Consider the following 72,089-nt stretch of genomic DNA (forward strand, 5'->3'; position numbering starts at 1 on the left):
AGATCCCATAAGAACTCTCCAGTTAAGCGTGCTCGGGTGGGAGTAGTACCAGGATGGGTGACCCCCTGCGAAGTCCTCGTGCCGAGTGGCGCAAAGCGGACAATATTGTGATACATTCCAGAGGGGGATGTTACAGTTTGGGTTTGGGACAAGATAGCTCCATCAATCACTCAAAAACAGGTACCTTTATGCATTCTAACCCTTCTCCATTCCAAATCTGAGGTAGCAACCTCAGATCTAACCTCTAAACTCCAATACATCAAAAGATATGATCTCTAACACCTCCAAAAATGATGAATCTAGATAATAGCAGCTCAAACAATGAAATAATACCTCAAAAGGAAGCTCCAAGAGAAGGTTAATCCGAATCCTTGCAAAGCCCTTTGATCCAAGTCTCTTCTCCTTCAAGATTTCTTCAACAATCACTTCCCCAAGCTCCAAATGCACTCTACTCCCTCAAATTCGTGCCTTAGGGCTTTCTGGACTTCTACAGAGGGTAAAGAGGCTGGGGAGAGAGCATAATGTCCTTTAAATAGGGATCATCCTCCGGATTTAGGGTTTTCTCCACTCAGCGCCTACTCGTCGAGTCCATCCGCTGACTCGCCGAGTCGGCCACTTAACACGCGACCAAAGTCGCGACCCTACTCGCCGAGTCCAGCCATGGACTCGCCGAGTTCCCCTTCCCATTTTACTCTTTTAGCCCTTCAACTTTACTCTTGATATTCCAGGATGTTACATTTTATGTGCTAAATGATTTGTTATGTTGTAGTTTGATCGGATCTATGGTTTGTTGCCGACCGGATCTAGAAACCTTGTGTGTTTAGGATTCTAAACGTACGAATATGATATTAGAACTAGCATACAAACGTTTCGGAAGGATAAGGATGACTTAAACGTCAATCCTAAATAAAGATCTAGATTCTCCTTATTCGATGTATAGATCAAGATGGCAAGGACCCGTAGCGGAAACGTAAACGCAAATGGAAATAGGAACCAACCCCCTCAACCCCCAGTGGTTCAGCAAATACATGTTGTAGAAGAAGTTGCACCTGAGCCAATCACCATGGCTGGAGTTCAAGCCATGATTTGGGCTATGCTAGCTGAACAAAGGGAAGAAATGAGACAGATGTTCCAAGAAATTAGGGACGAACCTACCATACTGTTAGGGCTAAAATGTTGTAATAGTCGAAGAGTCAGTTTGGTTGTTATGAAGAATCTTGTGTCTTTGTATGTATGGGTCTTCGTATATATAGTTATTTTACTAAAGCATTATAAAGTCAAGACTTAACGTTTAGTCCTTAGTATTTTTGATATGCTTTTGTTCTCCTATAAATAGAGGTATGTACTAGTGATCTAGAAGATGACTTTACACACAGTTTTACAGTTTAGTGATTGTATTCTGTAAACTGAAAGGCATAATACAAGCTGAACAAAGATTCTATTTACTCTCGTGTTCATCGTTTAAATACTTTACTCAATTAATACTAGAATTACATTCAAACTTGATTCCAAATCTCTTCACATACATGTTGAGTCGATCGAGCCAATTCCCGAACAATCTGAGGAAGGGAACTACAACCGCCAAGTGAGTCAAGTGGGGACTCAAGCCGAAGGAAGGGAAGGCCTGGAGAGGAGAAACGACAAGGATGGGAGAATGTAAAAGAATTTCTTGGGTGCGAAACCACCGAGTCTCTCAGGAAGCCCGAAGCCAGTTGAGATTATGGATTGGATCTCTGAGATGGAGATGGTGTTTGAGAGCTGCAGCTGTAGCAAGAAACAGAAGACTGTCTTCGCAGTATGACAGCTGAAAACTGGAGTCTTGAGCTGGTGGAAGCTATTGGCAGATACGATGCCACGAGGAGTAAGGATGTCATGGGAGGAGTTCTTGGAACAGTTGAAAATGCAGTACTGCTCAGAGATAGATCTGATAGACCTAAACAACGAGTTTCAAAACCTGAAGAAAGGGAAGATGAGTGTTGATGAGTATGCCACCGCATTCACCGAGAGGATGAAGCTATTCCCCTACTTGGTGCCTACTAAACTCTCAAAGATCGATAGGTTTGCTAACGGACTACCCACAGACTTCGGCCCAATGGTCAAAATGGCAACTACCTTGAAAACAGTTGTTAGAGCAGCTAAGAATGTAGAGACCCAGATAAGAGAAAGGCATCTAGAAAAAGATAAGGCAGGAGAAAAAAGGAAGCATGAAGGATCTTCAAAATCCAACAAAGAAAGGAAATTCTCAAAAACGGAATAAGGAGGAGGAGGTGAATCCAAGTGGTGCGAGAAGTGTAAAAAGAAGCACTTCGGGAAATGTGGCGAGGAGGTGACTTGCTACAAATGTGGAAAGACAGGGCCTTACGCCAACAAGTGTACATCCAACAAGAAGGTGTGTTATGGATGTAACAAATAAGGGCATATCTCTAGGGACTGCCCAAAGAAAAATGAGGCAGCAAGGCCAAACACGCCACCAATGCCAAGGGCATTCCATATGATCCTCGATGAAGCAGAAAACCATGCGAGGAATCAAGGATGAGGACTTCATATCCGAATATCAAGTTATGTAGTAGCCATAGTATCGTATGATGTAGCCTATTAGAGGCATAGTCTAGGGTGAACTTGAACACCTATGTAATAGTTTCAATATATAATAAAACCTTCGTTTTGTTATCTGATGTGTTAAAATGTTATGTGATTTTCTTGTATGGTGACTTGGGGACTGCGAGACAATACTTGGGACGAGTATGAGTAGGTGTGAAAGGTAGTAGATGCATATACTACCAGAAGCATATGACTCACGCTTGGATCAGGGAAAGTCACAAGGTTACCAAGAAGCTTGTAAATGATTTCGTTTTATTCAAACATGTCGTTACCATTGTTTCGGTAATAACTAAGAGGATAATTTTTATTCCGACCCTAGTGGTCATATCGAGTTGAGTCCGACTACGATAAGTATGTTACGTGGTTTGGAGAACCAAGTTTAATGTAGCGTCCGACTTAAACCAAATGATTGAAATCAAAGTGATCAATAGAAGTATCGCGCTCGTTGTTAAAAGAAGTTGGTATCTAGAAATGCTACATGTTAAAATGTGATTATATCACATTAGAACATGAAGGAAGGCATATTCCATTCTGGAATTTGACTCTTAGATACCTGAGTCTAAGCATTGCTACATACGGTGATAGGTCATTAGAATATGACACATCGGTCAATTGTAGTAATCAAATTAACTTATCCTAAGTTTGTTAAGAAGAAGAAGGAGTCTCTGATAAAGAATGAGGTTGTGACACGAAGGTCATGATTGAAAGTCTAACGAGCAGGTGCAAGACCGAGCACCACCTATAGTCAAAGAGTCCAAGAGTTAGATACTCGTTCGAAGCAACATAGAAGTTACAGTTATTACCTAGGATGAAGAGATAACATATGGAGTCATTATACAATCCTATTTCGTTGATGATTCCGGGACATAATCATCCTAAGGGGGAGATAATTGTGACGCCCGTAGATCCGGGCTAGTCAATTTAGATGCAATAAGTGTCGAAAACAACTTTTCAGCAAAAGATAATTTAGAATAAATAATTTGAACCAAGTTTTAGTATATGTCACAAGGTTTCCGTACATATAAAGAACGCCGAAATCCGAGTTATAACGAAGAAGTTATGATTCATCGAAGTTTCGCGACGGAACCGGCACACCACTGGGAAGCATAAATAGTGAATTTACGATAGAGCGAGTTTTAGCCTTAGCGATATAAACAAAAATCATAGATCATGTTAAACTAAGAGTGTCGATAAAAAGAACTCCTAAATCTGACTTCGAATGATGAAGTTATGATTTTTCTAAGATTCGGCTTAGCAGTGTACGGCCCGAAACTTGAATTTTAGTTCGAGCGGTTTTTGGCTTACGCGAACTAAATGAGAGTTAAAGATCTCATTAATAGGAACTCAACGGTAAAAATATAGACGAAAACGGAGTCCGTATGAAGGAGTTACGAATTCTTTGCGGTCATTTAACAGTCTAAACGCTTCCTACTGTTAAATTTGAGATCAGTTGAGAACTAGCCAACGGAGTCTAAATGAAAGTTATAGATCTTATTTTTACCTACGCATGGATATAAAGAACGTCAAAAACAGAGCTCGCATGCGAGAGTTATGATTTTTCTAAGTTTGAAGGCTGATACGCGATAGGAGGTGACGTGGCACCACCAGAATTGGACACGTTGCACCACCAGAAGGCTGCCACATGCCCCAACTCGGCGAGTAGGTCCTCCTACTCGGCGAGTCCATCAGTCAGCACCCCTATAAATAGAGGTGACGGGTCTTGCCATTTCTTCACACCTCCCAAACTCACTTTCTCTCTCTAGTTTCTCTCTCTAGCCTCCCAACCCCCCCTAAAGCCTAGGTAAACCCCCTAGCACCCGAAGGAAGCCCCGAGGCTCCTAGAGTCCTGAGAAAAGAGCCTTTCGGCTCGGGAAAGCTGCTCCAGCGAAGCCCGGTTTTCGAGAAAACCCGCTGTAAGTGAGCTATGCCTACCCTATCTTTAGTATAGCTTATGTTTTAATATAGTAACGTTATTAGGAACTTATAATGAGTATTTGGGCTATTATTATGAGTTATATTGAGTGTTATTTAACTCTTATATAATAATAATAATATCTAGACTATTAATTTGTCGCGGTTATCATTAGACTAAACCCTAGTGGTATTGGTATTAGGTTTTATCGAAGGAAAAGTGTTTTGAGAGTATCGAAGCGTTGTTCGAGTGCTGATTCACCAGCTTTCAGGTGAGTGCATGGTCCCCTTCAACTTACACATAGATATGAAGTATTTACTACATGCTATGTGTGCATATTGTCTGTTTACTTGTTGTCTATGCTCGGGGAAAGATTTTATACATGTTTTAAATGATTTAAACTATATATGTATTTTATATCTACGAAAATGTTGGGGTAAAACATGGGTAGATATAATAGATGCAATATGATTTGGACAATGAGTTGAGAGGTGATATAGACGATGAGGTATGGGTGAGAGGTGTAGGATGTGAGAAGCCTTTTTCCCAAATAATGTCCCTATCATTCAGCAGAGTATGGATGACAACCATGGACTATTCTAGACAGTCCAGTAGAACACTAGTAGGCTCGCAACCTGTAGGTGTTGTGAACGATGTGTTCACCCGGTGTACTCTAAACCTTGGTGACCATGCAGACTTGGTGCCTAAACCTTGGTGATCATGTAGACTTGATGCCTAAACCCTGGCGACTGTGCAGACTTAGTGCCTAAACCCTGGCAACTATGCAGACGTAGTGCCCGTTGTGTAAACCATGGAAAGGATGGACTTCGTGCCGATTCCTCTGGATGATCCTTAGGAACGAATTCACGAGGAATAAGCTGATTCTTATGGTAGATCCTTAAGAATAGAGAATATAATGGGGATGGGTAATGGGGTTTAATTTCTTGATTATTTAAACATAATAATTATATTATTGTGGGTTGAAAACCCTGTGTACTCACCAGGTTTCCCAACGTGACCCACTCAGTTTATTTATATCATAGGTGTTGATATGAAGTCACATTACACTGAGAGATTTAAAGAGATGTAGATCACTAGTGTACATAAATGTAAGTTCTGTTTATGCTTATGTTTCTGTATTAACGATGACATCCCAAACATTTTAAAATGAATAAAATATGTTTCTTCGAAAATGTTTTAATAACATATTTATCATGTTTTTCTGGGAACAAATTCCGCAACATTTTTTATTAAAAGAAGTACTCTGATTTTTATAAAGCATAAACAAAATCGGTCTTTTCTGGCCGTGAAAATGGGGATGTCACATCAACCTTCTCGCTCACTATTCCCATTACACATGTTCGCTCTCAAGCGAATACCCACCTCTAAACAGCATACTCCTCGGACTAGAATTACTCCCCGGGTTTTCACGCTTCTCTGCCATCAGCTGCTGAAGAACTCCTTGTGATGCCAACCATCTACCTCCTGAATATCGTCATATTCACTTAGCAGTTGACTCCTATCATTCAAGAGTTCCACAAATCACAAAGCAAGCAGCATTCAGGCATTTAATAACCAACACATGAAACCATTCTAGCATACCACTCCACTCGCTCTTTTCATGACTCAAAAGGCATCACCGAACTCGGGCAGTCCTGCCTCTCGTGAATCTCTAACTACTCTCTCGGTAGATTCGTCAAATGCTCGTCTAGGTATCTCTTCTAGATTACTCCCCGACTCAAGACTCTCTCTCTAAAACATTCCTTCTAGGTGCTTCTACTTAGTACATACCGGGCAAATAGCAGATAATATCAATCAATAGCATCCCCAAGGCTAAGGCATCATGAATCAGCCAACTCTAGCCCTAATTGTTGAAATACCTAGCATATCCTCTATCATACAGCTTTAATATCTCGTAATATAAACAATAATGGTATTTTGGGAAATCACTATTCGGGCTCTAGCTGATTGTACACATTGTTCCATCTCGTTTTATCCTTAAAACTCTTTTTCGTTTTAGAAAAATCATTTTATTTTTAGAAAATTTTCTCAAATCCTCAGTTTGAGTTCAGACATACCCAAGAGCACATCTGAATCCCTCAAACCAAGATTGTGATACCAACTTATTACAACGTAAAATTTTAAACCAATTTTTCATTTTTAAAACACATAAAAACTCATAGTATATTTCTCAAAAACATAATTGTTTCAAGTGCTAACACAAATCCACATAATAATGTCACTATCCCAGAATCATCCACATAGTCTCAAATCAGTGTGTACAATCAAGCTGCAGCCTTCTCGCGATCCTAAGAAGTACCTGAAACACATATCACACAACACGGTAAACACAAAGCTTAGTGAGTTCCCTAAAATACCACATAAACAATAATAAGCCTCTAATGGCTATAACTCGGCATGGACCCTCCGGTCTCATGCGTCTCGGTGAGGACCCTCCGGTCTCATGGCTCGGTGTGGACCCTTCGGTCATGTGTCTCAATGAGGACCCTCCAGTCTCACAACTCGGTTTGGACCCTCAGGTCCAATCTTGGTGAAACACAGAATAACATAGCATATATCACAAGACACAAAATACACAATATTACATAACTCAATATAAGCATATAGGATCATCACATACACATAATATTATAACAACATAAGTCACAAAGACGGGTATGCACAATAACACATATCACATTATAACAATAAGACCCTTTAGTCAATAATGTACTAAGACCCTCCAATCTACAGTGTACTAAGACCCTCCAGTCAATAATGTACTAAGACCCTCCGGTCTACAATGTACTAAGACCCTCCGGTCAATAATGTACTAATACCCTTCGATCAATAAGGTAATTAAGACCCCTCGGTCAATAACACGAATAAGACCCTCCAGTCACACATAAATTACCACACGGGTAAGTATAGTGAGAAGACTCACCTTGGATGGTGGATAGATCCTATAAATTGCGATGTTGTACTCCGGCCTCTAACACTGAGCCAAACCCACAATTAATCTCATTAGGATCTAAGACCAAACCTTCACATATTAGGTCTAAATATGGTCCACCAATCTGGCCCATAAATAACTCAATCCCATTGGGCCCACCAAGGCCCAATACCAAATGGCACAAAGGTTTATTAATAACCCCACTATGGCCTAATTTTCCAAATTAGACCCAAACCCTCGCATGGGCCTTACCCTAAAGCCCATCTAAATATTCTAGTCCACATAATTGTTCTTGGTAGACTTAGCAATAGCCCAAACACCAAAGCCCAAAAGAAAGGGCAGACTCAATGCCAAAGAAAAATTAATGCTTTCACATAGAATTATTGGTTAGGGTTAAGTGTTCTCATTTAACCCATTAAGGACTTAACCCATTAAGTTCATTATTCCACTAAGCCATCACACAATGGAATCGGCATGAGTCATAACTTCATTCCACTCGTCCAAACGCGGGTTTTTCTAAACCCTAATTAGGTTTTCTAGCCCAATCACAAGGCATCCCAATACAAGATTAAGTGTTTAGGTCCATTAGGGTTCCACTAGATCGGGAACCACCTACTGCCACCCCGGGCGGTGGTGATCGGCGGCGACAGCCACCATTTCCAATGGTAGTGGTGGTTACTTTTTCGGCCAGAACATCTCTCAAACAACATAGTACAACCACTACACACCCAAAATACACAATAAACGCACACACACCGCTACCCTCGTGGTGATTGTGACAACCGTTAAATTTCGATCAAGTCAAAGTCAACTACAGTCAGCAAGTCAAACCGTTTGACTCAATTTGCCCATGAGTACTAAAATTCACACTATGAAACTTCTACATAACTTCTATTCTAATGAGAAATCATAAAGCAAAAAGTGCGAACATCTAGATCTCCTTAACCTAAAACGGTAGTACGTGGCGAGCCAAACCGATAAAACAATGTTGCATACTCATCGGGAGTGTGTAAGATCCTTAAACAAGGCTTAACAGAGTTTACAAACCATGCATTGCAATGTCGGACACTCACAACTATCCCACATGGAACCTCTCTCAATCGTTTTCACTCTATCTCTCTCTATGTCAAACCTCTCCCAAATCTCTCCAAGTATGCGAAATCTCTCTCAAATATCTCTCTGTATTAGAAATCTCTCCAAGAATGTCAAATCTCTACTAAATCCCTCTAAGTATGTGAAATCTCTCTCAAATATCTCTTTGTATGAGAAATCTCTCCAAGAATGTCAAATCTCTTCCAAATCTCTCCAAGTATGTGAAATCTCTCTCAAATATCTCTCTGTATGAGAAATCTCTCCAAGAATGTCAAATCTCTCCCAAATCTCTCCAAGTATGTGAAAACTCTCGCAAATATCTCTTTGTATGAGAAATCTCTCCAAGAATGTCAAATCTCTCCCAAATCTCTCCAAGTGTGAGAAATCTCTCCCAAATCTCTCTCAAAAGTTTCCCGTAACTTTTTGGAATCATTCGGGTCATTCCGACCCTTAACCGGGTCAAAAACGGCTCAAAACGGGGCGAAAACGAGAAAAATAGGCTTTAGGAACCGAAACCAAGAAGAGAGGCTTCTTAGGCGAGGACCGAGCCTCTGTTGGCTGTGGCACGCGAGGACCGAGCCTCTGTTGGTTGTGGCACGCGAGGACCGAGCCTCTGTTGGCTAAGACACGCGAGGACCGAGCCTCTGTTGGCTAATGCAAGCGAGGACCGAGCCTCGGTCTCTGTCGCTTCTCCACTTTCTGTCTCTACCCGCCTCTCGGTCTCTACTCCGCCTCTCTGTCTCTTCTCTTCTCTCGGTCTCTGCTCCTTCTGTCCTCTCTGTCTATTCGCGCCCCTCTGTTCTCTCCTCTCCCCTCTCGGTTCCTTCCCTTTCGGTTTCTGCCTCCCTCTCTCTCGGTTCAGCATCATAAGACCGAACCTCGGCCAGAATTCGGAAATTTGTCACTTTTAGCCCATTTTTGATATTTTTACATTTTAAGCCCGTTTTTCATGATTTTAAAGCGGGATTTTCTCCAGAAATTATATTTTAACATAATAAACTCTAAATATTCGTAATTTAAACATATTTTGATGAAAATCATTATCTAAATAAAAAAAAAAATCAAATGGGTGAATTATTAAAGGTGGAGTGTTGACTTTGTCTTATCCAATGTCACAAGCAACCACCCCACACCCACTCTTTGACTAGCCACACCTCCCCACCTTACCTAGGTCACTTCAATTTCCCTCACACTCAATTTACACTCATTCCCACGTTTTTAGAGTTGGAACAAACATCCTCTCTCCTCATTTCTCTCATTTGCCCTCATTTCACTAAGTATCAAACACCACTTTTCTCTCAAACTTTTCCCACTCCAATTTCGAGATTCAAGGCTGATTTTCAAGTGTTCTGCCACTCTTAGTAAGTATAATTCATCCTCCTTATGATTATTTCACTTCATTCTACTCAAATCATGAATATCTTACACAAACTCCATCATATTAGCGTTAGAGCTTCGAATCTTCAAGTGATTCTTCAAGTGTTCTTGGGTTGAACACTTCTCTTCTTCAACACTTATCTACTGAAATCACTCAAGTTGAGTTCATACCCCTACATTTTCATGTTTTCTCAAGTTTTTAGGGGGGGGGGGGTGAATACAAGTTAAAACACTAAGAACATAACTAAATTTTTCTAACAGCCTTCATCAGAAAAGTTCAACTCCATTCACGGACTGTTTTGGGCATCTTAAACATTTTTGTTTTCAAAACTGTACAAGGTGCAAATAGTTCAAGTTTTTAGCTTTAAAATTACTACTTGCACATCTCCATACTATTTTTCTACAATTTATGGTGATTTTTACAAAACTGCCTATCATTTCAAACAACAATCCGGACCAATCTGTGATTATGGACTTTTTCACCCAAGTTGGAGGTCATTAAAAATCGTGATAAAAATTATGAGTAAACTAGACACATTTTGTGAACTCTCAGAATTTACGGATCTAGTTTTCGACTTCGTATGATTTTTTTCCAAAACAGGGCAGAATGGCTAAATTTAGCCAACAGCATGTAAATATCATAACACTTTGTAATATGTTGAGCAAAGTGTATAATCATAAGTTCTAATTATTGAATGTGTTTCTTTGTTAGTTTATCATCATGAACTGAAACTAAGACATTCATAATAAATATTATTCATTCATTTTAGAACACGTATAATAAACTATAAAAAGTATAGTTTGATAAATTCATAACACTAATACATTTCCATAAAAGAGTTCACACATATTACATACATTTTAGATAAATTATAATAGGTATAGTTTATGATACATCACTCAACACACTCGTACAAAAAGGGTACATTCATACAAGAAAGATTTATATTCACACACATTTCACGTAAACTTGTTAACCTATATTGTGAGACTCTCTCTCTCTCTCTCTCTCTCTCTCTCCCCGTACGTCCGAGTGCGGGATATAATTCCTGGTAGTTATAATCAGAATCTCCTTGAGGGAGAACGTGATACTTGTATATAGATCTATATTGGGTTTGACACCCCACACCTTGCTGCTAGCTACAGTTGGACCTGCAGGTCTACGGGTGACAAATGTCATTTTATTTTTCGCGACACCTGAGAACGTCGTGGCAGGTTCACATAGTCATAGTATGATTATAGCGACTCACATAGGGATATAACAATCCATAAGTTTACGGGATTTTATTTTTAAAACCTAAATGATTTTTATGTCGATTTAAAATCACTTTTTATCTCTATGAGTACAGATATTACTGTACACTTTTGGTTTTGGTAGTTACGACTACACACCATTTGAAACCACATTTATACTTTTAAGTATGGTCAATACTTGTTATTTCTCGGTCCTCTAATTTAGGACTACATATATATAAAGTATTAACGAACATGAGAACATACAGAAATTTCATTTAATTCAAACGCGTCCATGTCCATTTAAGTACATAACATTTTCTATTAATAAGAAAGGTTACTTATACATTTTGGTCTTCAGTCATAAGACTACATTACGCAGATTTTAAAGAAAATATCGGATTTTCTGGATACATATTCTAACGCTTTTACAAGGAAAACGATTTACTTTTCCAACGAAATCTCTTATGAACTCACCAACCTTTGTGTTGACACTTTTCAAAACTACTTGTATTCTCAGGAATTCAGTGAAAACAGGAAATCAACAACGTTTTGAGGATGGGACGATAAATCGTCAAACAGTTCATTTTGTATTATAATGTAATTGAGGTGAATCATGTAAACATGTGCTTTGATGTAACGTTTTCAATTATATTTGTGTTGGTTGTATTTACTTTGAGCACTATTATACTCATTGTTGTGATACTGTACATGAAGTCCTCCACCCCCGGACGTTTCCGCCATCCTTGGTTTGGGGGTGTGACAGATTGGTATCAGAGCATTGTTTATAGTGAACTCAGTATATCAAACCACATAAGATATACAAACTATAAATGCATTGGGACTAAGTCTCTGATTTAAAGTTTCAAAACAACTATACTTTTAGAAATAAATAGTTTCTTATTAAAGGTATACATGCATACATACATATTAAGGTCAGCACCACTCTAGAATAAAAGAAAAGTAATGATTGTTGAATATCACAGGTAAGCTCGGGGATGTATGGTCAGTCTTGGGAGTGGCATAGCCTGATCAACTATGCTGGTCTGAGGAGTGATTAGCACATGCCCAAGAATGTTTGTGATATGGCAACAAGTCTAAAAACTTACCAACACTACCACAATGAGAACATTAGAACTGAACATGACTTTAAAATACTATAGGAGTATTTTGTAATATCATAACTTATATGAAAAGTAAATAGATCCTTAATAATAGGTCTATAGTCCCTAAGTGGATACTTTAAGGTTATATATAACCTAGAAATTATAGACTTAGAATTTGTGGTCATTACTTTACTTCCTTTTCCTTGTTTGGATGTGGACCTAGAGTGGGATCACTTATTCAAAGGTCTATCGTATCTTGTTATATGTAATTAGTATGCACTATGTCATTATAGAAGTAACTAATAAGGATTACCCCCCATTAGTAATTGAGAATAGGGTTAGATGCATAGTACTTATCTCCTCCACTTCTATTCTCGCAAATACGGCGTAACAAAATCCTACTTACCGAACGACCCTTACTTTCCTAATCCGAACTCGAGGAATGGTGAATGATTATGAGAAGAATCATAAGCGGGACCAGAGGTAATCAATCCTCCATGCATAGCAAGGGTTCCGCGAACCGTTTCGACTATATCGAACCTGTACCCCTTTGGACAATCGTGATCGAGGGTTGAATGTCGAAAACAATGAAAACAACCACCATGTGGAGACCAACGAGGGTGCTATGACCTCAACCACGGGGGACTGACGGACAGAGCCCTCCCGGCAAAGACCCGGCGGATCGCGATCATCGTGGATCAAAACAGGAAGACTACAATCTGAGTTCAGAAAACTGCGCGCTACTATAGACCCCACCATCTCATGTACCGGTGACTCAGAATTTTACTACTATTCCCGAGACCAACTCTCTTTTTAGGACCTTATCGCCACTCGTGAAGAGGAAAGAGAGTATTAGGGTAGGACACACAGCATTCAAAGAAAGTATGATTGTAGCCAAGCGTTGATTGGCAAAGCTACAAAATTGCATCGACCTTGCCTCAGGCATCACAAGGGATGGATCATCGTAAGTAGAGTTCATGCCGCTCACTAGACCTGGTAAATTAGCTTCATAAGTATGCGCTGGTGCTACTCTATTGTAAGTAAAATCACGACACTACAAATTAGGTGGTCATACTAATCGAGAAATCTATCTACTATCAGAGCCCGCCCATGCACAAATGTGAAGTAGACCTGCATCGAGGTCAAAATTTTCGCTGAAACCATGATTTCTAGAGTCATATTAACAAGATGGGCTTAGGATGTACCTAACAGACTCGAAGGAGTATCTAGCCTTAATTATATAACTAAGCATACATCAATAGGTCGTGATAAGGACCTAGCTTGGGTCAAGTATAAGGTTTCACTTGGATACAGAACTACTAAAATACATGAGTTTATTATACAAAGAATCTCGTTATAAATTGTTTTCAGAACACCCTAAACAACCGAACTTTGATACAAATCAATATGAGATTAACTTAGTTAGAAAACTCGCGACATATAGCCATCCTAGAAACTCATTATCGTCTCACCTTTAAGCATTTATTGAGAAGTTTCTTCTTCATAGACCTATGGGTGCGATCATACCAGCACTAATGCACCGGATCCCATCAAAATTCCTCAGCCAAGTGTGTTCGGATAAACATGATTCTAAGAGGAGTAAAGCTTAACGTCCGTATGAAACCTACTCCTACCTACTGCCATAACTCCATCTCGGGAGCGTTAGCAGAAACACTAAGGATAGTACAGTAATGTGCAAAAATTTATATGCGTAAATATAAATTGTAAGGATGCACTTAAGACAATCATTTCCACTAACGAAGTCGTTTTTCATCATGAAACAGAGCTATGTCTTCACCAAGAGGCAACAAACCAACTAGCAAGGCGCCAACACTTCAGATAGACGCTGCTACTTTTGTGGCTGCAGTCACGGCAGCCGTGGCAGCCGTCATGGTGCATTTCAATACTAACAACGTCAACAGGGGTGGAAGCGGTACTAACAATACAAATTGTGGTAACAATCAGAGACACCAATGGGTACCTACCAACAAAAATACCCCAGGCCACGAACCTACGAACAAGAAGAGAAAGTTTTGGGACATGAAAGAGCGCCACCAATCTAAGGGATACACTAAAAGACAACAACCTAGGGCCGCCCCTACCATTACAACAGCAGTCATGACACATGCCTCGACACTAGCCTCGGGGTCTGCCACCCAAATGCCTGCCAGACCATATGAGGGATCACTCCCAAAGTGCAACAAATGTGGCTTTCATCACCATAGGGCTTGCCGGGAGATGTACTGTAAAAACTGCAACAGGAAAGGGCATATCGTTCGTTTCTGTAGGGCCCCGGCCCATCACCTCCCTTCAATCACCTGCACCAAGGTAGGCCCAGTATGCTACCTATGCGGTGAAACGGGACACTTCAAGAGAGAATGTCCAACTGAGAAGAATGACGAAGGAACAGGAGGAATGTGATGAACACACCAACAAGAGCAGCAAGGGAACCATGTTAAGACTTTTGTAATGTTCCCAACGACAATACGTTTAAGTACTATATGTTTTTAATGAATTTGGTACGCTTACTAAAGTAACCTTCCTTCTAAAAAGTAGCTAAAATAATTTCTCTCTCATACAAACCAAACCAAAGACATTCATATGTGACCTTAGGAGCATTACTTGTAAGTTGTGATGACCTTGTCCATACATCGGGGTTAATTTAAAACCAAAATACTAAAGTCTTGAAACAGATAATTCCATCCTGACTCCGATTCCATGTCTAGTATTAGGGGTTGAGTGGGGTCACCCACTCGACGATTGCACGATGTCAATTTACATACGACAAATCATATACCGCTCGATCGTAAGGAGACCTGTCAGGAATCATGATATCAAGTATCATTACTGGCTATCGAAAACACACCCACTACCAGTGCTAGATACTGTGGTAGGAATCATCTACAATAATCATAACATCAAACAAAACGGAACACACAGAAAAGAAATACAGGACACTCTATCACTCTATTGATCTCTTCCTTTGAATACAACTTATCTCATGTTATCTAAAAAGATAGTGTTGTCGTATTCCAATTTTGATTGATATTGCCCTCGTCTTCCTGATTAAACGACTACAAAAGGGCCTTTCGCCTAACCCCTGAATATCGAAACTATCGTCTCTCATAAACACCCAGCACGGACCTTTGGGTCATCTCTCGCTGTGGAACTCCAAAACACGAACCAGAGGAGTGTCATACTTCCCGAAGCCTTATCACATGTATATACGGGAGACCTTCGGGAATGTCGCGCATGTAGCAGACAAAATTCAAGCATAGAAGTTTGGGACAGATAGAGTATGAGTCCTGCCATGAGCTTCGGGCTAAGGTTGCCCAGAAGGATGAGTAAATGTCCTACCATTCAAAAAGTCATAGTCGCGTGAACCAAACCCACATACTTCCTACCCAGCTACAAGAGCTGTCAGGGAAAACCTGTCGAACTACTCAACAATGAAATTGAAGAACCAAGTTTCTCACCCTGAAAAGCTCTCGTCTTATTCTTCAAATTAGAAAGACAAATTGCTCACAATTCCATCGATTTCAGAGGCCCCTACAACATCTCTAATAGAAACCTTTACTATCTGCCTCGCATTGACGAATAGGCCGACCAACCTCAAGAAACGAGGTACCCTTCAGGAATTGGACCTAAGATCTGAATATCACCAGTCACGAGTATTGAGGAAGGATATCCGAGAACAATCCTCCAATTTCGATGCAGACGCTGAAAGTTCGTAGTGATAACCCTCGGATAGGACCAAACCACTCGTTGGAGTCACGAACGTAATAAATAGGATATACCCTTCTTGCTAGGATCAGTTCATCACCGTCATTACAAATGACTTACTTATCTACCCTCGTAGTAAGAAGGAAACCAAGGAGAGCAGCTACAACAAACCACGAAAGAAATACGATCAGAGAAGTATTACCCGAAGTTCTCTAGATACGAGTTTTGGAATTGAGGAGTTCAATTCGCAAGACACATCGTTACCAAGGTGAAAATTCATAAGGACCCTTTCAATTGATCAAAACCGTTGAGAAACAGTCAGCACCGAAGGCGTTAGCAGAAATACGCCAAAATTCTGGGTCTCGCTGATCTACCGTCTTAGTTCCTTTGGAACTTCTCGAAAAATACGGACCCCCTCCCAACTTTGACCCTAAAGGGAGCAACCCTTGACAGGAAGAGAAGCAAGAGGAAGAAACCTTTAGAACGCCGGTATAACCGACCAAATTCCTCTAGAAACACTCACTCTGGGAAGGCTTAGTACGCTTCGGAAAGCATGGAAAGCCAATATCCCAAATAATTGTGTCTTCCGAAATTCTTGTCAGAATCAGCCATGTAACTCACTACTTCAATCTACTCCTGCGAGCTTGGTAAAGTACACCCTACCCAACACATCCCAAAATTTACAGGAAGTATCTATCCGACGAGACTCTTGCAATTCCTGTCGACGAGATCGAGTTCCACAAGAGCCTCACCTTCTTAGAAGAACCATGGTGACCATGGATCGAGGTCAAACGGATGAAACAACGCCACTTCCCATTATTGAAAGTTCGCTGGAATACTAACCAAGGACCTAGAGTCACATGGGAGCGCGAGAATTAGTCGATTAGGAAGTATCCTCACTTCTCGGCTTGATTATTCATGCCTACTCCTTGCCTAAATTCAAATTTTGGGACGAAATTCCCTCTAACGGGGGGATGATGTGACAACCGTCAAATTTCGATCAAGTCAAAGTCAACTACAGTCAGCAAGTCAAACCGTTTGACTCAATTTGCCCATGAGTACTAAAATTCACACTATGAAACTTCTACATAACTTCTATTCTAATGAGAAATCATAAAGCAAAAAGTGCGAACATCTAGATCTCCTTAACCTAAAATGGTAGTACGTGGCGAGCCAAACCGATAAAACAATGTTGCATACTCATCGGGAGTGTGTAAGATCCTTAAACAAGGCTTAACAGAGTTTACAAAGCATGCATTGCGATGCCGGACACTCACAACTATCCCACATGGAACCTCTCTCAATCGTTTTCACTCTATCTCTCTCTATGTCAAACCTCTCCCAAATCTCTCCAAGTATGCTAAATCTCTCTCAAATATCTCTCTGTATTAGAAATCTCTCCAAGAATGTCAAATCTCTCCCAAATCCCTCTAAGTATGTGAAATCTCTCTCAAATATCTCTTTGTATGAGAAATCTCTCCAAGAATGTCAAATCTCTTCCAAATCTCTCCAAGTATGTGAAATCTCTCTCAAATATCTCTCTGTATGAGAAATCTCTCCAAGAATGTCAAATCTCTCCCAAATCTCTCCAAGTATGTGAAAACTCTCGCAAATATCTCTTTGTATGAGAAATCTCTCCAAGAATGTCAAATCTCTCCAAGTGTGAGAAATCTCTCCCAAATCTCTCTCAAAAGTTTCCCGTAACTTTTTGGAATCATTCGGGTCATTCCGACCCTTAACCGGGTCAAAAACGGCTCAAAACGGGGCGAAAACGAGAAAAATAGGCTTTAGGAACCGAAACCAAGAAGAGAGGCTTCTTAGGCGAGGACCGAGCCTCTGTTGGCTGTGGCACGCGAGGACCGAGCCTCTGTTGGCTAAGACACGCGAGGACCGAGCCTCTGTTGGCTAATGCACGCGAGGACCGAGCCTCGGTCTCTGTCGCTTCTCCACTTTCTGTCTCTACCCGCCTCTCGGTCTCTACTCCGCCTCTCTGTCTCTTCTCTTCTCTCGGTCTCTGCTCCTTCTGTCCTCTCTGTCTCTTCGCGCCCCTCTGTTCTCTCCTCCCCCTCTCGGTTCCTTCCCTCTCGGTTTCTACCTCCCTCTCTCTCGGTTCAGCATCATAAGACCGAACCTCGGCCAGAATTCGGAAATTTGTCACTTTTAGCCTATTTTTGATATTTTTACATTTTAAGCCCGTTTTTCATGATTTTAAAGCGGGATTTTCTCCAGAAATTATATTTTAACATAATAAACTCTAAATATTCGTAATTTAAACATATTTTGATGAAAATCATTATCTAAATAATAAAAAAAAATCAAATGAGTGAATTATTAAAGGTGGAGTGTTGACTTTGTCTTATCCAATGTCACAAGCAACCACCCCACACCCACTCTTTGACTAACCACACCTCCCCACCTTACCTGGGTCACTTCAATGTCCCTCACACTCAATTTACACTCATTCCCACGTTTTTAGAGTTGGAACAAACATCCTCTCTCCTCATTTCTCTCATTTGCCCTCATTTCACTAAGTATCAAACACCACTTTTCTCTCAAACTTTTCCCACTCCAATTTCGAGATTCAAGGCTGATTTTCAAGTGTTCTTCCACTCTTAGTAAGTATAATTCATCCTCCTTATGATTATTTCACTTCATTCTACTCAAATCATGAATATCTTACACAAACTCCATCATATTAGCGTTAGAGCTTCGAATCTTCAAGTGATTCTTCAAGTGTTCTTGGGTTGAACACTTCTCTTCTTCAACACTTATCTAATGAAATCACTCAAGGTGAGTTCATACCCCTACATTTTCATGTTTTCTCAAGTTTTTAAGGGGGGGGGGGGGGAATACAAGTTAAAACACTAAGAACATAACTAAATTTTTCTAACAGCCTTCATCAGAAAAGTTCAACTCCATTCACGGACTGTTTTGGGCATCTTAAACATTTTTGTTTTCAAAACTATACAAGGTGCAAATAGATCAAGTTTCTAGCTTTAAAATGACTACTTGCACATCTCCATACGATTTTTCTACAATTTATGGTGATTTTTACAAAACTGCCTATCATTTCAAACAACAATCCGGACCAATCTGTGATTATGGACTTTTTCACCCAAGTTGGAGGTCATTAAAAATCGTGATAAAAATTATGAGTAAACTAGACACATTTTGTGAACTCTCAGAATTTACGGATCTAGTTTTCGACTTCGTATGATTTTTTTCCAAAACAGGGCAGAATGGCTAAATTTAGCCAACAGCATGTAAATATCATAACACTTTGTAATATGTTGAGCAAAGTGTATAATCATAAGTTCTAATTATTGAATGTGTTTCTTTGTTAGTTTATCATCATGAACTGAAACTAAGACATTCATAATAAATATTATTCATTCATTTTAGAACACGTATAATAAACTATAAAAAGTATAGTTTCATAAATTCATAACACTAATACATTTCCATAAAAGAGTTCACACATATTACATACATTTTAGATAAATTATAATAGGTATAGTTTATGATACATCACTCAACACACTCGTACAAAAAGGGTACATTCATACAAGAAAGATTTATATTCACACACATTTCACGTAAACTTGCTAACCTATATTGTGAGACTCTCTCTCTCTCTCTCTCTCTCCCCGTACGTCCGAGTGCGGGATATAATTCCTGGTAGTTATAATCAGAATCTCCTTGAGGGAGAACGTGATACTTGTATATAGATCTATATTGGGTTTGACACCCCACACCTTGCTGCTAGCTACAGTTAGACCTGCAGGTCTACGGGTGACAAATGTCATTTTATTTTTCGCGACACCTGAGAACGTCGTGGCAGGTTCACATAGTCATAGTATGATTATAGCGACTCACATAGGGATATAACAATCCATAAGTTTACGGGATTTTATTTTTAAAACCTAAATGATTTTTATGTCGATTTAAAATCACTTTTTATCTCTATGAGTACAGATATTACTGTACACTTTTGGTTTTGGTAGTTACGACTACACACCATTTGAAACCACATTTATACTTTTAAGTATGGTCAATACTTGTTATTTCTCGGTCCTCTAATTTAGGACTACATATATATAAAGTATTAACGAACATGAGAACATACAGAAATTTCATTTAATTCAAACGCGTCCATGTCCATTTAAGTACATAACATTTTCTATTAATAAGAAAGGTTACTTATACATTTTGGTCTTCAGTCATAAGACTACATTACGCAGATTTTAAAGAAAATATCGGATTTTCTGGATACATATTCTAACGCTTTTACAAGGAAAACGATTTACTTTTCCAACGAAATCTCTTATGAACTCACCAACCTTTGTGTTGACACTTTTCAAAACTACTTGTATTCTCAGGAATTCAGTGAAAACAGGAAATCAACAACGTTTTGAGGATGGGACGATAAATCGTCAAACAGTTCATTTTGTATTATAATGTAATTGAGGTGAATCATGTAAACATGTGCTTTGATGTAACGTTTTCAATTATATTTGTGTTGGTTGTATTTACTTTGAGCACTATTATACTCATTGTTGTGATACTCTACATGAAGTCATCCACCCCCGGACGTTTCCGCCATCCTTGGTTTGGGGGTGTGACAGTGATAGGCGGTGGTAGAGAGCGACAGCCACCACTTCACGGTGGTGGTGGTGGTGGATTCTCTTGGTCCCCAACTGAGCAAACACACACACACACACTCATAAAAACAAACTGAACACCGAAATACTCCCAACTTAGCCACTTCAGGTGGCAGGTGATGTCCGAAAGCACAGAAACGGTGACCCAAGGCCACCGGCGACCCCAATCGGTGTGTACGACGCCAAAGAAAAAATGAAGGAGAGGAGATATATGGGTGGCTGGGATTCTTACCGAGCGCCTCTTATTCGCACACGACTCGCACGATGACGTTCTCCGGTCCAACAATCAGTCATAGTGGCTATTCCAGCGTCTCGCTACATCTCCGATAGCAAGGCATGTTGTGGTGGTGCACATTGGCAAGGCAGCAGGCGGTGGACAGGCTTGGTGATGCATACGGCGGCTGAGGAAGCTCCTGGAGGGTTGCGGCTAATGAAAGAGACACTAGGTTTAGGGTTAGCCGACAATGCATCTTGAAGCGGGAGGGAAATGAGCACCGGGTCTAAACCCGTGTTCATTCAAACTTCGATCCCAAATATACAACTTCGGCATCCTCTAAATTTTGTTTTCAATCCAAGTCCAAAACTTACCAAATAGCCCCGCCCTCATAATTCTTTATAAATTGAATCCGAAATTTACCATTTAGTCCTTGCTTCCCAAAATCTATTCAAATTAAGTTCCAATAATTTACCAAGCTGCCCCCGCCTTCATAAATATTTACAAACCACTCCGGAACTTATACTTTTAACCCATGACTTCTAAAATTATTACAATTAACTCCTCGAAACCAACACCTTCTAAACTATTAATGATTTTTAGGGTTTTCTATTCATATTAACCCTTAACCATTTATTTATTTAATATACGGGATGTTATATGCCAAATAACATGAAAGGGTAGGTATCTCTTCGAAAAAGCTTGATGTTGCTTCCACCCAATCCAACCCTTCAAAAGGAAACTTGAGAAGACGGAAAATCGAGGAAGTTTAAATCAATGGTACTCTAGAGGAAGCGATGAAGGAAATCGAGGATAGAAAGAGCTCCAAAAAGTCCGACTAAAAGCTAAGGTGTACATACACAAACCTGGGGCCGATTCTACCATTTTTTGGTGTAGATACACAAACCTAGGGTCGATTCCACCATTTTAGTGACGATAGTGAAGATAAATATGGGATATATTAGCGCAGAGTAAAGCGAGTCGTGTTTGAGGAAGTTAGGATCTGGGTTTTTGGAGTCGTTATCTTTGAGTGCATCAATCTCCCCCACAATTTGTTCCCAACTTTTTCTTACATTCTCTCAGTTTGTGTAAATTTGTTCCTATTTACCAGCTGTATAATCACGAAGTCACCGACCTCACCGAAGGCCTGGAATTCCAATGACGGTGAGATTATTTGAGGCGGAGCCAGAGCAGTGGTGCTTTTCTGGAATAAGTAGAGACGAAACAGTAACAATGGAGAACCGGGGGAGACGATGAAGAAAGAGATGGGTATGATTCAGAGCATAGATAAAAGGAAGACTATGGAAGGATCGGGAACTAAAAGCGTAACTCTGTAGTAACCCGATGAACAGTGCCCTGGTCATGTATTGTTCCTAAGAGGTGGATTCCTTTAATATATATATATATATATATATATATATATATATATATATATATATTAGAAAAGTTAATTTTTATTAAACTTCTAAATATAATATATATGGCGGTTGTTTCTTCATATTTATAATAAAATGACTAAAAAGTCCTCATTAAAAAAAAAAAAAAAAAAAACCTTTTTATTTCCTTTTTAGAAACGGATAAAAGTTATAAATACGAAATAAGTAAAATATTTTTATCTCCGCCTGTGCTTTGCTGCTCCTCTCTCTGTTTTCCGTATCTTTCTCTCTCTTCGCATCTTTTCTTAGACCTAAATTCAGCTTCCAAAATCGTCATTGGACAAGCTCTAATTCTTTGCTCTCAGGTACCTTCATCACGTCACTCGATCCGCCACTTATCATATCTGCTTTTCTGGAATAAGTAGAGACGAAACAGTAACAATGGAGAACCGGGGGAGACGATGAAGAAAGAGATGGGTATGATTCAGAGCATAGATAAAAGGAAGACTATGGAAGGATCGGGAACTAAAAGCGTAACTCTGTAGTAACCCGATGAACAGTGCCCTGGTCATGTATTGTTCCTAAGAGGTGGATTCCTTTAATATATATATATATATATATATATATATATATATATATATATATATATATATTAGAAAAGTTAATTTTTATTAAACTTCTGAATATAATATATATGGCGGTTGTTTCTTCATATTTATAATAAAATGACTAAAAAGTCCTCATTAAAAAAAAAAAAAAAAAAAAAAAAAAACTTTTTATTTCCTTTTTAGAAACGGATAAAAGTTATAAATACGAAATAAGTAAAATATTTTTATCTCCGCCTGTGCTTTGCTGCTCCTCTCTCTGTTTTCCGTATCTTTCTCTCTCTTCGCATCTTTTGTTAGACCTAAATTCAGCTTCCAAAATCGTCATTGGACAAGCTCTAATTCTTTGCTCTCAGGTACCTTCATCACGTCACTCGATCCGCCACTTATCATATCTGCTTTCTTACTGTTTAATTACAACACATCATGATTTGATACGATTAGGGTTTGATTTTGTTTTTTCTTTCGTGATGGGGTTTCCATATAAGAGCTATTAATTTTTTTTTTTTCTTTTATCTATTTATATTGATTCTTGTTTAACAACTCAATTCGACTTTTGTGAAATTCTTAGAAGAAATTTTCCTAATTCACACACATACACGCGTCTACCTGTTGGTTATATCTTTAGGTGTTCAATTACTTCATCTTTTTCAGTTTCACTGTTAAGCTTTACCATAAAATTTGACAATGTTGGATTGCAAATTTTGATGATTAATATATAATATTCTATGTTTTTGTTTCTGTAGGGATTTGTGGAGTTGCAAAATGGCAGGGAGTTCAAGTGAGGAGTCTGGGGTAGGCAGAATGACAAACGGTCAACAGCTTTCAGGGGAAGCATTGGCGGAATGGAGATCTTCTGAGCAGGTGGAGAATGGAATTGCTTCCACATCACCTCCTTATTGGGATACCGATGATGATGATGATGATGATTGTGGTATCTTCTTTGTTACCTTCAATTTATAGATAAGGTAGAATTTGTATATGATTGCAATATCGCATGATGTAATGTAATGTTTAAGAATTAAGATAGTGTCCAAAGTCCAAACATAATTGCCTTGAAACACTTCCTACTATATATGTGGAAACTGTGATTGATTTTTGTTTGAGGCTTTGTGTAGTGTTATTATTCAAATGTCTATTATGAAATGCAGGAGCAAAACCTTCTGAGTTATATGGGAAGTATACATGGAAGATAGACAAGTTTTCACAGATTAACAAGAGAGAACTTCGTAGCAATGCTTTTGAGGTTGGAGGCTACAAATGGTATAACAGTAATATAACTTATAACTCTCACATTTCATCTTCCATTTAAATCTTTTTCCTGATATGATATGTGTTACAGGTACATTTTGATCTACCCTCAAGGTTGTGATGTGTGCAATCACTTATCTTTATTTCTTTGTGTTGCCAATCATGACAAGCTTCTTCCAGGTTTTTTTTTTTTTTTTTTTTTGTTATGTTATGTTAAGTTACCATAAAGATAGTTATATAAGTTCTTCCTATCTTTCTCATCAGGGTGGAGTCATTTTGCACAATTCACAATAGCTGTTGTGAACAAGGACCCTAAGAAATCAAAATATTCTGGTATTTTATTCTTGTTCTAATTACTGATTCTGATTAGTAAAAGTCATTATATATATCACTTATATAAAATAAATGCATGTTTGTAGACACGTTGCATCGCTTCTGGAAGAAAGAGCATGATTGGGGATGGAAAAAGTTCATGGAGTTATCAAAAGTTTTAGATGGATTTGTTGATGCTGACACCCTTAAAATAAAAGCTCAAGTTCAAGTTATCAGGTTTCTAACTTAATTCATATTCTTCACAAATCTCTCATTTCCTTTTTTTCTCATGATTCTCTTTGCTTATAAGTATAACCTCAATCTTTTGTAGGGAGAGAGTGGATCGCCCTTTCAGATGCCTTGATTGTCAGTATAGGAGAGAACTTGTAAGGGTATATTTGTCAAATGTGGAGCAAATATGTCGCCGTTTTGTGGAAGAGAGGAGAGGAAGGCTAGGAAAGTTGATCAAAGATAAAGTTAGGTGGTCAAGGTAGATACTAAATCTTCATAATTCCAATTCCAATTCCATTCCTTCATCGGAATCCTGAATTCCACTTTGCTGTGTTTCAGCTTCTGTACTTTCTGGTTAGGAATTGACCAAAATGCAAGGCGCAGAATGTCAAGGGAGAAGTCAGATTTGATACTGAAAGTTGCTGTAAAACATTTTTTTATAGAAAAAGAAGTGACATCTACTTTAGTGATGGATTCTTTATACAGTGGACTAAAAGCCCTTGAAGGTCAAAGTCAAACTAAAAACAAAGCAAAGGGAAAATGTTTGGATACAGAACAACTACCACTACCTATAGTTCGGGTAGAAAAAGACACATTTATCCTTGTTGATGATGTGTTATTATTGCTCGAGAGGGCAGCATTGGAACCTTTGCCACCTAAAGATGAAAAAGGCCCTCAAAACCGTACTAAGGTAAAGTATCAGTGTCAGTGTGTTAATGACTCTGGAATGTAATGACTGATTCCATTCCTTGACACGTGTTATGGTGGCGTTTTGGTAATTTAGGATGGTGGTTCAGGGGAGGATTTTAGTAAGGATTCTATTGAACGTGATGAAAGGCGTCTTACTGAATTGGGGCGTAGAACCATTGAAATATTTGTCCTAGCACATATTTTTAGGTATTACTATTAAATTAATATTTATTATTTTTTTTTATTATTAATGAGTTTTGTATTTGTTTAAAAAATGTGTTGCAATACAATACAGCAGTAAAATAGAAGTTGCATACCAGGAAGCTGTTGCTTTGAAAAGGCAAGAGGAGCTCATACGTGAAGAAGAGGAAGCATGGATGACTGGAATTGAACAGAAAGCAAAACGTGAAAAGGAAAAGAAATCAAAGAAAAAACAGGTTTTTTATTTTATTTTTTATATTCTTATATTTGAATATTTGACTTAAATTAATTTCAAAATTCTACTTGTTTACAGGGGAAACAGAAAAGAAACAACCCGAAACTGAAGGATAAAATAAAGGAAGAAAAAGCTAATACTGTAGTAATACAAGACAAACCTCAACTATCAATTGATGAAGCAGAAGATTTGTTATTGCTTGAAAAATCAGACATTTCTGATGTTTCAGATTCAGTTGAATGTGTTCCACTTGTTCTTCAGCCTGATTCAGATGAGAGAGATTCAAGTCAAGTCAACTGGGACACCGACACATCGGAAGCTCAGCCGCCCACAGAAGCCGCTAGTAGCGGCGGTGCCAGCTGTCTCACCGCCGTGACTACTAGCCCTCCGTCTGTGATGGACGATTCTTCATCCACTTGTTCAACAGATTCAGTCCCTTCACTTGTCTCGAATCGATCTTACAAAGGTCAAAAAAGTCAACCCCCGAAAACCAACCTCCAGAAAACCATATCTTCAGTCAAAACACTGAATACAGTTAAAAATGTAATCCCGGTCAACACTAAAAGTGGGACCGGGACTTTAAAACCGGCTGATAAGCCTGTGGAACCAGTGGTGCCTATCGTGTCCAGACCATTGAGTGCACCGCTGGTTCCAGGGTCCGGGTCCAGATCCGGACCCGGACCCACTCTTCCGGTTGCAGCAGCGGTGCATGCAGCACCGTTTCTGCCCCGGTCAATTAGTGCAGCCGGACGGTTAGGTGCTGACGTGTCACCGGCTCAGTCATACCGGAATGTTATGATGGGTTGTGGTGGTGCTACTGCAACTTCAACTAGTTTCAGTCAAACTATAAATCCATCTAACTTGTATTCACCGGTTCCTATGATGACATCATCATCATCGTCCGTGTTTTTACATGATGGTTTTGAGATGATGGAAGATTCTAGAATGTTATCATTTGGGGGGGTGAATGTGAATGTGAATGATCCGTATTTGGATCCGTTTTGTAACGAGGTTTCTGGTGGGCGTATGTTGGCTGATGAATTCCCACATCTTGATATCATAAATGATTTACTAGATGATGAAGTTAGCCCGTTGTTTCATGGGCCCCACCATCTGACACGTGACTTGACTTACCCTGGTGTATCTGTTGACCAAAGCTATCATGATGTACTACTCCATCATAATTATGATTATATCGGTGGGCCCCACCAACAACCTAACGTACAGGCAGCTTATATGAACATGAACATGAACGGATTGATTCAGAGCCAGTGGCAGATGAGTGGGTCTGATGTATCGTATCCCAGCAGCAGTTTCATGAGGAACATGGATGATAATGATGGCATGTATGATCATCATCATCATCATTTGGATTACTCTAATAACATGATGATGGGTGTGAATGGTTATACTGTATACCACCGTCCTTCTAATGGACAGTGAATAATAATAGTCTGAAGCAAATGAAAAGAAAAATATATCTGATTACTAATAAAAGATGTCAGTCAAAAAAGGGTTTTTGGGGGGTTGTAAGAAAAAAAACATCTTGTAAAGAGTGACGCTGTAGGCTGTCTTTTTTATTCTTAGTTATTAACTTATTTCTCTTGAATTTATTCATGCAGTTGTTGGTGTTTTTACTTTTTACAAAGTAGTTTGATTTTTTAGCTATCTTCTGTTTTGACTTGTTCATAGTTTTGTAAGTTATGTGATGATAACTTTTGTGTTTGCAAAATTCATAACAAGGCCACTTCAATTTCGTAAATGTAGTAAGTAGTAACCAGAAATTTTTGATAAATAAATACATAAAAATAATGCACCGAAAAAAAGTTTATAATCAACAACTTAAGTAAACTACTACATCAATATATCTTACAGAAAATCACAAAAATGGCCAAAATAGATTGGTCCTTCCAACATGATGAACAAATAGTTTTTACTAATATCACAAGATCACCAATTTTGCAATACCGATTATTGCAAAATATCATTATGTCGTGAAAGAGTTTTTTTCTATTATGACTGACATTTTACCATATGTCGCAACTTGCAACACTCCTTGGTATTGTTAAATTCTTTTTCAAGAAATTTTGACTGGTATTTTGTCATTTAGCATAGTTAGGTTTCACAATGACCTTTGTGGAATGTGTTTTTCGTTACGAAATAATCCATATTGTGTTATATATATGGAGTAGTTTGTTAAATGTGGAGCCATATTTATACACATTGTACATCTTGAAGTTTTCAAACACATTTTTCTCAATCAAAATGAATTTATCTAATGAGATATTTAGAGTGCTTTTGTAGATGATCGTGGGAGGAAATCAATGGCAACATGGAGTATACAATGTTACAAGTGATGAATATTGGTTTCGGGTATAAATCTTTATGGGTTAGTTGATTGGGGGACAAGAAAGTTACTTTTAGCATACAATAAGATTTGTTTATCTTTCTAACATATTGAATTATATATGGTATCAAACTAATTAACGAAATTTATCACCCCTTTGATAGATGTTCTTGCTTTGTTACGAAATATGATAACAATTTTTATTTCGACTATGTTGTCGAAGTTGGAAATAATTTTCTTGTAAATTGAATGGATGTTGGAAATTGATTACATAGAAAATAGTCATGTGGAAATGGGTAAGGTGTCAGAAGCAATCAAGTTGTGTTTTCAATGTTGTTGATGAAACACATAAAATAAGTGGTTTTGTGTATGTTCCTCTGCAAGAAGGTAAATATGTTGGTGAATCAACAAGTGATTATTGAGACACGCTTCTCAATGTTGAAAATCGAATTATAACATATAAAAATATACAAGTAGAACAATTTCATTTATAAGTTTTAGGACAACTGATTTTATCCCTTGCAACACACTTTAACATCCAATAATCCCTTCGATGGAAAAGAAAAAGAAAAATGAAAAGAGAATGGAAAAAAGTGCGACACTGAAGTTATACCCCATTTTGGACTTGAATTTTGAAATAGGTAATTATCCGAAGAGTGGTATTGTTGATATGCATGGACGGACTTGTACGAATGGGAAGTAGAAAATACTTTTGTTTACCTTATTGTCTCATAATAATAGCCTTTATATACTTAAATTTTCCACACTGCCATAAACGACACAAATTTATGGAGTTGCATCCTAAGAGATGATATCCTATTGTACGTGGATCTAAATGGGAAATTATCGACTAATTGATAGTCGTTACATCACTCTGTGATGAGAAAATATTAAGTTGGACAACCACAAAACCATGTTCACATTTCATCACATGCATAGGGTTAGATAAAAGGAAAATAACACATTAACCCAACAATATATTTCGAATTTTCTCATTTGATCCCTTAATTTATTTTCGTGCTTTTTGAAGGAATAAAGTTGTTATCGACCTGCTCTTTTAATCATTGCTACCTACTATAACAAGTTTTTATAAGTCAGGTAAGTATTTGAAACTGATATGATATGAGTTTTGAACTTGCTTACATTTGTTTGATCATCACAGATTTTCAAAACTCCTTTTTAGGATACATGAATAAAACAAGACGATAAAAGATTTCAAAATTTTGTTTGTATAGCGTCCTAAATATGTTATATAGACTTGTGGCCTTATAATGTACTTCAAATCTTTATAACCTTTCAAAATGTTTCAAAAACATGATGAGAATAACAAATAAATAAATAAGAGCTTACACATATAAAGAACTAGAGATGGAAATTTCGAAATTGAGTAGGGGTTATGAAAAGTAGGTGGTTGATAAAATTGTCACATGTATTTAATAATAAAAAATAATAATTAGTCACATATGCTTACAAATTAAATTTAAAAATCAAACTAAACATGTGCTAATCAAGTTGCTTGGTCCAATCAAAAGGCTCCCAATCTCTCCCAAAATTAGCAGCCGCTTCTTTTTGTGTGTCCATAGACTCGTGTTTCTGGCGATGACGATGCATGTCTTCTGCAGGCAACTGAAGCATCCCCCTTATTACATTAATACCAAAATTGCTCTTGAATTCTGATTCATCATCAATCACATGAACAAACCCTTTCTTCAAACCAAACTCCACATGAAAATACGGAAAGTCTTTCGGTATAGAGTGTCGCAAACCCTTTTCACTCGTATCAATTAATTTCTTCGCATTGTGTTGACTCCATTCCTCTTCCGCTTCATCAATTGCCTACACAAAATATAATTTAGGCCAGATTAACAAAAACACGGACAAAAACGTCTTTTCACCTTTTTAAAATACAGAGGAGCCTGTTTCGCAGCATCTGGAGGCAAAGGGATTGCCTCTATTAAACAATGTCTGGTCTGTTTTGCCAATCCCATCACCGTTTCAAGAAACACAACTTCCCTTTCTTGCTTTGCAAACATCATCACAAGACATTTCTTGAAGTTTCGTATTTCATCCCACACGTTATCATCCACACTTCTTGTTGCCAGCTCATGCTACATCAAAACAAACAAATTTCAAAATGCTAAAAAAATAAACAAATAAATAAATATTTTTCTTGCATCTAAAAGCAAAGAAACGAACCTGCATTGGCAAAATGTAACAATGGCCAGGAACAACAGGCTGCCACTGAGGCAACATCAGATATGTGAAATTCGCGATTGCAATAACAAGATGACGTGGCCTTTTAGGGTTTTCAAAGCAAAAGCTGCAGCGTTCTTGTTGGGTCAAAATGCGTTTTTCAAAACGCGTATTTTGAGTTGTATTGACGGTTTTACCCTTTTTCTTTCTCTTGGGTCCCACTCCATCATCATATTCGTATTCATCATCTGCCTGACCTGATATACCAATGTACTGTTTGTTTTGCATTATGGATCGAGCTACATGCATGTCTGCATCTTCTTCTTTCTTCTCTTTTCGTGCTTTTATCCCATGCATCATGTACCTATGAATATAATTATTATAAAGATTTTTTAGTTTTTACAAAATTTCTTTTTGACTAAAATAAATGCAAAGATTTTTTTTTTTTAGTTTGGGAGCAAAATTACCTGCTTGTGGTTCCATCACCTTCTGGGTTTGTTGTGATGACATCAGCTTCTTTGCTTTTCGCTTTATACTCTTCTGCCTCTTTCTGAAGTAACAAAGTAATTGCAAATTTAGAAAGAAAAAAAAAATTATATTTCTAGATACAACTAGTTTTTTGTAATACACTTCAATAAATACTAAAACCAATTTCACACTGTTTTTTAAGTCTGTATTAACCGAAAAACTTGTTGTGTAATATAAAAATATAGATATTTAATGAGTTTAAAGAAAAATGAAAAATGGGAAAATACCAAAAGTTTCTGAGCTTCATCATGCTTTCCTTTCATACGTAACTGCATAACTTTAGCAGCTAACTGATTTGCACTCATTGGAGGTTTCATGTGTGTATCTGTATCTTGTTTATGAGAAGGTTGTTCTTCAGATTTTGACACATTTGTAGAAGAAATCAAATTCAAATCATCATCTTTTTGAGATTTGAATTTATTCAAGAAACTTCCATCATTGGAGAACTTTTGTAAGCTAGCTAATGCAGAAGAGATGACATCAGCATCAGTGTTCTTCATTGACATGCTTTGACTTTTCTTCTTCCCCCATGATAAAGAGTTATCAGATCTTGGCACTCTCATTTTATTACCATGCTGACTAGGCGTCCCCTTCTCTCTATCCCTTTCGTTCTCCTGATGTCAAAACAAAATTCTTTTCAAAGATGTGAGGTTAAAATGGTCATTTTAATGAAGTAATCCTTACAGTTTGATTTTCTGGTAGTGTTTTCTGATCCTTAGTCTGCAGTCTTTGTCTGTTCTTTATGGCATGAAGATGAGCACGAGATGGAGCAGCAGAACCTGATGCTACAGAAACTGTTAATTTACCTAAAGACCCCCATCTCTCTCCAACCACCTGTAAATTCTCAAATGTCAATATATTTACATGATGATGATGATGATGATGATGATGATGATGATGATGATGATGAAAGATGGATCATAAATGTAAAATGAACCTCATCAAGTTTTTTTCCTTCACGAGCTGCTTGTTCTTGAGCACGTTTCAAAGCTTTAAGTCGCCAGCTGGCACCTCCATCACCTACTACAGAAGTTGATAGAAGATTAGAATCTCCAGAATTTGCTACTTCTGCCTCCTCTTCAGGGTAACCACTTCCATCATTGTTGAAATAAGGATTCAGTTCTCTTGGATTCGCCTTTTTAATCTGGAAAGAGAAAAAAAATGAGGATTAAAGGAAATCTATGATTTTGAAAACATTGTAAAGAGTACCTCTTTGGCAGGAGATTCTTCTAGAAGATCAGAAGTTGATACTGATGAAGGTTTTTGCTCCATGTTATCTTTAGGTCTAAGCATCCACTCCATTCCCAATTCTTTTCTTATAATATTCTCATCATTTTTATGGCTTTTATCAACTGCTTTATCTTCTTTAGCATTATCATTATCACTAGAGTATTCTTTTCTCCTTGACTTCTTTGACTTGCCCTTCTTGTGCTTCTTTTCTTTTTTTCTTTTTCTATGTGACTTTGTATCCTGATCACTACCACTTTCACTTGCATCAGAATATGAAGATGAATCTTCTTCAGAGGAATACCATTTCTTTTTAGACTTTTTCTTTATTCTTTGAGATCCATCGTCACTTGAACTACTCTGATTATGCTTCTTTTTCTTCTTATGAATTTTCTTCGTATCTGAATCATTCACCTTCTCATCATGTGTCTAAAAAAGTTCAGGATTCAGATTTAATACATAGTTTTTATGATATAGTATCATATCATTAGCTGAAGTAAATGAATTATAAGAAAAGAAGACTAAAGGAATGAGGCTTACTTTATCATCAATCTGATCCCGGGGTATGAACTTCAAACCTGAAAGCATCTTTCCCTTTCCTTCTTCGCGATTTTGATCAAATATTTAATTCAGCAGTTGAGTATATCCTGAAAAATATAATCAAATAACAATTGAACATTATGTTGTAAGTTCAGTAATCAAACACTTCCATGTGATTCCATTAACAAGGTGTCAAGGTCCTCTAAAATCTAAAACAAATGTGATGTCAGTGTCTGCCCTAAGATTGTGTAGCTTAAGATTTAAGAAACAGAATTTCTCTGTCTATGGCAGGAAATGGAAACATAAAGATAGATAATGCAAGAACATATTGCCATATTGGCCTACAAATAACAGATAACACTGGAAAGAGAGTACAAATTCAAGAAAATACTGAAAGCGAAAAGGAAATGATGATGAACTGGGAGACTTGTTAATCAGACTAAAGTGGAGATGTTTGTTCAGTTCGTTAATCAACTTCAATTCATATGTTTATTATTTCATAACTAACCTCGCATTACAGAAAAGTGAACATAATGATTATCCGATGCCACTATAAAGAAAAATTGTGTTTTAATACGAATCTGCTAGTTAAAATCCCTGGTCCTCGAGGTACAGGATCACAATTCCCCAAATTCAAACAAAATCCACAGCTAGATCCTATCAGTTTGTTCTACGCTTGGTTAAGGGTTTATAAACCCTAAAACAGTTTTGAGCAAAATCAAAACGCAACAGGCCAAATCAAAATTAGCAAAAGCGAAAAAAGTAACAACAATCCATATGGTGAAATCTACATAAACAAACATAACTTACCTGACAATGATTCGTGATTATTCTTGGCGAAGCAGAGCAGCGAAGGTGGGGGATAGATTGTCGTGAGGCGATGAACTGCAGGAGGAGATTTATGTTAGAGGGGTCGGAATTTGTAGGTTCCCTTTTGAACTCAAACTTGCAATCTCCCTTCCGATTCCGAACTCAAAGTCTCAAACCCGCTGCGTTATTTGAGGAAATACTTTAAATTATAGCAAATACGTGTTTAAAATAGTTAAAGATATCATAAATTATTAATATATTATGATTATGATATTAAATTGATATATAAAATGATTAGGGTTAATGTCATAAAAACCCTCAAGTTTACAGGATTTTGTCGGTTTTACCCAAAGTTGAAATTTATATCCGTTTTTACCCTAACACTTTCAAAAAAATGTTCGGTTTTACCCTTTTACCGGTAATAACAGGTTTACCAGGTTACCATTATATTAAATTCGTAAAAAAAAACCCTTAAGTTTACCTTTTTTAGCGTTTTTACCCTTAAGTTTATAATTTTTTTTACACTTTTACCCTAAGTATTTTTTTCATAATATACGTATTCATTTAAAAAAATCGTATTTATATACGAAAAAATGTTTAATTAAATATTGTATTTATATTTTTTAATGTTATATATATATATATATATATATATATATATATATATATATATATATATATATATATAGGGTTAGATTATTTTGTTTTCACTATCTATTGTGTGCATGTATGATTGATTATGGACCAATCATTTTAGTTATTTTAAGAAAGTAATTAATGCATATTAGATGTTGAAGATATAATGGATATTATTTACATCTTCAGCATTTAATATGCATTAATTACTTTCTTAAAATAATTAAAATGATTGGTCCAGAATCAATCATACATGCACACAATAGATAGTGAAAACATTTGTTTGTTTGTGTGTGTGTGTTTGCAAGGTTATACCATTTAAAAAGATAAATAATATTTTTAGAATTATGAATATGTGTTTTATAGATGTAGTTTTTAGAAGTATAAATACATATTTTTACATTATTATATATAAATATGTATATATACTTCTAAAAATATATTTGTACTTGAAAAAACATATATCAAAATACATATTTACACTTCTAAGATTATATGTATATACTTATATAAACATGTTTATGATTCAACAAGTTTTTTTTATTGACATGTATATTTTTAAATGCATAAAAATATGTACTTGTAGTTCTAAAAACATATTAATGTGCGTTTTTTTTTTTTTTACATCTTAATGTTATATGAAGAAATAACATTAAAAAAAATATAAATACAATACTTAATTAAAAATTTTTGTATATAAATATAAATTTTCTGCATGAATACATATAATATGAAAAAAAATACAAAGGGTAAAAGTGTAAAAATAATATAAACTTAAGGGTAAAAACGTAAAAAACTATAAACTTAAGGGTTTTATTTGCGAAGCTAATATAATGGTAACCTGTTATCACCGGTAAAAGAGTAAAACCGAACATTTTTTGGAAAATGTTAGGGTAAAAACGGATATAAAATTCAACTTTGGGCAAAACCGACAAAACCCTGAAAACTTAAGGGTTTTTATGACATTAGCCCAACAGAGTAAACTAACCACTAAAAGGGTAAATATAATTTACCAATTGAAATTTGTATGAGTGAAGTATTTGTAGGTTGAGATATAAACTAGGCATCAATCATTCCGATTTTTGCCCACATAAATGGAGCTCAACGCAAAAAGATTCAAGAAACATATTTTAAAAACAAGTTTATTTCTACCGAAAAAACTACCTACGTTTCACGAAACATATTCAAACATTACCACATCAGATTTCAACATTAAGAAATCAAAATACGATTTTAGTATAAAAAAATGAAAATTTTAAAAAAATTTTAAAAAAAATCAAAACAACCATAATTTCTTCTGATAGTCAATTTTCAGGCAAAAAAAAACAATTTAATTTATACTGAACTCGTTTTTCAGGGCAAAAGAAAAGGAAAAACCTTATCTCTATCACCGTTAGTCATTAGTGGTTTCCGTTTAAGTACCTCAAATGCATGTTTAGTCCCTTGTCATTTTTTTATTTTTTTCTTTACCTAATAATATTTATCAATTAAATTAGATTAATTATAAATTTTAAAAACTTGCAACACTCGACAACTACATTTTCTTTCATGTATGTTGACCTCCCAATTGTGTTCTATTGTATTTCACTTCAACTTGATTGTCACAACTTCTAGTAACTTCATATTCACCCAAATTCTACATGAAAAATTAAAAACATATATATTTTAGATATATATGTATTATTGAAGTAAAAAACTAAAACAAATATAATCATTCAACTGAATTATTTAACATGCTTACATTAGCGATGTCATTAAGATGGTTTTTAGTAAAAAAAACTAAACCAATGCGCCATTCCATGTATTTACCAAATTCCTTTTCTTATCAAATCGTTTCATAATATTTTCCTTAATTGCGTCAAGGAGATCAAGCACGGGTTTATAGCACAATTTACCAATCCAAGAATTAAATGTTTCTGAAATATTATTACTGATGTAATCACACTTGAAAGTAGTACCAAACTTGCTTCTACTCCATATTTTTTTTTGTAGTTGGTATTTAGATATGCAATGACATCTTCATTTTTATCACTAATTTCCTTCAATAATCTGTCATGCTTGGTAGGACTATATGTTTTTGCAGCAACCCATAGTTTGGTGTTAAAGAAATCACCATGGAAGTGTTTCTTGAAGTTGCTATATAAGTGCCTTATACATTCTCTATGCTCAACATTAGGGTAAACATTCAGCATGACTACTTCTAACCCTTTTTGTATGTCCGATGAGATAACCAGGTCATTTGGGGTTCCAATTGCTTTTTTGAGTGAGTCAAGAAACCATGTCCATGATTGTGTGTTTTCTTATTCAAGCACACAATATGCTATTGGAAATATAGAATTGTTACCATCAACACCAGTTGCAGCAGCTAGTACACCATTGAACTTTTCTTTTAAATGACAGGCATCAAGACCAATATACGGACGACAACCATCAACAAAATCCTCTGGAACAAGCTGCTAAACAAATAAAAAACTTTTTGAAAAGTTTCTTTCCACCAACTATGTCAAAGTCAATTTCAACAATGCTTCCTTTGTAACAGTTCTTCTTTAAATTCATCCATCTTCATGAAAGAGTCTTCCCACTTACCATACATGTCGGTATAAGCCTGTTATTTCCCTCTAAAAACTTTTAGGTATGGCACGTCAACATTGTAAGTTTTCATAATCCAATTTCTAAGCTCATATGGAGAGAAATCCACATCAAATTTCAACTTGTTAGTAACTACATTAGCGACCCATCCTTGAGTGGCACGCTTATTGCCACCTTTGTTGCTTCGAGTTCAAGTATATACTTCTACCATTTTCTTAACCTAAAAAAAAAAGAATTAAATAAAAACATAAATATATTTTTAATATAAAGGGTGTTAAGTATAACTTAAGGTATACACTTACTTCAAAGGTAACTTCATCTTGTGTAATAAAAGAATTAATTCTCCACTCACACTCTAGGTTTTCACACATTGTTGTGAATCGTGTCAGGTCACTTTTCTGAATGTAGTAGTTAAACTCATTTGTGACTGCAAATTGGTTCAAAGATCTCCTAAAATCAACCACGTTTTCAAATTTTGAGTCGACTTCCATGCGTATACTATTCTTACTAACTGGGTAAACTACATCATCATCATTCATTAGATTGTCTTCATTATCAAAGTCAAGATGACTATGATAGCTTTCTTCACTAGGACAAAGTTCTGCATCATACTCATCGTGTGGTTCATATCTGTTGGCACACAAATGGTTAGTATGGTTATTGGAGTCGAGGTTATTCTCTGTTGTCACATAAATTGTTACTTGTTTCTCGCTTCCATACATGCTAAGCATAACCATGAACTTTTCATTAGAATCAAGCTTAGTAAAGGATTTGTCTGGTGCATACTTGTCAGCATAAAGAATAGAAAATTATGGGTTGTTCTTTGATGCATAATGCTTTGTAACTTCTTCATGTAGTTGACTTAACTTGTATAAAAATGCGTCTATGTAGCTACATTTTTAAGAGCGAAAAGCAATATATTTGCCTACAACCGTTATTTGATAGATGAAAATAACCCCCATATTTCAATTTTAACTTGAACTTGGATGTTGGTATACATAGTAAGGACCTTTGTATGCAATGTTTGCTCAGAGGGACTATCTTAGGGAAAAAAAATTCATAGGTAGAAAAAAAATTCATAGGTATCATTTCAGGGAAAAATGGTAAAGTTAAAGGACCATTCGTGAATTTTTTTTTCTAAATACATCAAGGATATTACAATCATTTCATATTTCGAAGAGACCAAATACGTAACGAAACTAGTTTAAAATAACCATCAATCTAAAATTTTAACGGTTTAAACTTTTTTCTTGAAAAAAATTACTAACAATAAATACCATTTTTTCACTTTTGTCAAACCTTTATATAATTAATTTAACCCCTAAAGTTTATATCAAAATCTACAAACATTAAATATATTTTTTTTGTTTTCTATTTTATTCAAAAAACATTGAAGTATAAAATATCATTTTATTACTTTTTAATTTTTACATGATGTAATATTTAAGATTTATTTTCATTTATCTTATTCAAATATATTTATTTTTATAAAAAAAATGATGTGTTATTATAAAAAAAATATGTTATTATAGAAATAATAGTATGCTGCTATTTTATTTTAAATATATAAGTATGCAATTTTCAGTTAAAGATAAAAATATGTGTCAGTCTGAAAGACCACAACTTTCGTATTTATGAAAGACCCAAACTTTCATACTATTTCAAAAGATTTCTTAAGTTACTTCCTCAAAACATGCTACATGCATATTTATAAAACAATATTTTATATTGATAAAGTGATTACAAAGGACTGGATACAAACCGACTAAGTTTTATTACATTTCATGTCTACCCAGGAATCTACTATTCATATACATACATGAACATTAAAAATACAGAGAAATACTATTAACTATTCTAAATCTTTCAGCAGTATAAAGCTATATTGGAATACTCATCACCTGCAATTGTTAAATATTGAGAGGAATAAGCGATAACGCTTAGTGAATTCAATAAATAGATATAATATAATCTTATGCCTTACATATACCAATATGACAGAAGCAGAAGGGAACAAGAAGACATATGTGAAATCATGTGACAAACGTTCATATCAATCAAAGACTTTATTCAAAGATATACTTTTCAACGATACATAACGATTTCAATATTTGATATGCATCAATAAAGCTTTGCCCCAATTGGCACAGAAGACATATAATTTCTGATTAATATTTTGGTAGATTTCAGGCTTATAGCCCTGTCTAACCATTTGCCAGTACCATAGAATAGAGTTCATTCTCTTACGGAGTCATGCTCTACGTCAGAGGCTACATACCATTCTTATCTAACCTTCTGCCAATGCCATAGAATAGAAGTCATTCTCTTACGGAGGCATGCTCTACATGGCCAGAGGCTACGTACCAGTACCAATGTGAATCTAAGTCCTTTCACTGATCACATGGTCAAAGGTATTATGATTGCTATAAACATAGCGAATAAAATAACACGGGAGAATAACTCAGAATAATAACACTAAGAAGCGCATAGCACATATAACACATAACATACAATTGTTCTTATATATTGAACTCACCTTAAATTAACCGAGGGTTAAAATAGTAATTTAGACAACATTTCGGCTTTAAATATGACTTTCTATGTTGAAAACCGGGAGCTTAATTGAAAACCGGGCTCTGCGAAGGTAGGGCTTCAAAACCGAAAAGATAAAATTTCCAGGCTTCTCGGGGGTCTCGGGACGTGTTTCGGGTGCTAAAATTGATACCGGGGCTTCAGAAAAATTCAAAATAGTGAAAATATGGAAAAAGGGGCCAAAAATGGCAATTTTCTAAAATTACCCGGAAGATCTCGCAGGCTTCTATTTATAGGGCGAGGTTCGGATCTGGAGGGGCAGGTGGCAGCAGTTGCGAAGGCTACGCAGCGCAAAGGCGAGGCTCGGAACAGCTGGCGCAAAGAAGCTCGGTGGCGTCAGGAGAGAGGGGCACGTGGCTCGCATGCAAGAGGGGGCGCTGGTGCGAAGCGAGGTTCAGACACGCGTCGACTTCGGACCGGTCCAACATCTCGGTGACGTAGCTTCCTCGTGCGAAGGACGTGGCAGCAACAAGGGTCTCTGATGGATTCGCATGTTTCGGACACCTGTGCGACAAGTGGCATTGCGAGGCGAGGCCACGTCTCCGGTGACGCACCTGCTTCGTGCGAGGTGACGTGGCCGGTTACTATTCATGCGAGATTTCTCGGTTTTTGAGCCCGAACTTCTAAAATCCATAACTTTCGCATACGAGCTCCGTTTTTGACGTTCTTTATATGCACGCATAGCTAAAATTACGCTCTACAACTTTCGTTTAGACTTCGTTGGCTAATTTTGACTTTATTTTTAATATTATTATTTTTAACAGAACAGGACAGGAAAATCCGTTAAAAATTCATAACTTCTTCATCCGACATCCGTTTTCGTCAGACTTTTTACCGTTGTACTAAAAATGACGAGACCTTCGATTCTCATTTAGAATGTATCCATCAAATATCGCTCGATCTAAAATTCGAGTTTTTAGTTGTCTACTGCTAAGTTGAAACTTCGAAAAATCATAACTTCCTCATACAAAGTCAGATTTTGGCGTCCATTTTATTGAATTTCTCGGTTTAACGAATACTACGAATTTCATTTAGATTACTAAGGCTAAAAAGTAGTTTATCAAAAACTCACTTTTTACGTCATTCGGCACCGTGCCGGTTTTGTCGCGGATCTTCGGTTGGTCATAACTTCTTCGTTATAACTCGGATTTCGATGAGGTTTTCGCCTACAAGTTTCTAACAAGATGATTTACAACATCAAATAATAAAATTTTACTTATTTCAAATTTTATATTTTCACTAAATTTTCATTATTTGACTATTAATTGGAATCTCATAAGACTTCCAATATTTTATGAGTGATTCTAAAAATAGTTTTACTTCATTTCTAGTAAAAACTAGTTGTTACAACTCAACACTCAATTTTATTCACTTTTAATAATAACAATACACAATTTCAGAACGTGTATGTTACACAGTCGCATGAGGTGAATCGAGCCAAAAATAAGTCTTTAGGGTCCAATTTAGTGTGATCAGATCCTCAATGGTTAAATAGAGTCGATTTTGATACTCTAATGTTCAAAAAAGTCAAAACTCCAATTTTAAAATGGCAGGGTATTACACGATTTAAATTTTCCCTATAATAGATATGGGGTAAGGGTGTTCACGATATGGTTTTTTCGATTTTTAGGTAAAAGTGAAGTCAGCTATTAGTAACAGTTTTTGTTAATCGAAAACTGAAGTTGGACCACTGAAATTAAAACCAAACCAAACAGAACCATTAGTAAAGGTTTGGCTCCGATTTGGTTTCACGGTTTGGACTTTTTAGGCTCATTTGAATCAAGTCCATTAAACTAATTAAGAAAAAAAAAATATCAAATTAAACCTATCAAAACAGCAAAATTCTACCAATTAAGTCATAAAAACTGCCAAATAATGCTCAATACATGCAACCTAATAAGCTCTCTAGAATAGTAAATAAAAACATCAAATATTGTTCTATTACGTCAAACATTTGTCAAATCCTTACAACTTAACACATCATATTTTTTTTCTTCATAAAAATAAATATATTTGTATAAGATAAATGAAGATAAATATTAAAAATCACATTATGTAAATATTTAAAAGTAATAAAATGTTGTTTTTATACTTCAAATTTTTTTAGATAAAAATAGAAAATGAAAACATTTAGTTATATATTATAGTTTGAATATTTTAGATAAAATTTAAACAAAAAAATTATTTATATATTAAAAAATATATAATAAAAAAGTTATGAAAAAATTAAGGAAATTTTTGAAAGAAATTTAAATTAAAAAAAACTAAAAAGTAAAAAAGATGGTCGCAAATGTAAAAAGAAAAAAATGAGAGACTAACAATGTTATATTTCAAATGGTGCATGGGTAAAATTTCACAAATGTTGATTAAACATGTTTCACAAAATGGCATAAATAGACATTATCCAAAAAAAAATTAACTTAACAGATCCATTTAACGGACACCAATGATAAGGATCATTTGTGTACAACGTTTGCTCTATAAGGAGCATTTCATGGGAAAAATTTTCGTAGGGATTATTTTAGGAAAAAAATGATAAAACTAAAGGACCATTTGTGAAAATTTTCTTTTAAATACATCAAAAATATTACCATTATTTCATATTTTGAAGGGATCAAAATATTGGTTTTAACATTTTTTCTAAAAAAATATACAACCCACATAGCCCATTTTTACACTTTTGTCAAACCTTTATATAATTAATTTAACCCCTAAAATTTGTATCAAAATCTACAAACATTACATGTAGTTATCATGAAAACTAGTTTAATTTAGAACCTTTAAAAATAGTTTAATTTCATTTCTATCAAATATTATGAAAGAATTCCATCATTTCTATCAATTTTCAATACAATTAATTTTTTTTTTATCTTCTTTTGGGTCTCATGGTGACATAGGAAATTTAAATGGAGATATTTTATTGAAGAAAATACGAGCTTTTAGAGGCAAAGTTGTTTGTACTTTGTCATCATCTGCTCCACATGCGATACACCCCTTTGATTAATGGAGTTGGATTCATCTCTCCACTCCGTGACTAAATTATTCACTCTAAACTCATCTAAATTCTAAACCCAACAATCCCAATCGAACAAGGATAATGATGGTTTTCAGATTCCGTCTCATGCTCTATGTTCTTTTCGTTACCTTCATCGCTTGCGTACAAGCTCAAAATGTTGATGAAATGGACTCAACGATCAAAACAATGGAGGAATTCTCCGGATATCCACTTCATGAAATTGATTCCGTCTCTTCATTCGCGGTGGATTCTGTAAATCTTCAGAAACAGGTGGTTTATCATTCAGTTTCATAATCCACTCGTTTTCTGCTTCTATTCATCATCGATATTTTACTTATGCCGAACTGAATTCAAAGTAGTAGCAGTAGCAGTAGGAATGATAATCGTTCTTTTCAAGCATCAACTGCACTCCGCATCCCAGTAAACTCCAAATTCGAGTTTTGATGATCAAATGAGTTACTTATATTGTTAAAATTGAAAACAGATCGATGAACTTTCGAGTTTCTCGGATTCACCAGCCCCTTCAGTAACAAGGATCTTGTACAGCGAAAACGATGTACTAGCTAGAAGGTAAGTAATCGATTATGATCATTAGAATTACGCCTTAAAAACGATAATCGCCCTATGGAATTGTTCATGATCTTCTTATGAAATTAGTTATAGTTTTGATTGAAAAGGAATATCTTCTATATTCTATAATGATCAATCTATATATTAACTGCAAAAAAGTGGTTAGTCTGTTGAAGAAACACAAATCTGTTTATAATCATTTGTTTTTTCTTGAATCTTTTTTATCAATTTCCATTTAGGTTCATCAAGAAGTTGATGAAAGAAGCTGGTCTTTCTGTGAGAGAAGATGCTGTTGGCAATATATTTGGTCAGTGGTGAGTTTCTTTGTATGCCTTAAACAATATCTTGTACTACTTTTAACATCATGCTAATTGCTATGTCTCTCTTTATAACATAGAAATATTTCGTACTAAAGTCAACCTCTTAAAGTTGACTTTTGATCTTGTTTGATTCTATACACTACAGGGAAGGTAGTGAACCAGATCTATCTGCTGTTTCAACAGGATCTCACATTGATGCAATTCCATATTCTGGGAAATATGATGGGGTAGTTGGTGTATTGGGTGCCATTGAAGCCATTAATGTACTAAAGAGGTGTTTAAATCTTTTGAGTTTATTGCACTTTTTGTGTTTTTTTTTGTCACCTAAAGTCTTGTTTTATCTTCATGTTTGGAATTTACAGATCTGGATTTAAGCCCAAAAGGTCTTTAGAAGTAATCATGTTTACCTCAGAAGAGCCTACAAGATATGGCATCAGTTGTTTAGGAAGGTTTGTACTTTTTAGAATGAAAGATAATTCACCAATTAATCTTTATTTTTCTTATACTTATCTAATTCTTTTTTCAGCCGATTATTAGCTGGAAGTGTCACACTTGCTACAGCTCTTAAGCAAACTGTAGATAATCAGAATATTTCCTTCATGGAAGCTGCAAAATCTGCTGGATATGCAGAAAACAATGACTTTTCCACTGTGTTTTTAGGTGATAAAAGATATGCAGCTTTTGTAGAATTGCATATAGAACAAGGACCTATTTTGGAAAATGAAGGAATTTCTATTGGTATTGTGACTGCTATTGCTGCTCCTGCAAGTATTAAAGTTGATTTTGGAGGAAATGGAGGTCATGCTGGAGCTGCTTTAATGCCTCAAAGGTAATAAAATAAATAAATTCTTTATATCTTTTTTTTTTTTTTTTAATTTTTTGTATGACATATTTGTGTCTTGTACACAATTTTGGAAAAGAAATGATGCAGGTTTGGCTGCTGCTGAGCTGGCACTAGCTGTGGAAAAACATGTTCTTGAATCTGGATCCATAGACACTGTTGGAACTGTTGGTAATCTTTTTTTTTTTTTTTTGAAATCAGTTTCATTATCATTTATCCTTAAAAGTTAAAATGATGTTTTTGTATTATGTTTGAAGGTATACTGGAGTTGCATCCTGGAGCAATTAACAGCATCCCTAGCAAAGCACACATGGAAATAGGTGCACTTATACAAAAATTCAAAAACTAATAAGAAACTTAAAGTATTGGTAAAATAAATTTATGATCTGTTTACAGATACACGAGACATTGATGAAAAGCGAAGAAATAATGTGATTGAAAAAATCCATGAATCTGCTGTGATGATATCGAAAAGGAGAGGTGTTGAGCTTTTAGGGTTTAGAATTGTGAACCAAGATCCACCTGCTCTTTCAAATGAATTGGTGATCGAAGCAATGGAATCAGCTACTCAAGTCTTGAATTTGAGTAGTAAGAAGATGATTAGTAGAGCTTATCATGATTCACTCTTTATGGCCAGGTATCTCTTTTTAACTTATTCTTTTATATTTTCAATTTTCAAAAAAAAAAAAAAAAAAAACAATTTTATATTTTGATTGCAGAAAAGCACCCATGGGCATGATATTCATTCCATGTTATAAAGGTACACTCGCTTGTCCATATTTGTAGTGTAGATGTTTGACATGCGTTGGACCTGTGTTATGAAATTGAAAAAATTGTGGAATTGGTGGTGGTGGATAAAATTTAAAAGGAAGGGTAATATAGGAAATATGGGAATATTGTTGTTATTGTTAGAATTTGAAGTTTTCTTATTAATTTTGCAGGGTATAGTCATAAACCTGAGGAGTATGCGTCCCCTGGAGATGTAGAAAATGGGGTGAAGGTATTAGCACTCACACTTGCCAAGTTATCATCCAACTGATGCATGGAATACAACGACGTCGTTTTACTGATTTCTCTTTCTCATAAAAAAATATAAAAATGTGGAATGAAGAAAACCATGTGTATAAAAATTAAGACAGTTTTTTTTATTCCAACTTATTTAATGCAACCTCAAAATTCCATCACATCCATTATACAACTATTTAACAGGCCAATTTAGGAAAACAAGCATATTTACATAAATGGTCCCTGTTTAATGGAAATATTACACATGGCTCCTGCTTAATAAATATTACATAATTGGTCTTTGTGCTATATTAAATTACAAAAATGGTCTCTTTCTAATACCAATTTAGAGAAATGGTCCCTGTTTTCCACAAAGTTACAAAAACAGTCCCCAACAGCCAATTTATAGAAATTGTCCATTTGTTTCACAGAGATACAGAAATAATCCCTACGTTTCACAAATTTATAGAACTTGTCCTTGTTTAATAGTAAAATTACAGCAACGGTTCCTTTGCTATACAAATTTACAGAAAAAGGTACTACCTAATAGCAAAATAACATAAATGGTCTATATATTTCACAAAATTACAAAATGGTTTCCCTACATGATCCCCGCTTTTCAAAGAAAATTTACAAAAATGGATCCTATAAGCGAAAATATAGGATTAATAGCCCAAGGGCCATCCCACTAGTTGATTAATAACCAGTAAAACACAAATGTACTTTTTATTAGTTTACCAATTTGATCATTTAAATATTTTCCACAACAATTAAACCATTATATTTTCTAATCGTTTAAAAATACTATTTTCTGGTTATATGGTTTTGCATGAAAGCAAAATGTATCCCATCGTTTTACGTATCCGTTCATCAAATTATTAGTTTTACAATGATGGCATTTTGATAGCTAAATCGATGAAAGACAACTAAATCATAAAACATTAAAAGTACATTATAAATTACGATGATAACGTCAATTTTTTTTTCTGGAAAAAAACTAGACAAAATTGCAAAAATGGACCCTGTGGTATGTAAATTTTTGGGTTTTTAATCCAAACAGTGATTTTTTTTGGTTTCGTAGTCCTTTTGGAGTGGTTTGTATGTGAAAATGGTCCCTCCGAAAATTAAAATGACTATAATACATTTGGGGTATTTATTTTTCATTTTTCATTCATTATTCTTAAATTTTAGTATTTATTTATTTATTTTAACAATTAAAAAAATAAAAAAGAGCCCACCTCTCTCTCTCTCAAGAAAACGTGTTGAATTCTTTTCTTCCTGGTCCACTGTGGTTTACTCAAAAAGGTGAAGCATTTGTCTTTGTCTCTTTCGTTTGAACCCATCCACCACAACTCCACCTTATATCCACGCCATTAAAATCCGTCAAGCAAGCTTCAAAACACCACCATCTACTGCCTTCCTCCAGTTTTGGGAGCTTGCCACCAAAACCCATCAAGAACCGTCGCTGCCTCCATCAATAACCACCACCGGTGACTTTGATCACCGTGAATCACCACCAAACAACATCAAACCTCATCCCATCTCCTATTACCTCCCTCTTGACGACCCGCTGCCCAGAAAACGAAGAAGATAGCGAGAGGCAACCAAGGCCTGCCACCCACAACCATCCACCGCTACTTTTTCCCTCCGTCGTACCCATCTCAGTTTGCCTCCATCCTCATCGAGCTCGTCGGAACAAGAAGTGGAAGCAGCGAAGCTGCCATCACCGCCCACTGTCGCTGCTACTCTAGATCTCCGACACTACCATATCCTTATACGATCTAGGTGGGTCAACTGGGAACTCACCGAATCTGCAGATCACCGCCCACTGTCGCTGCTTCTGTAGATCATGGTGTTGGTAGTTGATTTTGGTGACTGGAAGGAGAGATGGTGGTGAGGAGTTAGGGTTTGAAAAAGACGAGGGTCATGAAGAAGATGATAGTGGGTTGTATCTTTGGGTATTGAAACCGGAGAGAGAGAGAGAGAGAGAGAGAGAGAGAGAGAGAGAGAGAGAGAGAGAGAGAGAGAGAGAGAGAGAGGTGAGTTCTTTTTTATTTTTTTAATTGTTAAAATAAATAAATAAATATTAAATTTTAAGAATAATGAATGAAAAATGAAAAATAAATACCCCAAAGGTATTATAGTCATTTTAATTTTCGGAGGGACCATTTTCACATACAAACCACTCCAAAATGACTACGAAACCAAAAAAATCATTGTTTAGACTAAAACCCCAAAAATTTGCATACCACAGGGATAATTTTCGCAATTTTATCAAAAAAACTATTTAATAATTATATAAAGTAGTAAGTAACTAAATCAATAAAATTGTGAAATTATATAATATTAATGGTTCCTATCTGCTAGAGAAACCACATCCATCCTATCAATGGCCAAATTAAATCCTACCCGTTACATATTTTACGTTTATATATGGATCGCAATGGATAATAACTATCCAAAATTCAGCTACAATATTCAGCTGAATTTCGTTATACAATTCCAAATAGTAACTAAGTTGCTATGTGTGATCGTGTTTGTTTGTGAAGGTGTTCAAATGGTGTCAAGTTTTCTTCTGACAAGTTTACATTCCAAAAAGTACCTTGTAATTTCATGATTTCCATGAAATTACTTTTCCATTTGCCCATTCTCTATTTATCATTACAACCAATAAAAATTGAAAAACTAACCATCACAGACATTATTTCAAGTTGAATGAAATATATAAACAAAGTACATTGCAATTTCATGAATTAAAAACCAAAGCACATTGATATATATTACTTCAAGTTAAACACAAAAAAAAATAGCAACTTAGTTTAGTCGCTTAAAAAAAGTACATTGCTATTTCATGCCTTATTCAAGTGAACATGCACAGAAAAAGAAATAGCAGCATAGTTTTGAGTAGTATCTCACTATAAACTGTTTCATTCAAGTAACATAACTCATTCTTCACAATGATACAACATAAAAATCTCAATATCAATAATCATAACAATAGCAAAAAGCCAAAAACAAGTTTATTACTAACTTACCAAGAGTTTTGACTTTTGGTGTCATTGTTTGACCACATTTCCAACATACCATTCATAAGTCCCAACAAGCCCATCACGTAAAGAAATCTTGGGTTCCCAACCCATCTTCACAATCGTAGAACAATCCATAAGCTTCCTTGGAGTCCCATCAGGTTTAGATTTATCCCAAACAATCTCCCCTTCAAATCCCACAACCTCTTTCACCATTTCTGCAAGCTCCTTAATGGAAACCTCCTTCCCACTTCCCACATTCACATGCCCTAAATCCGAATAATTCTCCAACAGAAACACCACTGAATCCGCCAAATCATCAACATGTAAAAACTCACGTAACGCCGCCCCACTCCCCCACACCACCACCTCCTTCCCTCCCGTCACCTTCGCCTCATGAAACCTCCTCATCAATGCCGGCAATACATGGGAGTTTTCCGGGTGGAAGTTATCATTCGGACCATATAAGTTTGTAGGCATGGCGGAGATTGCATCCCAGTTGTGTTGGATCCGATACGCTTGACACATTTTGATTCCGGCGATTTTGGCTATGGCGTACCATTCGTTGGTAGGTTCTAGAGGTCCGGTGAGAAGAGAAGATTCTGGGATGGGTTGAGGAGCGTGTTTAGGGTAGATGCAGGAAGAACCTAAGAAGAGGAGTTTTTTTGTACCATAACGATAGGCGGAGTCGATGACGTTTGTTTGGATTTGGAGGTTGATGGTGATGAAATCGGCGGGGTAGGTGCTGTTGGCGTGGATTCCACCGACTTTGGCTGCTGCGAGGATCACGTATTGAGGTTTTTCGAGAGAGAAGAATGTTTTGACAGCGGATTGGTTGGTGAGATCTAGTTCGGTGTGTGACCGGAGGATGAGATTGTTGTAGCCGACGGTTCTCAGGCGGCGTACGATTGCAGATCCGACTAGGCCGCGGTGGCCGGCGACGAAGATTTTGCCGGATTTGTCAAGTTTTGAGGTAACTGAGACAAAACAATCGAGTGTTAGAAGTATAGATTAAGTTATAAGTGTGTAAACAGAGAGAGAAAACAGGAGATTTACCAGCATCAATGGCTGTCATGTTGCGATAATCAGGAAGAGAGAGGCAACTTGTTGATCGAATAGCTAATGATCTCCTGTTTCGATTCAGTTCAAACAGCATTTAGTAACTGATTGAACTGAAAATAATCGAAAAAAGTGAAACCGGATTGCAGTTCCCGTTTTCAATTTCCATCGAGAATTAAGCTGATTTACACTGTTACATGCTAATTTTTAACCGATTGGATCATAAATGTTACTGATTTCATCAATTGAGAAATGAAGTAAACGATCGAATGATCTCGAACAAAAAGCAAAGGATTCGAATTGCAATTTGCGAATATTAAAATGTGATTAGGGTAAATTAACGATAAGAAGATTAGGGGCATAAACAACTATCGACAGATCGTAATAGCAACATACCGGAGAAAGAGAATGGCCGGAGAAAGACACAAGCTTTGACCGTTGGTTGAGTAGATCGTCGACGAAAGTGTCAAGAGAGTGAGATTTGATCTCTGGGCATGGAGGAGCTGAAGATTTATTCTGCGGCGGTGGTTTGGGGATAATTTACGTTTTTACCCCTCTTCTTTGAACGCTTTCATGAATTTTTTATAACATCAAATGTATTTTCAAGAGAAAATTGCAAAAATAGTCCTTATGTTTGTGGTTTGTGAATTGCTTTCGATTAAAAAAAACGATTTGGGCCTGTTAGATTATTTTTTGGTCCCTGAACTTTTTTAGTAAAAAAATTGCCAAACTTAAAATCAGTATGTATCTTTAAATAATTATTTATTTAACTTTCTTTCCAATTAATTTCTCTTTTTATTATTACTCTATTGATTGTAGATTTAAAATTATTATCAGTTCAATTTGGCACCAACCAAAAAATAAATATTATAATTCAAAAACCCAAATTTTAGTCTTTTGTGTCTTTTGTCTCTTTCAATTGAGTTAGTCAAGACATAGTATGAATTATGAAAACAATTAATCAAAGAGAAAATTCAACCTGTAATTATTTAAAGGAACCTAAAATCGACCAACAAAAATGTAATACATAAAAATATTGATATAAAAAAAAAAAACTAAAATTAGGTCTCGATAACAAGGTTACAAACTATGGTGGTTATGGCATATGATGATAATGACAAAAGAGAAGGATGATGGAAAAACAAAAAGAGATGGAGGGTGGTTTTCTCCGATGAATAGATAGGTTGTTGATGGTGAAACGGTAACAGAAAATCAGGTTGTGGCGTAGAGGGTGAAGCAATAAGATGCGGTTGGATCTCTTGCAAATAAGGTTAAAAAAGAAAGATGATCGATAAAGATTGAAGGTGTCAATGGTGAGAGGTGGTCGATTGAATCTCTATAGTATAGAAAGAAAAGTGTCTACACAATAAAGAAAGATAGAAAAGACTACATTAGGTATAAGGGAGAGGGGTTGGGGTAGTGCATGAACCTCATTTTATTTAATAATAATAAAATCTTTCAAAAATATGAACAAAAGTATTAAAATAAAAAGAATAAACTATATATAATAGTTCTTTTAAAAGTTTGTTGAAGACCAAACAAAAAAAAAAAAAAAAAAACCGCGCAAATCAAAAACATTTTACACGATAACCTCCAAAAATCACAAATTGTAGGGACCATTGTTGCAATTTTTTTTATCAATTTCAACGGAACACTAAAAACATAAATTCATAAGATACATGTTTATATCGAGTCTTAAAAAGAAAAATATGTAAGAATGGTCATGTCGATATCAATTTTTAGTGTTTACGTAACAACTCTAGATTCGGGTTAGTTAGTTAAGATATAATAAGCGTTAAAAGTGATTTTTTGATAGAAGATTATTTATCTTGGATAAATAATCTTAACCAAATTTATAGTATATATGACAAAGATTATGTACATATAAAGACATCTGAAATCCGACTTCGTATGAAGAAGTTATGCTTCTTCGAAATTTCGTGATGAAATCGATACGACTCTGCTTATCGTAAATAGTGAATCGGAGATAGATCGCTTAATGGCCTAAGTAATCTGAACGAAATTCATAGTAGTCGTAAATCCTAGAGCGTGTATATAAAGAACGCAAAAATCTGACATCGTGATGGTAAGTTGTGATTTTTAGAAGTTTCAGCATAGCAGTATGCGACATAGAAACCGAAATTAAAATCGGTTGATTGTTAGGAAAAACAATATAAACGAGAACCGATGATCTCATTAATAATCCATCAATATAAAGACAGTCGAGAATGGACATCAGACAAGAGAGTTGTGAAGTTTTAATGTACGTAAATAATCTAAGTCTGTTAAAAATATAACTTTAAAAATAAAGTCAAAAATAGCCGACATAGTATAAACGAAAGTTGTAGATCTCATTGATAGCTACACGACATCGATAACAAATCTCATATGAAAAAGATATGAATTTTTAAAGAAAATATAATTTCGTGCGCGCCCCCGCACGTAATGACAACATCCACGGTGCACATATGATAAGCCACGAGATTGCGACATGTGTAGCATAACGGTTGGAGCCATGTCACCCAGTCCGGCCATTTGCGCAGCGTGTACTGACCATTTGCACAACGTGCACTTCGATTTTGGGTATAAATACCATGTAGTGTCTTATTCGAACTTCACACATTCCTTACATTTCATTCTCGAGTTCTCCCTGCTTTAGCTCTAGATTTCCTTTAGTTTTAGTCTTCGGCGAAACCCTGAGATCCCTAGAAGCCTTGTGGTATTATATGGCCAGTGAATAGAAGCTCCCGGTTCGGAGTTTTTCCCGCATAATTCCCAGTTTTCCGTTAAAAACCCTTTAAGTTAAGCTACACTTATTTTATTTAAGTGTAACATTTAATTATAGTCATAGTTGTTATTATAAACCTATAATTGAGATTTATTAGTAATTACAAAGTCATTATACTTATTGATCTACTTACGGGGATGATGTCTAGGCTGGATTTAGTAACGTGTTTAAAGTGGGATTTTTAAATAGTATACTATCTATACCAAACAGAACTTACCTCTGATATGATCCTTCATGGTTGTTCCTTACTTGATATATCTTGATGTAGACATTGGGATTAGTGAGGAATCTAGACTATCATTAATCGCATTGAATATAAGACTAAGATTTAGTAATGTGAACCTAGGTTATGTTCGAGAAAAAGATAAAGTACCAATGCGATGTTCTATCCAAATTCCGAGGCATCAACTTTTATCAAGTAAGTGCATAGTTACTGTAGCACCTGGTTCCTGATATGTAAATCTTATTTGAGTATTTCCCATTTTTTTAGCCTTGGACTTGGTGAGTCATGGATCCGACTCGCCGAGTAGAGACGGGACCCAGGACACGTTTAAGTTGGCGACTCGGTGAGTCCATATCCTGGACTCGGTGAGTCACCGCTGTTGGATGAAACCCTAAGTTTCAGGGGTTTGCACCCTATTTAAACATCATATCTGCCCCATGCCAGCCCCCATTCACCCCTAGAGTTCCCAAACCTCGTTCTAAGCTTGTTCCTTGAGAGTTTGAGGCTATTGTGTGTGTTCTTGAAGGTTTTGAGGCAAGAAAGGGAAGTAGATCAAGAAGAAGGAAAGGAATCTAGACATCTTTGCACTCTTTTAGCAGTTTCCTTGAGGTATAATCCGTTTTTCCCCTGTTTCTATGCTTATTACTTCATGAAAGTCGTTCTTGAGCCAATCCCCAAGTTTGTATGTGCAAATTATCTCATAATAGGCTGATTGGCCCTTAGATCTAGGCATGGTTGAGCTCCAGGAGCTCAGATCTGTTGCCTTTATGGACCCTCATTGCATGAAGACCCTAGATCTACCCTCTTGAGTACATTTTGAACCCTAAAACCCTCATGGGTGAATATCTACATGTAAAGTTGGAAACTTTACGTGTGATTCGTGTTCTAGGAGTCCAGATCTGTGAATGGCATGGACTGGAATCGAGCAAATCTGTGTATTTTGTAGGTGCATGGCAACGACTCGGCGAGTCGTTCATGTGACTTGGCGAGTCTGCTCGCGAGTGTCCGAATTTGTCCCCTTTTCATAGTGTCGAGTGTGCAGTGAGTCACAGAGTGTGACTCAGTGAGTTGGAAGTCGAACTCATCTATGGAGGAACTCGGCGAGTCGATTCCCTGACTCGGCGAGTTCAAGGCAATCTCCTTAGATCAAGAACAGACTCGGCGAGTTGTTCATACAACTCGGCGAGTCGCCGCATAAGTGCTCATCGGATGAAGATGAACTCGACGGGTTGTTCATACAACTCGGCGAGTAGGATGAAGGACTTGAATGTTAGTTTAGAAGAAGAACTCATCGAGTCATAGCCTAACTCGACGAGTAGAAATAGGGACTCAGGACAATCGTCTGGATAGGAACTCGGCGAGTTGGAGAGCCAACTCGGCAAGTCGGGTCAACTGAAAGTTGACTCTGACTTTGACTTAGGGCTAGACCTGGGGTAAAATGGTCATTTTACCCAAAGGACAGTTAGCAGTGTTTGATTGAGTATGTTGTGGGAATTGCAGCCGGAGGATTTCCGGAGCAGCAGCAGCAGCAGTCAGTCAGTTCCCGATCAATTCAACAGCTACTTTGAGGTGAGTTACCTTCCAGTAGCGGTGGGTCTAAGGCCACAATGCTGGCCCACCAGTAGGAGACGTATGATAGATGATTGTCTTTGTGATATCATCTAGGTTTGCTACTACCTGATATGTTATATGCTAGTATGATACGTTATATGTGATAGTAGTAGAGTTCGGTTGTTAGGACCGAAGGGTAGTCAGACACCCCAGAAATGTCTGACAGTATGTGATGATATGTTTATATGCTGGCCTGTTATGTTATGCGATAGAGGTAGTAGGAGGGGACCAGTCCCCGAGGATCGGTTGTTAGGACCGATGGGTAGTCATCACCCCAGAATGGCTTGACATGGGTAGTCATCACCCCAGAATGGCTTGACACGGGTAGGACGACACCCCAGAATGGCCGTATGGGTAGGTCGGCACCCAAGAATGGCCGTACCGGGTAGTCAGGCACCCCAGAATAGCCTGGCAGTATGTATATTATGTGTTTGTATGGTATGCGGTACGATGGGGGAACTCACTAAGCTTTGTGCTTACATTTTACAGTTTTGGTTTCAGGTACCTCTTCTTCGAAGGAGAAGGAGCTGGTGCGGTAGCGGCACATCATGCACACACTCTGGTTTCCGCATTTACGAGATTCACCGGGATTTGTACTCTGATATTTTGATGGGTTGTATGGTTTGGCTTTTAGACATGGTTTACGTTGTGTTATGGTTTGATCAAACAATGTTTTTAATTGTTAATGTTTTGTAAAGTAATGTTTTTAAAACGAAATTTTCGGACGTGAAAATTGGGTCGTTACAAGTTGGTATCAGAGCCCTGGTTTGAGGGATTCGGACTCACCTTCGGGGGTGTCTGAACTCAAATCGAGGGATTAAAAGATTTTTTTAAAGAAAATGTTTTCTAAATGGAGAAAAGAGCTTAAGAAAGAACAAGGTGTGTGTGATGTGCGCGACCGGCCGAGCTCGAGTAAGTATTCCCCAAAGTACCCATACAAGTTTATGTTATGTTTATCAACTTTTGTAGAACAACATGCTAGAATAGGACTAAGGATTTAGGAGTGATGCCTTGTGTGCCTGCTTTATGTGTTCCACCTATATGAGAATTGCATGCTAGTATAGAGTAGATAGCAGTAGGGTAGCCTGTTAGGGTGTGCCTGATAGTATGAGTTAGCATGGTGTGCTAGTTCAGTTTCTCTCTATGAGAGCGGAATTGCTTGAGGTTGTTTCCCTTGTCTGAATGCTGCTTGCTTCGTGCTACGTGGGACTCCGAATAATGGGAATTAGCCATTAGGCGAATACGTCACATCACATGTGATCAGAGTTGAATAATCTTAGTGTACCGGATTTGATCCTACTGTGCAGCTCTTGTTTGAGTCCAACCGTTGTAGGGATGAGTCGGGTACTCGAAGGATTATCTGAGTCTCGTTGCATGTGATGGTATTCGGGCGATGGCTAATTGGCATTACAAGGAGGCCTACAACAGCTGAGGACTGGATCGAGTAGAGTCGGAGATTTCCCTAGGGCGAGCCTGGGATGAGTATAGTAGTAACCAGCCTTAGTGTAAGGGACCTGGTGGAGTCGAGGCAGTCCTTGAAGAAGGTACGGATAGATGTGGAAGGTAGTATGGGCCCGTACTACTGAAAGTAGAGGATCCGTACCCGAACCAAGGAAGGCCAAGACAAGACCAGGGACCTTGTAAGTAGCTGTGATCCCTCATGAAGTATCAGTATATCTAATGATTGTTGTGATGTATTGCAGAATGGTGGTACTTCGATCGAGGCCGGTGGATGGCGGTTCTGGAGAGGGGTCAGGTTCGGGATCAGGTTCCGAGCCGGTAGATGAGGGGCTACGCGAGTTCATCGCGTCAGAGATCACCAGAGGCATTCTTGAGTCGACCCCCATTCTCTTTGGGTCGATCAAGGAAGGGATTATGGAGTTGATGGAGGATCGCCTGCGGGCATTCAGGAGTGATTTGGCATCTAGCCAGTCGGGATCTCGCACACTGTCCTTCAAGGACTTCAGGGGCAGTGGTGCGCCGGACTTCCATGGGGTGAAAGACCCTATTGCTGCCAGGCGATGGATTGCAGACATCGAGTCTGCACAGTTGACTAGCTTCTGCCCCGAGGGGTCGAAGGTGAGATATGCAGTGGGGTGTTTACGGGACCAAGCCTGGGATTGGTGGGAGTCAGTGGGTGACTCGTTGGGAGCCTCAGCTATCGAGGCTATGACCTGGTCGGACTTTGTGACCAGGTTCAGGGCAGAGTTTGCACCGGCTGTCGAGCTTCAGCAGCTGGCCAGGGAGTTTCTGGATATGAGACAGACGACGGAGACAGTGGCGGAGATCACCGCCAAGTTCCGGGAGAGGGCTTTGTTGGTACCCTAGTATGCTGGTGACGAGGATATGAGGAGGACTCGTTATCACGATATGCTTCGAGCTGACATCCGGGAGCATGTTAGCTTTTCGGCTTGCCCTACCTTGGACTCTATGATTGCCAGGGCGAGGGAGAGGGAGATAGATTTGGAGCACATCCGGAAACGAAAATTAGAGGAGGGACAGGCAGGAGGGGCTTCGGGGAAGAAGCCCAAGGGATCAGATGGTAGGCCGAAAGGCCAGTCAGGACCGGGCCGCTGCAGGAAGTGCGGCATGCCGCACGAGGGGGCGTGCAGGATGGGATCATCAGGATGCTACAAGTGCGGCAAGTCTGGGCACATCAACAGGGATTGCACTTCTCCGGCAGCAGTTATTCAGACATCAGAGTTGTTGTGTTTCCACTGCAACCAGAGGGGCCACAAAAAGGCCAATTGCCCCCAGTTGACAGTTTCAGCGTCGGTGAAGGCGCTAGCTCTAGCGACCTTGCGGATCACGGATGGCCGGCAGGGCAAGGCAGAGGCTCCGGTGGTGAGGACCCGAGCATTCCAGTTGACTACCGAGGAGGCACGCGCCGCACCCGATGTGGTGACGGGTATGATTCTTTCCCTCTATCTTTTGTTTTATGACGTTATGATATTGATATGTGCTCCGTGTATATATGTATGCATTAGGATCGTTCCATGTGAACGACATCCCAGTTCAGGTATTGTTCGACTCGGGTGCATCCCGATCATTTGTTTCTCTTGCACTTAGCAAGAGGTTTCATAAGACTTCAGGCGAGTTAGATTACCCTTTAGAGGTAGAGATTGTTGATGAACGATCGGTGCGAGCATCGATGGTGTTTCGAGATTGCGTTTTGTGTTTGTTTAAGGAGCGTTACCTGGTAGACTTAGTTCCCATTCTATTGCGTGGGAACAAGGTGATTATTGGCATGGATTGGTTGAGCCCTAATGGGGCGGTGATAGACTGCACGCAGCAGCTAGTGCGGGTCAGGACCCTAAGCGGGGGAGAGTTAGTGATTCATAGCGAAAGGCCGCAGTGTGGACCCACTGTATGTTCAGTAGGGAGGGCTAGGCGCTATCTTCAGCAGGGATGCGCAGGATATGTCGCGTATGTGATGGATACCCGGGAGGCGGGTAAGGCGACAGTGAGCGAGGTTCCGGTGGTTCGAGATTTTGCAGATGTTTTCCCGGAGGAGCTACCTGGGATACCTCCGGAGCGACAGGTGGAGTTCATGATTGACCTTATCCCCGGTGCGGCTCCGATAGCCAAAGCACCGTATCGGTTGGCTCCTCCCGAGATGTAGGAGTTGTCTACGCAGCTGCAAGAGCTGCTAGACAAGGGATTCATTCGTCCGAGCAGTTCGCCTTGGGGAGCCCCGATTCTATTTGTGAAGAAGAAGGATGGGTCGCATCGGATGTGTATAGATTACCGGGAGTTGAACAAGGTAATAGTGAAGAACCGTTACCCACTCCCAAGGATTGATGACCTCTTTGACCAGCTTCAGGGAGCATCTTGGTTCTCCAAGATTGAATTGCGTTCGGGTTATCATCAGATGAGGGTCAGGGAGGAGGATACGCAGAAGACCGCATTTCGGACGCGCTATGGCCACTATGAGTTTGTGGTGATGCCGTTTGGGCTCACCAATGCTCCTGCCGCGTTCATGGACCTCATGAACCGCGTTTGCAGACCGATGCTGGATCGGTCTATGATAGTCTTTATCGATGACATCTTGGTTTATTCCAAGACTCAGGAGGAGCATGAGGAACATCTGAGAGAGGTGTTGGAGGCCCTGAGGAGAGAGAGATTGTATGCCAAGTTCTCCAAGTGTGAGTTCTGGCTGCGCGAGGTGCAATTTCTTGGGCACCTCGTCAACCAGAACGAGATTCTAGTCGATCCGGCCAAGGTCGAGGCCGTGATGAGATGGGAGGTTCCGAAGTCTCCATCTGAGATTCGGAGTTTCCTGAGATTAGCGGGCTACTATCGGAGATTTATCCAGGATTTCTCCAAGATAGCCGTACCCCTGACGCGGCTGACGAAGAAAGTCGTGGTCTTTCGGTGGGGACCCGAGCAGCAGGCTGCATTTGAGACACTGAGACAGAGATTGTGCGAGGCGCCGATCTTAGCCCTGCCAGAGGGTGTAGAGGATTTTGTGGTTTACTGTGATGCATCCATTTCAGGGTTGGGCGCAGTTCTGATGCAGAGGGGGCATGTCATTGCCTACGCTTCGAGGCAGCTCAAGCCTCACGAGGCGAACTACCCGACGCATGATTTGGAGTTGGGGGCTGTGGTTTTTGCCCTCAATATTTGGCAACATTACCTCTACGGGGTTCGATGCACCATCTACACGGACCACAAGAGTCTGAGGTACCTCATGGATCAGCTGAATTTGAACATGAGGCAGCGTTGGTGGTTGGATGTGGTGAAGGATTATGATTGCGAGATCCTTTACCATCCGGGGAAGGCCAACGTGGTGGCCGATGCGCTTAGCCGCAAGGCAGCGCCGATCAGGGACGTATGCATGAGGATGACCGTAGTGAGTCCCCTATTGGAGCGAATTCGGGAGGCTCAACAGGAGGCTATCAAGGAGGAGCATCGGAAGAGCGAGCGCGTGGTGGGTCAGGTGTCCTCCTTTGATTATGATAGCCAAGGACTATTGACACTACACCGTAGGGTGTGGGTGCCGTATCACGGAGGTGTGAGCTAGATTTTGATGGAGGAGGCGCACAAGTCCCGATTCTCTATTCATCCTGGGGCGACGAAGATGTATAGGGATCTTCGTCTGGATTATTGGTGGCCCTGCATGAAGCGGGATGTGGCATGGTACGTTGAGCGGTGCTTGACCTGCAGGAAGGTCAAGGCCGAACATCAGAGACCGCATGGTAAGATGCAGCCGTTGGATATTCCCCTATAGAAATGGGAAGATATCATGATGGATTTTATTACGAAGCTTCCCAGGACCGCGTGTGGAGTGGATTCGATTTGGGTCATCGTGGATTGATTGACCAAGAGTGCTCACTTTATTCCAATTCAGGAGAGCATATCGGCCGAGAAATTGGCCGACATCTATATCAGGGAGATCGTGGCGCGGCACGGGGTGCCGGTATCGGTGATCTCGGACAGGGATGTGCATTTTACTTCCAGATTTTGGAAGAGATTTCATGACGAGTTGGGCACTCATTTGCATTTTAGCACCGCCTTTCACCCGCAGATGGATGGCCAGAGCGAGCGGACCATCCAAACTTTGGAGGATATGTTGCGGGCATGCGTGCTAGACTTTGGTGGTAGCTGGGATACCTATCTTCCCCTGGTCGAGTTCTCATATAACAACAGCTATCACGCGAGTATTGACCGTCCTCCTTTTGAGCTGTTGTACGGACGAAGGTGCAGGACCCCGATATGCTGGGGTGAAGTTGGTCAGAGAGTCATGGGGAGCACCGAAGTGGTGCTCAAGACGACCGAGAGGATCCAGCAGGTCCGGAGCAGGCTTCAGACCGCTCAGAGTCGGCAGGAAAGTTACACCGACAAGCGACGATCCGACTTGGAGTTCCAAGTCGGGGATATGGTTCTCCTGAAGGTGTCGTCTTGGAAAGGCGTCATTCGATTCAGGAAGCGGGGCAAGTTGGGCCCGAGATTCATCGGACCGTTCAGGGTTGTAGCCCGGGTGGGCAAGGTGGCGTATAGGTTGGATCTGCCAGCCGAGCTCAGCCAGATCCACAACACTTTCCATGTTTCTCAGCTGCAGAAGTGCCTAGTGGACGATTCAGCGGTAGTGCCGTTAGAGGATATTCAGGTTGATGACAGTCTGAACTACATTGAGCGCCCAGTCGCAATCCTCGACAGGAAGTCGAAGGATTTGAGGAACAAGAGGGTGGAGCTAGTGAAGGTGCAATGGCAGCACCGTAGGGGTTCGGAATGGACTTGGGAGCCGATGGACGAGATGATGGAGCATTACCCCGAGCTGTTTCAGGATCGAGCAATAGACTTCGAGGACGAAGTCTAAAATAAGTGGGGGAGATTTGTAGCACCTGGTTCCTGGTATGTAAATCTTATTTGAGTATTTCCCATTTTTTTAGCCTTAGACTCGGCGAGTCATGGATCCGACTCGCCGAGTAGAGACGGGACCCGGGACACGTTTAAGTTGGCGACTCGGCGAGTCCATATCCTGGACTCGGCGAGTCACCGCTGTTGGATGAAACCCTAAGTTTCAGGGATTTGCACCCTATTTAAACATCATATCCGCCCCATGCCATCCCCCATTCACCCCCAGAGCTCCCAACCCTCGTTCTAAGCTTGTTCCTTGAGAGTTTGAGGCTATTGTGTGTGTTCTTGAAGGTTTTGAGGCAAGAAAGGGAAGTAGATCAAGAAGAAGGAAAGGAATCTAGACATCTTTGCACTCTTTCAGCAGTTTCCTTGAGGTATAATCCGTTTTTCCCCTGTTTCTATGCTTATTACTTCATGAAAGTCATTCTTGAGCCAATCCCCAAGTTTGTATGTGCAAATTATCTCGTAATAGGCTGATTGGCCCTTAGATCTAGGCATGGTTGAGCTCCAAGAGCTCAGATCTGTTGCCTTTATGGACCCTCATTGCATGAAGACCCTAGATCTACCCTCTTGAGTACATTTTGAACCCTAAAACCCTCATGGGTGAATATCTACACGTAAAGTTGGAAACTTTACGTGTGATTCGTGTTCTAGGAGTCCAGATCTGTGAATGACATGGACTGGAATCGAGCAAATCTGTGTATTTTGTAGGTGCATGGCAATGACTCGGCGAGTCTGCTCGCGAGTGTCCGAATTTGTCCCATTTTCGTAGTGTCGAGTGTGCAGTGAGTCACAGAGTGTGACTCAGTGAGTTGGAAGTCGAACTCATCTATGGAGGAACTCGGCGAGTCGATTCCATGACTCGACGAGTTCAAGGCAATCTCCTTAGATCAAGAACAGACTCGGCGAGTTGTTCATACAACTCGACGAGTCGCCGCATAAGTGCTCATCGGATGAAGATGAACTCGACGGGTTGTTCATACAACTCGGCGAGTAGGATGAAGGACTTGAATGTCAGTTTAGAAGAAGAACTCGTCGAGTCATAGCCTAACTCGACGAGTAGAAACAGGGACTCAGGACAATCGTCTGGATAGGAACTCGGCGAGTTAGAGAGCCAACTCGGCGAGTCGGGTCAACTGAAAGTTGTCTCTGACTTTGACTTAGGGCTAGACCTGGGGTAAAATGGTCATTTTACCCAAAGGATAGTTAGCAGTCTTTGATTGAGTATGTTGTGGGAATTGCAGTCGGAGGATTTCCGGAGTAGCAGGAGCAACAGTCAGTCAGTTCCCGATTAGTTCAGCAGCTACTTTGAGGTGAGTTACCTTCCAGTAGCGGTGGGTCTAAGGCCACAATACCGGCCCACCAGTAGGAGACGTATGATAGATGATTGTCTTTGTGTTATCATCTAGGTTTGCTACTACCAGATATGTTATATGCTAGTATGATACGTTATATGTGATAGTAGTAGAGTTCAGTTGTTAGGACCGAAGGGTAGTCAGACACCCCAGAAATGTCTGACAGTATGTGATGATATGTTTATATGCTGGCCTGTTATGTTATGCGATAGAGGTAGTAGGAGGGGACCAGTCCCCGAGGATCGGTTGTTAGGACCGATGGGTAGTCAGCACCCTAGAATGGCTTGACATGGGTAGTCAGCACCCCAGAATGGCTTGACACGGGTAGGATGGCACCCCAAAATGGCCGTATGGGTAGGTCGGCACCCCAGAATGGCCGTACCGGGTAGTCAGGCACCCCAAAATAGCCTGGAAGTATGTATATTATGTGTTTGTATGGTATGTGGTACGATGGGGGAACTCACTAAGCTTTGTGCTTACGTTTTACAATTTTGGTTTCAGGTACCTCTTCTTTGAAGGGGAAGGAGCTGGTGCGGTAGCGACACATCATGCACACACTCTGGTTTCCGCATTTACGAGATTCACTGGGATTTGTACTCTGATATTTTGATGGATTGTATGGTTTGGCTTTTAGACATGGTTTACGTTGTGTTATGGTTTGATCAAACAATGTTTTTAATTGTTAATGTTTTCTAAAGTAATGTTTTTAAAACGAAATTTTCGGATGTGAAAATTGGGTCGTTACAGTTAGTTTCATCTTACATCTAGATATGAAGTATTTAGATAATTAAATTCTAAATGTGCTTATGTGAAAAATAACTATGTGTTAGATGAAATAATATAAATATGATTTTTATACGATTTACTATATATATATATATATATATATATATATATATATATATATATATATATATTCATACCTATAATATATTGGGTAGTGATGGGTAATGAGGGATGGATAGAATAATAAGGGATATGGATGATGAGAGACGAAAATAATAATGAAAGGCCTTAATTTACTAGTACCATTATACTAAGTGATGAAATCATCTAACAGAGTATATATAGCAACCACCAAACTATTTGATGTCAGTCCTGGGGAACACATGCAGCGATGAACTTCGTGCCCATTTGATGCACTCTACTTCTTACTAACATGTATTGCGGTGAAATCCTATAACAACACTGTCAGCAACAATGATTAAAATAATCCTTAGGAATGAAAATAGAAAGAAAACCTACTGACATGTATTTATAACAAATCCCTATAATAGTGCTATCAACAATGAGGATTAAGATAATCCTTAGGACAAATCCTTACGAATTAAAATAAAATGAAACCTACTGACATGTATTACAGATAAATCCCTGTTAAAGTATTGTCAGCAACGATAACTAAGATAACCCTTAGGATAGATCATTAGGGAAGAATAAAGAATAAACCGGGGAATGGGTAATCAAGTTAATTGTTTGATAATTAATCATATTAACTATATTATTGTGGGTTGAAAACCTTATGTACTCACAAAGTTTTCCAACCTGACCCACTCAGTTTTTTTATATCACAGGTAGCAGTAAAAAGTTACACGAATGATGAGAATTCAAGGAGATGTAGATTTTTAGTCTAAAATATTGTAAGCCAGTTTATGCTTATGTTTTTCGTATCAGTTATGACATCCCAAAGTTTTAATAATCAATAAAAACATTTTTTCGGAAATACTTTTACGGGACCAAATTCCGCATTTATAAATAAACTCTGTTTTTATATAAGCATAAATTAAAGTTTTCGAATGGCCGCAAAATTGGGGATGTCACAGTTGGTATCAAAACATTAGTTTAAGAGAAATAGGAATTAAGAGGATTTTTAGACTTAAACTTAGAATGCGAAGCGATAATCATGAGATGTGTGTCTATTATGTTTTAGGCAATACACCTGAAACAACACAAGGACTAGCCTACCTTAGGATAAGATGCCTAATTTCCTTTATGTGTTAAAATGATTTGCATTATAGCATTCCTTAGGTTGCATATCTAAATTTTTATTATCTGAGTAGATCTAATGTTTGTTGCTGACATTGATTAGGAAATTTTATGTGTTCAGGTTTCTAAACGTTTAATTATAGTATTAGAACTGACATATAACTTTTCTGAGTGACAAGGAGGATTACGCGTCTAAACCTTCACTATCTTAATATTCTCGTCTCGGTACACTAAACATCTACTTTGGTGTATAGATCGACATGGTGAGAACTCAAAGTGGAATCGGAAATGGTAATGGAAGCCAATAGCCTAAGCCCTGAATGGTACAAGTAGTTGAACCTATCACGATGGCAGGGATCCAAGCAATGGTTCAGTCTATGATGGCCGAACTAAGGGAGGAGATGAGACAAATGTTATGTGATAATAAGGATGAACCTACTACACCTATTGTGCAACCTGATTGAATGAAGATCAATCTGAGGAGGGAAACTACAGCCGAACTGTTAGCTAAGATAAGCCAATAGTGATTAGAAGAAACCAACCATATGGAGGAAACGATGGATGTGGATGTAAGTACAAGGACTTCATGGCAACTAATAGAATACCATCTTAGTAGTCATACAACTGAAGATTGGAGTGTTAAGCTGGTGGAAGTTATTGGCTAACTCCATGCTGGAAGGAGAATAAGGGAAGATGTCTTGGGAAAACTTTCTGGAAGAGCTGAAGAAAAAATATTGTTGTGAACAAGATATTTTGTATATCAACAATGAATTCTATAACTTGAAGAATGGAAGGCTGACTATTAACGAGTATGCTACAACCTTTACTGAGAAGATGAAGTTGGTACCTTTTCTTGGTTCCTACCGAACTCTCCAAGATCAACAAGTTTGCTAGTGGGATACCAACATATTTTAGCCCAACGGTAAAGCTAGCAATAACTCTAAAAGTGGCCATATGGACGACTAGGAATATAGAAACCCAGATAAGGGTGGAAGGTCTGGAAAAAGTTGAGGCAGAAAGAAAAGGAAGCTTGAGGAATCTTCAAGGTCTAATAAGAAAGGAAGATTCTCGAAGTCTTACCCAAACGACAAGAAGTCTGGGGGTAGTGGTGTGAAAAGTTTAAGAAGATGCACTTCAAAAGATGTGAAGGAGAAGTGACATGCTACAAGTGCTGAAGGGTTGGTCACTATTCCAAGGATTGTATGTTCAATGATAGGGTATGTTACGAATATGGAGATAAGGGGCATATTTCACGGAATTACTGTAACACCTGGTTCCTGGTACGTATTTACTTTTCATGTTTTTCCCTGGGACTCGGCGAGTTGGAGGTTCAACTCGTCGAGTAGACTCGATTTTGGACACGGGGGGTTTAGTGACCTACTCGACGAGTCGGGGGACCGACTCGACGAATAAGAGTTGTCTGTATGAAACCCTAATGTTAGGGTTTACACCCTATTTAAACGTCTTATTCTACTTTAACCCAGCCCCCATCGTCCCTCCCAACCTAGAGAAATCCTAACTCGAAACCCTAAGCCCCCTTTTGAGTGTTATCGAGCTTGTTGGTTCCTTTTTGTGTGTATTTGAAGTTGGAGAATAAGAGGAAAGCTTGGAAGTTCAAGTGGAAGCTAGTAGATCCAGAGGTTGTGACTTATTTCCAACTTATTTGAGGTATAAAGCTGATACCTTGGCTATTCACTACTTAGATCTTGATTTGGGGCTATTTTCTACTTTTTTTAAGCTTTAATGGAGTTATATCTGGATTTGTGTGTAGAAGTGGATTTGTGATTCAAATATGGAACCATTGAGGGTTCCCATGGCATAAAGGTGCTAACTTTATGGCCATGGGAGACCCATGCTTCATGTATACCTCTTTTATGGATTTTTGAGACAAAACCCCCATGCATGTATGTCAAGATTAGAGCTTTACGTGTAAAAGGGACCATAGGAGGCCAGATCTATGATTTGGGTGCATTAAGACCCATTATAATCGACTGTATAGTTTTGGACAAGGAGGGAATCGGCGAGTCAGGACGCATTTCCCCCCAAACGTCTTCTGGAAATGGTTTTTGGTTGAGTGGAAGGAACACTCAACCTGCTAGGGGTTTGTTATGGACCTGGAAATCATAGGACTCAGCGAGAGGGTAAATACACTCGGCAAGTTCAAGGCAATGTCCCAACCACATGAAGACATACTCGACGAGTTCAAGGATGAACTCGACGAGTCATAGAGTTCATCTTCATATAGATGAAGATCCATATGAAGATGAGCTCGATGAGTTCAAGGACAAACTCGGTGAGTCAGTTGAAGATAGTCAGATTTGTTGTTGAAGGCGAACTCGTCGAGCTCTTGCTAGACTCGATGAGTAAGGACAGGATTATGGCAGTAGGTGGACATGGGGACTCGGCGATTTGGTGGACCAACTCGGCAAGTCGAGTCAACCAGATGTTGGATTTGACCAAAGTTGACTTTGACTAGGGTTTGACCTTGACTTTGACTTTGGACTTAAGTTGACCCTTGTAAGGGTTACGAGTAAGAATTGATAAGTCAGAAAAGTTTTTGTGTATGGATTAAGGATTCGAGGAGAGTTGGTTTTCATACCGAGATCAATGCAGACACTACACGACTTTGAGGTGAGTTTTCTCCTAGTAGGAGTGGGTCTACGACCACAATGCCGACCCACAAGTAATAGTGTTGGATAGATGATTGTCTTTGTGATAATTATTTAGTTTTGATATGAGATATGATTATTGTGCTTGATATATTTACTGTGAAAGATACCGAATGGGAGGGTAGCTCCCAATTACTAGTTGAAAGATACCGAAGGGGAGGTTAATTCCCGATTACCTGTTGAAAGATACCGAGGAGGAGCCTAGCTCCTGGCTATGCCCGACAGTTACCGGTTGAAAGATACCGAAGATTATGCATTATTTGGTATGGGTATGATGAGGGATCTCACTAAGCTTTGTGCTTACGATTTTTAGTTTTGGTTTCAGTTACCTCTTCATCTAAGGGAAGGAGTCGGTGGGGTAGCAGCGCATCACACATTCACACATGATATTGCGCATTTGAGAAACCTGGGATTGTAGTCTGATATTATACTATTTACTAATATGGTTTTGTGACGTGTGATTTGTGACTTTATGTTTGAAAGGATTTCGATGGTGTTTTCTGTTAACTATTTTTACAAGTAATATACTTTAAAACAAAAAAATTTGGGTCTTGATTTTGGAATGTTATAATTACCCAAAGAAAAATGAAGCGGTAAGGTTGAATGCGCCTGTAATATCTGAAAATATGGTCCCAAAAATTTCACCAGGGTTTAGGCACTAAGTCTGCATAGTCACCAGGGTTTAGGCATCAAGTCTGCATGATCACCAAGGTTTAAAGTACATCGGGTGAACACATTGTTCACAACACCTATAGGTTGCGATCATGCTAGTGTTCCACTGGACTATCTAGAATAGTCCGTGGTTGTCATCCATACTCTGCTAGATGACGGGGCCATCATTTGGGAACAAGGCTTCTCACATCGTCCACCTCTCATCCTTACCTCATGGTCTATATCACCTCTCAACTCATCATCCAACTCATATTTCATCTACCCATGTTTACCCAACATATTATGTAGATATAAATACATATACAGTTTAAATAATATAAAGCTTGTATAAAATCCTTCATCCAACATAGATAGCAATTATACAGATAATATACACATACAACATGTAATTTATATAAAATACTTCATATCTATGTGTAATATAAAAGGGACCATGCACTCACTTGATAAGGTGGTGACTCAGTACTCGGACAACGCTTCGTTTACTTTAAAAATTTTCCTTCGACGAAACCTAGTATTATTACCACTAAATTTTAGTCTAATATTTACCGTGACTAATTATTAGTCTTATTATTATTATATAAGCATTTAGACAATACATTCCAACCACTATGTATAGACACGGGGCCAAACATAAAACACCGGAAGGTAGGACCATTTTGCATACAACACTTCTGAAATCCAATAACCCTATGCGGCCATTTAAACCAGATTCTCCGTACCGCGAGTAGTTAAAAAGATATTATAACGACACTTATATAATAATAGCTCAAATATTTATTATAAGTTCATAATAACAATACTAATTTTAAATATAAGCTATATTAAAATAGGGTAAGCATAACTTACTTACAAGGTAGTTTTAGCTAGGATTCGGGCTCTGCAGGGGCAGAACTTTGTTGCCGAATCTTTCTAAGAAAGATTCGTGCAACGCTTCAGTGCTCACCTTACTATACTAAAACTACAGAAAGAGAAGTCGAATCATGAGGGACCGAAATGCTGGAGGATAAGAAGAGAAAGACTCTTGAATCAAGAGAATGGTGCAAGAAATATGAGAGCCCAAGCCTCTTATTTATAGTAATTGAATTTACAAAAACTACCCTCCATAATTACTTAATGACTTTATAGTTATATAAATGACTAAACACCCATTCATAATACTATTTAAAATAGATTTAATGTTATTTGTACTAAACTAATGTCGAAAGTACTCAACACTAGTCTTATAATAACCGCATCGTCGATACCTTTCTAATGATATATACATTTGTATATATATGTGTACGTATATATGATTTATATTTTATTTTAATACGTAAATATGTTATTATAATTTGTAACTTGTTCATACGAATTCTATTTTTGACGTTCTTTATATCCATGCGTTGGTATTTACGAGTACTACAACTTTCATTTAGACGCCGTCAGCTAATTCTCATTCTATCTTAGATTTACAAAACTGTATCGAATTTATCGAGCTCGGAGAGTAGGGACCAAGTTTCGTCCATATCTTTAACATACGAGCTCTACTCTCGACATTCTTTATATTCGCGAGTAAGTAAAAACAAGATCTAAAACTTTCATTTAGACTCCGTCGGCAAAAGTCTCGACCGATCTTAAATTTAACAGTAAGAGGAGATTATACTGTTAAATGTCTGCGTAAAATTCATAATTTCTACATATGGACTCTGTTTTCATCTGTCTATTTACCGTTGAATTCCTATTAATGAGATCTTCAACTCTTATTTAGGTCGCATAGGCTAAAAACCGCTCAAACAAAAATTCAATTTTTGGGTCGTGCATTGCTATACCAAATGTTAGAAAATTCATAACTTCCTCATACGAAGTCAGATTTGGGCGTTCTTTTTATGGGGGCTCTCAGCTTAACATATTCTACGACCTTTGTATAGATTATTAAGGCTAAAAAGTCCTCTATCGCAAATTCACTATTTACGTCTCCCGGTGTCGTGCCGGTTTTGGCGAAAAACTTCGATGGGTCATAACTTCTTCGTTATAACTCAGATTTTGGCGTTCTTTATATGTACTGAACCCTTGTAACATATATTACAACTTGGTTAAGATTAATCCTTCTAAATAATCTTCCATCAAAAACTCATTTTTGATGCTTATTGTCTTTAAATTGACTAGCGTGGATCTGCGGGCGTTACAATATATATATATATATATATATATATATATATATATATATATATATATATATATGCTTACATTATTTTGTTTCTACTAACTATTGTGTGCCAGAATGCACAGATCTGGACCATCGGATGGAATACAATCAAATGTCATGATCTGAGAGTTTATGATATCACAATAGGGTAACATACATCATATAATCACACAATTTTCAGCATAAGGGTATTTTGGTTAATTTACCTATATTAAAAAAGGAAATTTCCAGAATTTAAAGGATAATTAATTCCTTTATTTTTAAAAATCTGAATATTTTAAATTAATTCAAATTTAAAAAATCCGATTTTATTTTTTCAGAATGACAGAATGCCAACCATAAACTAGTAAATATATTTTCGATTTTATTCTTGCAGAATACATTTTCAATGCAGTTATATTTGATAATTGACCTGATTTAAGAATAATATATTATTCATATACATCTAACTTGGGTCTATGATTTTATTCATAATATACATCCGAAATTAAATATAAATTCATACATATTCTTACAGACTAATATCATTATATATTTTAATATAGTTATACATATTCTAACAGAATATCATCGAAAATGAATAAGATTCTTAAACAATATCATTCTTGCATATAAAATTATTGAAAAAAATACACTTGATCTTCTTCAATTGTCCATATAATCAACTTGATATTCACATATATACTTGTTGTTAAACTCGATTCCAAATATTTCTCTTGTATGATCAGTATTGAATTCCTTCTCCCTGCAATTCTGTAAGAATAAGATACATTACTTGTTAGTATTACCAGTTAAACAAATATACTTGTTGTTAACAAACATTCTAAACAGAATGCATTTATATAAATAAATTTTAACAGAATACATTACAAAATGCACTTAAATCATAGTCTTTTCTTCTATATGCATAAACATTCTAAAGCATGTATAAATATGTTCTGTCAGAATTACTAGCAACAAATGTTTTATGTAATATTTATATTCTCATAGAATGGAAGTTGTGAATTGCACCAAAACCCATAAGTAAAAATTAAAGAAAATACAAAAACCAATGAGTAAGTGCAGAAAAAATAACAAGTTTTAGACATGATAACTTATACAAAATTCAATGCTTAGGTTGAATTGGAGCTTAAGCATTGGAATCCAAGATTTCATTCTAACATAATTGGAATTCGTGATTCCGTTCTGGCAGAATTACCCTCATCATATTAGATACTAAGGCGATTTTGCTACTGCTACCAATTGAAGATTATTCCTTTGGTGCTTGATATTCATGAGGAAGATAAAAGATAAATTTTCCACCAATGGCTTTTTCAAATATCAAATTCTAGAAGATAGAATACAAACATGATAAAGTAATTGTTTTATATGTTATCTGAAACTATTCTATAATTATATGTGCCTAAAGTCAGATGACTTCACCATCTGATTTTTTTATGTACTGGTAAAATTCAGGTTGAGCAAGTGAATCATTAACTGAAGACTACACCATCTTTATATGATGGATCTCAAAAAATCAAGAATATAGTATCAAATGGGTAAATAAAATTAGGGAAAATCAAACACTTACATATAGTGTTAGAACAACTTCCATGAGAAAACCCCTAAATACAACTCAAATGGGTTTGCCTGTGGTTGAAAAGGTTGCAAGGAAGGGAGATCTAATCTCCAACAGGCTTCCCTTAGTTTACTATCTCCATCTCCGTCAGCCACCAATTGAGGAAAGGAAAGGAACGGAGGAGCAATGCTGCCGTCAAGTGGTAACGAAGGCTGCTCCTTCTTCTATCCGACAACAATCACGCAGGGAGGAAAAGACTTCGATCATCTGTTGATCGGAGAAGAAAGAAACACAAAAATAGTCAGAAAATGGCCAGTGAATCTTAAACGGTTGCAAGGAAGGGCTGTAATCGGTGGTGGGAAGTCGCTGAAACGAAGGTGAATGCTGCTGGCAAAAGGGATCGATGATGTATAGGGTTTGTAGTGACATAAAAAAATGTGGTTTGGCATGTGGAATTAAAGATTGCACAATGAACATGGTGATTTGGGTGATCAAGAGATGTATTGAATATGTATGGTGTTACAAAAGGGACATAGATCTACATCTACATAAATAACACACACTTACACACTTACTTTTACACCTCTCAAGCACACCTCTACAAGTGGACTAAACCCACCTTATATAGATCTTTTTACATGTATCACTCTCACTCTCTATCTCGTGGGTCAAAAGGCTAATGCACCACATGCAAGTGAGTTTTACATAAGTCAACACATTACAAAGTCAAACATTAATAACTTCGTACCCTAACATTCTCCCCCTCAAAGTTAGAAATGGATGACACACTTCAAATGTTCCAAAATAGAGCAACTACGCGATCCAAGCCTCAAAGGTGACACATGTCGAAACAAACTTCAAATCTTCAATTCATCCATTATTCTTCAATTTGGGCTCTAGGATGTGAGACCATACAAGTCTTCGATCACAAAAAGTTGAGCATAAAAACACATCCCGAAAATCTTCAATAAAACCAAACCCATTTCAAAAATAAATCACTTCCGAACTTCCAATTGCATCATTTCGTAAGCTTAAAAAATTCAAGGTCACTTTTGTAACAACCATAATTTTTTACACCAAATTTAAACTTTTCCAATCATAATAAAAAAACACATAACATTATTTACAAAACGTTTTCTAATAATTTTCCATTAGAGTGTCCCAAAAATCATAACAAAAGGATGAGGTGCGATACGGTCACGCCTTCACCTTTCCATGATCTCCTAAAGTACCTGAAACAATAAACTGAAAACTGTAAGCCTGAGGGCTTAGTGAGCTACCCCCAAAATACCAATACCACACTGATAATACCACAACAGTAATAATCAATTCAATCAACATGCATACTGGGCCATCGGCCTGACTGGACCGGCCTACCGAGACTACAGTCTATCTGAGTCCATCTTGAGCCTTCGGTATGACTGGTCTGCCACGTGGGCCTACAGTCTCCCCATACCGCTCATAGGGTATATTGGCCTTCAGCACAAAGCAGGACTGCCTCAACCCAGCCACAAGCAAATAACAATGTGCGCATACTATCATATACAGGCATATATAAACATCAAACATATCTGTCACACTGATCATCAATCATAGAATTCTCCTATAAC

At 37.8% G+C, this 72,089-nt stretch overlaps 4 protein-coding genes across 5 annotated transcripts; 2 read left to right on the top strand and 2 right to left on the bottom strand.

The window, feature by feature from the left end:
• The first annotated feature begins 23,082 nt into the window (after positions 1-23,082).
• On the top strand, positions 23,083-27,386 carry LOC144996918 (TRAF-like superfamily protein). Of its 2 annotated transcripts, none has more exons than XM_078956705.1 (11): positions 23,083-23,209; positions 23,600-23,787; positions 24,005-24,116; positions 24,196-24,284; positions 24,369-24,437; positions 24,524-24,653; positions 24,748-24,906; positions 24,987-25,338; positions 25,432-25,544; positions 25,633-25,774; positions 25,852-27,386. In XM_078956705.1, exons 2-11 carry the CDS (start codon positions 23,619-23,621, stop codon positions 27,214-27,216), a joined length of 2,700 nt encoding a protein of 899 aa, XP_078812831.1. In that variant the 5' UTR covers positions 23,083-23,209; positions 23,600-23,618; the 3' UTR covers positions 27,217-27,386. The 2 variants fall into 2 exon arrangements, with proteins under 2 accessions (XP_078812831.1, XP_078812832.1); XM_078956706.1 differs by having other exon boundaries at positions 25,636-25,774.
• A 2,145-nt stretch (positions 27,387-29,531) lies between these two features.
• On the bottom strand, positions 29,532-33,617 carry LOC144996940 (CwfJ-like family protein). Its single transcript, XM_078956738.1, has 10 exons — positions 33,419-33,617; positions 32,609-32,715; positions 32,051-32,497; positions 31,779-31,985; positions 31,526-31,675; positions 31,069-31,455; positions 30,781-30,863; positions 30,317-30,677; positions 30,016-30,228; positions 29,532-29,956 (listed from the first exon to the last, which is right to left on the bottom strand). Exons 2-10 carry the CDS (start codon positions 32,654-32,656, stop codon positions 29,624-29,626), a joined length of 2,229 nt encoding a protein of 742 aa, XP_078812864.1. The 5' UTR covers positions 32,657-32,715; positions 33,419-33,617; the 3' UTR covers positions 29,532-29,623.
• An 8,570-nt stretch (positions 33,618-42,187) lies between these two features.
• Positions 42,188-45,166, top strand: UAH (ureidoglycolate amidohydrolase). The gene is made up of 11 exons (XM_078958155.1): positions 42,188-42,521; positions 42,736-42,821; positions 43,061-43,135; positions 43,287-43,415; positions 43,504-43,590; positions 43,668-43,970; positions 44,062-44,153; positions 44,240-44,302; positions 44,379-44,619; positions 44,702-44,742; positions 44,924-45,166. Exons 1-11 carry the CDS (start codon positions 42,333-42,335, stop codon positions 45,019-45,021), a joined length of 1,404 nt encoding a protein of 467 aa, XP_078814281.1. The 5' UTR covers positions 42,188-42,332; the 3' UTR covers positions 45,022-45,166.
• A 2,708-nt stretch (positions 45,167-47,874) lies between these two features.
• On the bottom strand, positions 47,875-49,640 carry LOC144997093 (putative GDP-L-fucose synthase 2). Its single transcript, XM_078956919.1, has 3 exons — positions 49,469-49,640; positions 49,070-49,143; positions 47,875-48,990 (listed from the first exon to the last, which is right to left on the bottom strand). The coding sequence occupies exons 2-3, from the start codon at positions 49,086-49,088 to the stop codon at positions 48,044-48,046; spliced, it is 966 nt and encodes a 321-aa protein (XP_078813045.1). The 5' UTR covers positions 49,089-49,143; positions 49,469-49,640; the 3' UTR covers positions 47,875-48,043.
• Positions 49,641-72,089: the final 22,449 nt, after the last annotated feature.

This window comes from Lactuca saligna, chromosome 5, assembly GCF_052625555.1.
Source record: "Lactuca saligna cultivar CGN05327 chromosome 5, ASM5262555v1, whole genome shotgun sequence".
Lineage (NCBI taxonomy): Eukaryota > Viridiplantae > Streptophyta > Magnoliopsida > Asterales > Asteraceae > Lactuca > Lactuca saligna.

What these genes read in the sequence shown, in the direction of transcription:
- UAH (XM_078958155.1), top strand. Translation starts at nt 42,333, where the DNA reads ATGATGGTTTTCAGATTCCGTCTCATGCTCTATGTTCTTTTCGTTACC. An exon ending in AACGATGTACTAGCTAGAAG is followed by an intron (nt 42,822 to 43,060) that starts GTAAGTAATCGA and finishes ATTTCCATTTAG; the next exon opens with GTTCATCAAGAAGTTGATGA. An exon ending in GCTGCTTTAATGCCTCAAAG is followed by an intron (nt 43,971 to 44,061) that starts GTAATAAAATAA and finishes ATTTTGGAAAAG; the next exon opens with AAATGATGCAGGTTTGGCTG.
- LOC144996940 (XM_078956738.1), bottom strand. Translation starts at nt 32,656, where the DNA reads ATGCTTTCAGGTTTGAAGTTCATACCCCGGGATCAGATTGATGATAAA. An exon ending in CACTACCAGAAAATCAAACT is followed by an intron (nt 31,456 to 31,525) that starts GTAAGGATTACT and finishes TTTTGACATCAG; the next exon opens with GAGAACGAAAGGGATAGAGA. An exon ending in ATGAAGCTCAGAAACTTTTG is followed by an intron (nt 30,864 to 31,068) that starts GTATTTTCCCAT and finishes TTGTTACTTCAG; the next exon opens with AAAGAGGCAGAAGAGTATAA.
- LOC144996918 (XM_078956705.1), top strand. Translation starts at nt 23,619, where the DNA reads ATGGCAGGGAGTTCAAGTGAGGAGTCTGGGGTAGGCAGAATGACAAAC. An exon ending in TAAGAAATCAAAATATTCTG is followed by an intron (nt 24,438 to 24,523) that starts GTATTTTATTCT and finishes GCATGTTTGTAG; the next exon opens with ACACGTTGCATCGCTTCTGG. An exon ending in GCTCAAGTTCAAGTTATCAG is followed by an intron (nt 24,654 to 24,747) that starts GTTTCTAACTTA and finishes AATCTTTTGTAG; the next exon opens with GGAGAGAGTGGATCGCCCTT.